Source organism: Emydura macquarii, unplaced genomic scaffold (assembly GCF_026122565.2).
Source record: "Emydura macquarii macquarii isolate MOO-44397 ecotype Brisbane River unplaced genomic scaffold, CSIRO-AGI_Emac_v2 contig_295, whole genome shotgun sequence".
Classification (NCBI taxonomy): domain Eukaryota; kingdom Metazoa; phylum Chordata; order Testudines; family Chelidae; genus Emydura; species Emydura macquarii.
The window spans coordinates 11,679,967-11,731,318 of NW_027130432.1; the positions used below are offsets into that span (position 1 = coordinate 11,679,967).

Sequence of the window (51,352 nt, forward strand, 5' to 3'; positions counted from 1 at the left end):
ACAGATTAGAGTAACTTTGTCACCTTTTTAAAGTTACACTGACATGGATTCTCTTCCACCTAAGCCAGTTCGTTCAGAGCTCTGTATCCTGATTTATAGGCTGAAACAGTCAAAATGGAAAATCCATGTGTTGTGAGTAGTTCTATTCTTCCCTATTGATTTTCTTGTATCTTCCAAACTTTATTTTTATTATAGGACTGAGAGGTTCCAGCTGGAACTCAGCCTTTTTTGTGCTGAGCACTCTACAAACACAGAAGTAGACCCAGTCATTACCCCAAAGAGCCTAGAATCTAAGACTTTATTTTGAAACTATATTTCTAATACTTCTGATTGCAAAGATCATTATGACAACTAAAACGGGAGTCACTATAAGTTCCGAGGCACTGTCCATGCCAAAAGGAAAGTGTGTGAGCCAGAGCCATATAGACCTATCTTAATAGAAAAGTGCTGATAGTTTCCATGTTTTTTCCCTGGTCAGGATAGATTAGGGGTAGAATTTTCAAAAACACCCAGGTAATTTAGGGTCCGAACTCCTATTGATTTTCAAGGATACTTAGGCTTCAGAGTTGCTTTTGAAAATAGATGGGTTTGGAAACTTTTACCCTTGACCTTTTATGTCTTCCTATGAGCAGTATTTTATTGGCTGCCTTCTCTTTCGGTATAGCGCATAAGGGCCTAAGCGTATGAACCACTGTTTTATCTTAAGAGAGCCTGTGCAATTATTTAATATGGAACAACCTTTATGATGTTTATGTAAAGAAGGCCTGAGTGTGTGTGTGTGTGGGTGGGTGTGGGTGGGGCAGTTCAGCTTGACTCTTACACTACAAATTCAGCTCTGTCTACTGTTCATTCTTTGAAGACTTGTAGGGTATATCTACACTACAGTGTAAGCCTGTGCTTGAGCCTGGACTCAAAGCTAACCCCCTTCGCATCTACATGGCAATTGCGATAGGCCAGGTCTCAGACCCAGGGTCCCAGGACTCTAGAGGTCTGAGCTTGAGTCAAGCTGAGACCCAGGGTCCAAACCCTATTGCTTTTCAATGTAACTGCACCCTGCTTGACTCAGGTCATGGAAGTATCCCACAATTCCATGGGACAACTTCCTTAGTCCTCTCTATTCCAACAATCTGCAATCCACTCTATTTAAAATGGAAGCCCCCATGCTTGGCAAATGGCAGCAGCTCAGGTCAGCATTAACCCATTCTGTTCTGATGACTGATCTGCAAGCATACTATCAGAGAGCTTCCTGGGTTTGCAATGGAGAGTGAAGCGATCAAACCTTTTCCAAAGTGAGCTGTTTCCTGGTAACTTGAAAGGTGTGCAGTAAAGTTTTCCCATAGTGCACCACAGGCTAGAATGGCCACATTTTGTGGGGAAGGACAGCAGCGCTAGGCACTCTAGGACATGGTTACTTTGACTCAGGTCTGTGCACTGTAATGTGGACACCAGAGCTCTATGTTCAAGCATGGGTCAGAAAATTCTTAACCTAGGGTTACAATACAGTGTAGATGCCCAAGCCTAGGGTTCCTTAACATGGGTCAGTTGGCTTGAGTCTCACTAAGTCTGGGCTTACATTGCAGTGTAGACATATCCTTCAGGACAAGTGAGGAAAGGTTATGGGTTCACAAGCACCAACAAAGTGAAATCTGGGCAGGGGAAGGGATTTATAGTGAAATTGTTTTAAATCATTGGAGGTTTATTTTGTTTAAGGGATTAAACAGTTGAGATGAAAACTTAAAGCTTTAATGGCCCCCACACACCATTTCTCTAGTCCTCCAAGAAAACCTTTAGCAGAAACAGGGAAGGTCAGCCTGGCAGCTGTGATATTTCTAAGGTGAAAAACAAGCAGTAAACCAAAGAAAAGCTTTCACACCTGTATATAGATTATAAAGCACGAAGGACAAAAACATTTTCCCCAGTCATAAGGGTTATTATTCATGTGTGGTTATCGAAATCCAAATAATAACCTGTTATCTTCCTGCTCATCTTACCAGACACATCCAACTAATGAGCAGGTCCAGTCTGGCTTGGACACTTGCTCTTAACCTATCCTTTGCCCATCACTATGATATTCATGGGTCTCCAGTGATCTACAGAGCCCTTTCTATTATCTGTAGGTGAAATATTTGAGTACTAAGCAGTGAGATGATTGAGGTGAAGGATCTCTAAGAGGCTCTTTCTCTTACAGTTGAGTGGGGTGGGGTAGTAGAGGGAAGAGAACAAATTATTGAATAGGTTTCTCGGTGCTGTTTCATCAAGTTGAATGGAAGTTCCATGGTGGGGAAGGTAGTTAAGCTTCAAATATGCAAATAATAGAATGGCCTTTGAATTATTTGGATAATCTAGCTACTTGCTATTGTCTTTTTTAAAAAACAATTATGATGAGATGTTTACAGGGCCGTCCACTCAAGTGTTGCACAATGCTGTAAGGTTTTTATAATATTTGATTCACCTGTAAAGGTTGTTCTGTTAATAGTGTATTTTTGAACAGCTGACCTTGTATGTATCTGGTTTTTCTTTCCAAGTGGAATACAAAGTAAAACTCTTTCTTGGCATAGAACAGATTTTGGCTAAAACCTTGCTGACTTTGTATGGTTTCATCTGGAGGGATAAGGAGAAGGCTGTTCCAAGGGGATCTTAGCCCTACTCTGTAGAAGGCTTTGAAGAACAAGATTTTGAATTCAATCCAGAATTCTCCGGGAAGTATGTCCAGCACCAGAATGCTGCATTTGCATCATCGTTTTATAGCAGGTGGGCCACCATCTCAAGCTTCTTTAAAGTGGTTTCATTCATTCCTGGGTACGTCAGTAAGTGAGGCTGGAAATCACAAAGGTGTGGATCAGCATGGGCTTGAGATTCAATGGCCAAAATAAATGGAATTGGGATTTAATTTTACAGAGAAGCAAGTGGAACAGCTACAAGCAAATTTTTTCCCCATTCATATGGTACATCTGACAGCACTTTGTACAGTCAGTTTCATTATTTCCCCATGGTTAGTTTGTCTTGTTGTGAATACCTTTATAAACATTGCCAAAGGAGCAGACAATTTATATTTAAAAAAAATCAGGACTATTGAAAGGATTCTCTCTCACAAATGGATTTTTTCAATTATTCAACTTAATGTATTCCCTTACGTGCTGCCAATATGCAACATTATCTGTTATCTATATGTTTCACAGCCTTGAACGTGAGACTCTGCAATTGAGTGGAAGTGTCAACTAGTGCACCAGTTTTATCTCCTAGTCCCTCCTGAAAGTATCCTGCCAGTGTGTCAGTGGAATTGCAACTCTTGCCTTATTAAAACTTTTTGGGAGTGCTAATTAGCCTGCATTCCATTTTTGACAAGGAACCAACCCTCCCCATGTCAAGTGTCAGTTTATTTGCTAGTTAAAATACTGATTAGGGTTCTGGGACACATTTGGCAGAACTAACAGGAGAGATTCATTTTTAAATAATTACACCTAACTCTGTGACATTTGATCTGTTTAATTATCTTTTACTGTTTAGTACTTGTTCAGCCACTGTAAAGTTACTTAAACTGCTTCATAAGGATGACTTGAGTTGCACTTCCAAGAAAGACCGCTTGAGAGAGCATACCAGTACTGGGATACTTAGTGTGTTCTGCTTAAAAAAAATTGTTACTTTTTAATATACCTATGTTGATTTTCCTTCTTGTCCTGCTATCATGTCTGGCTTGTCTGGGGGATGCAAAAACACCTCTTACCACAATATGTCCCTGACTGTCATCACACTTGTTGCTAAGGGAGAGTCTATACTAGAAATGCTTCATTGGCACAGCTGCAGCACATCTGATTGAAGACGTTCTAGGCAGAGGGCAGAAGTTCTCCTGCCAGCATAGCGCTGGCCCCAGGGATTGGTGTAATAGATATTTCTCAGGAGCGTGGCTTATACACACGTGTGTGATGTACGGTAGTGGTAGTCTAGCCGTAGCCCCACTCTTGCAATTTTACTGAGTCTCCTTATGTAGCTGTGTGTTTAGAGAGGCTTGATATGTTAAATATAGGTATATAAAGATTTCACTTGGTTTAATAAAATTACTAGAAACAACATAGGGTTGTAACACCACCCTGTTAAATAGAAAGATAGGGTGACTGATTTTTTTTTTTAAATAAATCAGTAGCCCCACCGCCACCCCTCCAGGCCCAGAAACGTATGACAATAACAGAGGGCCAATCAAAGAACCCCAACCTCAGGACTTTTGAAAGGTTAGACGGGGGCTGGTCTTTGCGTACATGCCGCCTTCCACTCCCGGGGCCTGCTCGTGCTTTGTCTTCCCGGGTGTTGTTGCAGCAGCGGGGAGGGGTTCCCCGGAGCTACCCCAGTGGCCCTAGCAGCGCCAGGTGGAAGGGAAGTGAGGTGGGGGGTGGGTGCCCAGCGCTCCGCCGGCAGAGGCAGGGAGCCAGGCCCGCCCGGGCTGGTGCTGGGTGGCTGCTGGCGCTCCATGCCCGGGGGGGGGGGGGGAGGCTGCGCTGTCCCCAGAGGTAGGGCTCCCGCATCCCCACGGCTAGGCTCGCAGGGCAGTACGCTAACCCCGCCCCCTTCCCCTCCTCAGTCAGCCCGGCCCGGCCCCTTCCCTCCCTGGCTGCCGGACGTCATGCGCTGCGCAGCCCCAGCCTGGCGCTCTGATTGGCTCTGCCTTCTGAGGGCGAACCGCCCCGGCCGCTGCATTGGCTAGGGGCCGGCGGAAGCGGGCGTTGCCTAGGCAACGGGAGGGGTGGGGCGTGTGTAACGGACTCTATGGGGCCAGGCGGCCTGTCTGCCCAGCTTGTGCGAGCTCGGTGGCGTCGGAGCCCGGCGGCAGCCAGGTAGCGGGGGCTGAGCCTGGCTCGGGGTCCCTGTACAGTCCCGAGGGGCCGGACCCCCAGGGGAAGGCTGACAGACACCCCCCCTCCCGGGCCGGTTTCGGTTTCTGTCCCTCCCCCCACGGACTGACAGCAGCCGGGGGGCGCCAGCTGCAGGAGTGTCTCTACCGGGGGGCGGCCGGGACTATGAGCCCGGCCCCCTTGACTCCGGGGCCTCGGGGGAGCTCCCCGCTCTCCTGCCCGTTTGCTCCGTACAGCCCCGTGCAGGGGGGCGAGGAGACCGGGTTGCAGCCGGTCCTGGGTGCACAGCGCCGAGCTCCCCGTGCAACCAGCCCCGGCACGACTAGGCCCTCATCCTCCTACACAGCGGCGAGCGCAGCGAGCCCGGGCCTGGCTGACTTAGTGCCTCCCCCGACCCATCCGCACAGCACCTGCGAAGGCTGGGCCCCTCAACTGCACAGCGAGCCCAGCTGGGTCCTTCCCCCCCCCCACCTCTCATATAGCTCCAACAGCCCCAACACAACGAGCCTGGGCACGGCCCCTGCCCCGCATCACTCCAAGACTCCCCAGCACTGCTGGCCTGGCAGGGCTGTGTCCCTCTTAGCTTGCCATGCCCGTAAGGGCCAGTAATTGTTTGAAAAGACCCTGTCCATTAAGTGCACAGACGTTGGCCTAGGGTAGGGCTTGGGGTGTGCTCTGGGGTTCAGCACAGTTGTGGTGCTGTCTTTGGCTGATATACCTGGCCTGGGGTGCTTGGCTAGACCCCTACAAGGCGTCTCAATGTGCTGGACTTATTTAACAGGACACTGGTAGGCACTGTCACAAGCTTATTGATAGTGTGACTTGGGCTTCAGCTGATCTGTGCTGGACTCTACTGACCTGATACATGAGAACATTGAAATTTCCAGACTGGATCATACCCAAGATCCATCTAGTTCCATATCCTGGCTCTGACGGTGGCCAGTGGTAACATGCTGTGGATGGAAGTGCCAGGTATCAACTGAAACCATTTTCCTGGGTTAAACAAATTTCTGTTGGCCTGTTCTCCCATAGTCAGTGAAGGTTATTAAAGGAGTCAGATTATTACAGAGGAGGAGCAGAGAACTCAGTAGTTCTGGAAGAATGTGCCTAAATGAGATCACAAAATCCTACAAGTTGCAGGTCATGTATTTAGTGATTGTCTTATGTCTAACTAGTCGATGTTTATAAATAACTTTGGAGTTTTAAGCTGTATATGTGAATATATTGTTTAAAAAAAACATGTTGCTGATTTAGAAAACATTTTAATTCTTATCTAAAAGTTTTTTTGGTGCAACAGGTGATGCAGAAATGATGGAGACTTTAGAGGAAGAAAACTTTGGTGTGTCCATGTAAGTGTAATCCAGATACTGCATCAGCATTTGAATAAACATTTTTACTAGTTAAAAATAGCTCCACTGTAGCCTCTTGTTGGAAAAAGAAAAATAGCTCAACTCTAGAGGAATGGTTCAAAAAATATGGGAGGATGTGGTTATGGAAAAATTAACACACTAATTATATACCCAGCAAAATAGACAGACGGCAGATAGATACTTATATATTTGGTTACCTTTTATTCAAAACTCAAAGTGTATTCACCTTCAAAAAAAAGCACACCTGCTCAGTTTTTTTTTTTTTCATATTAAAATTTGATAGAGAAGCTTGATATGTTAAATATGGGTACATAAAGATTTCACTTGGTTTAATAAAATTACTAGAAACAACATAGGGTTGTAACACCACCCTGTTAAATAGAAAGATATGGTGACTAAATTCCTGTATAATGTTTCTTTAAACAAAAGCTAACTGTTGTAATGTTTGTTTTGTTTCTGATATTTATATGGTAAGGGTTTGTAAACTTATTAAATCTTCCTAAATAAAAATAGAAAAGGGGAAAAAACAAAGAATGATGTCAGATACAGATGAGAAGACAGAGACTCAGATAAGAACCTTCAGAACAATATGATGCTCTGGAGAGGGAATAATAACAAGTGAGAGTTTAGGCGATATTGAACACAGAATTGCTTGAACTGCTGTTCTTCCCTTTCACCTAAAAGGATGATAACCTGTCCTTGATCATGCTGTACTTTCAGGCATTCCCCTCACTGAAGGACCACAATAAGCATTGTGGCCCAAATCCACAGAGACATTTAGGTACCTAACTCCCCATTAATTTCAATGGAAGTTAGGTGCCTAAATACTTTTGAAGACCTGGCCCTTTAATTATAGGGGTGTGTGTATCTTAACTTTCAACATTTCTCCCACACGCACTGTCACCATATAATGCCTCGCTTTCCCTGTTACCCTATTTACTATTGGGAGTTATATTTGAATGTGTTCCTTGCAGAACATGATGCAAATAAAGATGTATTCTGTGGGCTCTGGTATTATTTATTGATGTGTGCTGTGGTTGGAATGAATAGAAAAGACAAAAAAAAATTTTCCCGGACAAAATACAATTCGAGTTTCCTACTCACTGCCACACCAAATCTAAAACCAATGTTTAAACTAGCAGTTTACATTTAAAAATGTTAGAACGAGCTATTAAAGAAATGACAGAGGTGTTTCTTCTTTCATCAATGTAGGAATCACTCTCATTAAAGAAAAGAATGGGAGTTATGTGTGAACGTCTCCAGCTTTTGTGGCTAAGTGAGAAACAATGACCCCTATGGTCTTGAACCAGTTTGTAAGCTACTCTTGTTGTGGCACTCTGCCCTCTCGTGTTGTATCATATACTCTGCCATTCATTTGTGTTATTGATGTCTGAGCTGCAAAGGCATAACAGATGGTCTAATGGTAACAATGGACACTTTTGAGACGTGAAGGCGGATGGGAGTATGCTAAATTCTCCTAAAACCAGATGAATCCCAATGCCCAAATAATGGAATTACTAGTAGATAAACTTACTGAGCTGTTGCTTAACCCCAATATCATTGTAAAGGGTTTTTTGTAAATAGACAGTCTGAAGCAATATCCTTCTTCACATGAGAGAGAGAGAGGAACTTGTATATGAATTATACATTGCATGAAGATAAATATGTTCAAGAAAAATGTGCAGTAAGGTTTGCATTTCTGATATGGAGAAAAGTCTGTTGTGTACTCTATACATTGGAGAAGTTATTTAAGAAAAGTCTATCCCTAACTAAAGATGGCTCCAAAATGCCATGGTCAGGGAGACTTTGGTATCTGTGAACTAATTGGACAACATAACATTGCCAGAGGGACCCAGACTTTTCAAGTGCTGCTAACGTGTTTCTCCATCTAAAGGAATCCATTTGAAAGCAAGCATATAATATTTTTGTTATAAAATGACAGAAGCACCATGTTTTTAGATTGTGATTACGAAATTTAGTTCTAAACTTCCTGTGTGGTGTATCACATTAGAGAAAAATTTAACAATTATTTTAATTACATCATTTACCTTTGTTACACTGTGAAAAATATACTCAATCTGGTAATGTATGACTCAGTGTTCCAAAGTATCCTCTATGGATGGGTCTTGAATAGTTCCAGGAGCTACAACCACCTTTTATGGTTAGATGAGAGGTGAGTACTGAAACTTTGTAACATGAGGTCATGGTATCAAAAAGGTGGAGAACCATTGCTCTGAATAAACCTTTTAAACATCTTCTGCACTAAGAGGTAAATTACACTAATAAAGATACCCAGTAAAACAATTCTATCTTTCCAATAAGTAACTACCCCTTTAATGTACAATGGAGACCTAGTGAGATTAATGTCTGTTACAGAAATAAACTTTTTATTATCAAGTAAAGTTTTGCAATGAGCTTTTTTATAACGTAAAGCTGGGAGTTAATTCCCTTCTCTGATGTGTGCAGCCTGGGTTATTGTGCTAATTTGTCTTTCAGCTTTCATTAAAAATTTAACCTTTCCTTTGTTTTCAGCTCCTCCCCTTCAGATGCAGAATTTGATGCTGTTGTTGGATATTTAGAGGATATTATAATGGGTAAGCTCCTGCATCTAGATGTGCATAAAAAATGAGCAGTAAAAATATTCAGAGGCAAAATAAGGATAGATCTTCACTGACAGAGGTGTGTGGAAAAACCAATGCCTCTTGCTTTCTCCATGTGTCCTATAAGTTGGAGCTTTAAATTCCTTTCTTTCATTAGCATGAAAACTTGCATTACAATATAAAATCTCCAGCAAACCCTTTTGGATTCTGTTTTTCCAACAGTGTGTTCCTGGGTCTTAATCATGTGTCTTTTCCCCTGTGCACTGCTGAAATATTAGAAACCCTCTCTTCATTAATAAAGTTGTAAATGAAGATCCTTATAAATTCTCAGATGGAAACCAAGGCTTTCCATCCTCTGCTGTCTATCCCTCAGTATCATGTGACATCCCAGTTATCCTCTGGGTAAATTAATTGGTTTTGTTTTTGTGTTGCATGTAACTGACATACAACCTAAGGTGACAGGATCTAGTGGTGGAAAGAATGCCATGAGCAGTCAACCATTTTGCCATGTGGGTTTGGGAGGATAAAAGATTCTAAATCCTCAAATCAGAAATTTAAAGTAAGAGGTCAGCATTGGGGGGGGAGAGATTTACAAGATACGAAGAAAAAGAGGGAGTTCATTGTGTTAACCAATCATTAACCTGTTCAAGTTAACATCTTCTTTCTTATCCACACACCTTTCTAAGGGATCATAAAGTTTTTTATTCTCTTCACTCTCAGCGTACTTTGTGATATGTGTAGCTGAATCTGGAGAAATGGTAACAAATTCACCAGTTTTGCATGGGTTAATTAGTAAAAGAGGTTAGAGAATTTGTGCAGATTTATTATAACAATATGTGGAAGTGTGTAATATATATTTGCACCTGTTATGATATGTTAAGTTCCATTGTAACCCACTCCCTGCCCTTCTGCCTTCCTCCAGTTCACTCATTTGTAAGTGAAAATTTGTCCTCTATGGATTGTAGCTTTCTGTACTCATTTTCAGAGATGATATTCTTCCTAAATTGAAGAAAAATCCATTTTTTTTTAAACTAATGGGGTGGGGGAAGAAATATACTTTCTTTGGTGTGGGGAAAAGGTTTTGCTCACTAATAACCCAAATATCTGAACCGAAAAAACGTGATTGTTTTAATAAAGAGGCTGTTTGTTTTCAAAGTAAAGTTTCAAAAACTGCCTTAATATTGAGAACAGATGAAAATATTCATTATAAAAGTATTGTGGATGGTACAAGTAAGATGTCCCAGCAGTTTTGCTGCCTTTTGCAATTTCTTTCTCTCTCCATGATTGAATGCACAGCACTCACAAAATAGATCCCTGTTATCCCCAGCTGACTTGGCTGAAGCAGAATTGGAATCTGCAGCATCCCTTGCACCACCACCACCTACTTCTGCTAGCAGCCTCCATGCATTCTCATAGATGGATCAGAAATTAAAGCTGGCCCAGCTAGCAACAGCTGCGCTGTTGTTGTGATTAAGTGCAGGTGTGCAGGGTTCCATTATACAGCAGTAAAAGCTATTAGAACAGAACATTAGTGAATGTGGTTATTGTCTTGCAATGAAAGTGCAAACAGTTCAATCAATTTATCCAATTTACTTAGATGACGATTTCCAGTTAATACAGAGAAGTTTTATGGATAAACACTACCGGGAATTTGAGGATACAGAAGAAAACAAACTCATCTACACTTCTATTTTTAATGAATATGTAAGTTTTTTTGTTTTTGGTGGTTTTTCTCATAAAGTTATAGCTTTTCTTTTAAGGTCATTATTAGATTTCCCTTTCCCCCCATCCTCCCGCAGTTTTTGAAATACAAGCTTGACCAGAATCAAATAAAGTCTAAAATATTATCTGTAGTCTCTCTGAAGCATAGCAATAGCCTGTAAGCAACAATTCTGGAGTTCCAAATTACTTTTTATCTGTTTTGCCAAGGAAACTTTTACAAGTGTTCAAGAACTGTTTAAGCCTTTTGAATGGAAAGTTGGCGTAAGCAGCAATATGTGGCGTATAGTTGTATTTAGATTGTTACACTAGAAATACAGGTATTGCCATACTGGATTTGACATCTAGTCCTGTATCATATCTTTGGCAGTGCCTATCCATAGATGCCTCAGAGGAAGGTGCAAGAAACTCAACAGTAGGCAGGTTTGGAAATATCTGTCCCCCATGAAGCTCTCATCCTAATCTCTCATAGAGACTGAAGCATGAGACTTTATAGCCTCCTCATTTGGGGTATGGCTATATTTAGACTGATACATTAGCAGGCAATTAAGTGAAAAATGATTTGATAGATTCTCCACTCTCCCCTAATGAATAGGTAGAAGCTCCTTTGCATAGGGGCTAGTAAAAGAAACAGGACAAAGCACTGTAAAAAGCCTATAGACTAGTAGTATTTTTTTTCTGTTCCTATATGGCATAATCTGAACCAGTCATCATTAAAGGGATGCCATTAACTTGAAAATTACACTTCTATCTGTAATTTTGTTACTTACTGTTGTAAGTCGCGCACAAAGTTACTATGAGTTTAAAGGAAAATAATGCTTCTGGGTTTTTTCAGTTTGTGCTGTCAAATACACTAAACAATCAATGTAAAATCAATTTCACAATTTTCTCTACATAGTCCATTTCCTCTTTGTGTGGGTCCTGTCCAAACAGGGGAGACAAAACATCTATAAAGGAATCAGAAAAAGTGGTTGTAAAATTACAAAAATTGTTTGGAGGAACTCAGTTGTCAGTTTCTGATAATTAGTTCCACCTGCTGGTTTCAAATAGTGAGTGTTTACTGCTACAACCTGTGCTTGCAGAAATGCTTGAGATGACTTTCATGGTATTGAAAATCATTGGACTATCATTGCAAGCACAGAAAATTCCAGTCATTGGGATTTGTGATGCTTTTTGCCTAATGAAGATAAGCCTATGGAGAGTAAGATGTGGGAATACCACGCTCCTTTTTAAAGTCAGCATGTGGAATGTATGATCGTGTCCTCTCTTTTAGATCTGCTTAGTAGAGAAATACATAGAAGAAAAACTACTTGACAGGATTCCTGGTTTTAGTATGGCTGCTTTCACGATGTCATTACAGTAAGTCTTTGATTTTGAGGTATTTTTCTTGTGCTTTTCTCTGTATTAACCATTTTGTACCTGAGACCAAACTAGGATTTGAATTTTTTTTCCTTTAAGGAAGGGATTGTCATTTAAGAAAAGGAAATATGAGTTAATTTATACAACTCTGCTAATTCACCTCCATCCTCATCTCCACCATCCCCTGCTATTCTAAGCCTCTGACTTGAAATGTTGTGCCAAAATGTATGGAAGGTTTCTGATATGCAGAAATGGAGACCAGAATGAGGCCATTAAACTTTCTTTCTCTTGTTCTCCAATTCAGGACTTGAAGCCAGTTCCCTGAAGGTGAAAAGGCCACTTCATTAAGTCCACTAGGTTTCTGTACTTAGGCTTTCAGAAACAGCATGGATAAATGCCTTACCCCAATCTCTATTTTATAAAAGAATGCAAAGAGGAATTCAGTTTTGGTTTTTTTAAAAAAAAGCCTGTTTGACGTAGTCAGAGGGTTACTCTCTATTTGAAATAATTTCTGCTGTTCAGCTTTAGCTTAAATAACGGTGGAGAATAAAGTTGTTAAAAGAACATATTTTCTTTTGCTGAATAAAAAAATCAAATGCTATTAGAAAATGGATTCTCTAAAAGAATAAAACTGCTTCAAATATTTCAATAAAGCATCAAGAAACTTTCATGAGAGTACAGTAATATGATTAGACCATCTGTCGGTGTAAGGTACAGGGCTTTTCAATAATATTAGGAGAACCTTAATTGCTTAGAATAAGTCCTGTGAAGTGCATGTTTAATGTGAAATGTTAAAGAGGACACGATAAAAATATTTCTAGAAAAAAAATTCCTTATTTCTTTCAGTGTCATTGGTACACAGAGCCCCTCTCTTGGAGACGTAGCTGAACATTCTCCATGCCTAGAATCCACTACAAAGCCTCACCTTCAGTGGGGCTGCATGGATCTTATCTTGAGCCATGGAAGGCTTGAGACAAGGTTACGTAAAGAGGCATGGCCTTGACATAACTTCTCTTCCTACCAGCTGCTGCAGTAGCAAGTGAGAACTCCCTCTGGTTCCTCAGCTCTTAGCCGTTTGACCATTTCTTGGTGTGTGGATGGGTGTATGTTCTGGGTTTTTTTCCCCTGCTTGTAGTTAGGGTTAGGTTTATTGTAATTAGTGTTAGGAAAGTTTTTGAATTGTCCGTAGAGACTTGGATCACAAAGCTGGTAGATCCAGCAAAGAAATATGAGATTACCTTTCTTGCCTGACTTGAAATATAAAATTCCCAATTTCATATTCTCCTACCTAATACCTTAGATGCCCAGATGAGGACTTTCACCTAATGAGTGCCATTTCTGTGTTAAATTTTATCAACTAAGCCTGCAGAGATTGCCTAAATCCTCCCAGATTCACATAGGTTTACAGTGCTAGGACACAAGCTTGTCAAAATGGATTAAAACTTACATGCTAGTGGGGCTCATAGGGCTTGACAGTATCAGAACACAGTTGACTAGATTCAAGACCACCTGTAGGCATGCTTTTTGAATGTCCCACTTGTGGAAATATGTATAGCTGCTACCTACGCGATTTTACTCTCTTGACCAGGCTTGAAGATCTGATATCCAGTTACAGACAGCAGTTCTGATGTCATTTTTCAATTAAATATTGTCCCCATTCCCTTCCACCCTCATTAGGGTTCTGTTACTGCTTGTGAATTTCCCAGGAGTGCAGCTTTGTTCTGACAACATTCAAAGAAAAGCTAGCTGTAACCAAAATTATTTGGTAGGTTGTCAGTACAGATTCTCTGTCACATCCTCTATTTTCATTTCTTCAGATTCCATGTTCTGAGATTTTTGTTGGGGGCCACACGTCTCTATATAATCTTCTGGGAGCTGTCAATGGCCTGTGGCATGTTCTGCATGGTCCCCCCAGATGGCGATTCAGAGCTTTCTGAAAATCACCCTGTTCCCCAGGCATCCCACTCCCACTGGGCAAGAGCTTTGTGTGAGATGCATGGGTGCATCCCAAGAAAGTGGGTGTATACCGACGATCTACTTAAAGTTAAATTAAAGTGAATAATTTCCTTGTTACCAGTGATGCCTGAAATAAAAGCAAAAGGACTAAAACTCTAAGATATTTCACATGGTTTACTTTTAGCATTTCTCTTATTTCAGGCAATGAAAATGTGGACTAGTCAAGTTTTACTCCTTTTAAGTTACTAATCTTTCACTTTCTGTTTTTTGTCAACTAATACAATACTTGGATCTCAGGATTTAGATATCATGGGGATAGGGCATAACTATATAAAAAGCTTAGGTAGATAGAATGTTGCGATGTTTGGATTGCAGACACTAGAGGGGATTGTTTATTTGTTTAATAAAGCTCTCTTACAATATAATTTTAAATACCTTCCTATTGGTCTTGTTTAAATCTTGATTTTGCACAACCTACATTTTATACTTAATTTGATCCATGAGTGCCTTTAAAATCTGATGTCATTTCTCGCATGATTATGTTAAAACTATAAATTTCTCGCTTTACAGACAGCACAAAGATGAGATGGCAGGCGATATATTTGACATGCTTCTCACATTTACTGATTTTCTGGCATTCAAAGAAATGTTCTTGGATTACAGAGCTGTAAGTATTTGGATTGTTTTGTTTTAACCAGCACAGAGGTCCCTGCTTTTGTGTAGCTCCTGCATTACTGCATTGAAGGCAGTGATAGCTCGTTGGGTGACAGCATTCATTCAGGAGAAAGAGGATCAAAAGGCAAATAGCCATCATGGTATAGCTGTTTAATAGTCTTAAAAAGCAGATCTGATAACTTGCAGAAAAACTACTTGTGAAATTCCTCAGTGTTGTACATTTCTGCATCTTTGAATACAGAATCTTTCCTGTAGCCTTTAATTGGTTGGGAGTTTTTTAAGCCCCATCTATTGGTTCTTGTAATGGTTCCCTGCATTTTCCCTTTCTCTCTGGGCTGGCTGGGTCTGGGGACCCAAAAGATCAGAGAAGGTTTTCTTATTTCTTTCTACATTCTTACCCACCTTCCCACTCCCAAATTGATAACTAGGAGGGAGAAGGCCTCCTGACTGAGTACTTTCCTAGCCTAGACCAGCAGAGAGCACACTGATTTTAGCTGTGCCTGAGGCTATGTTTTCACTGACAGCAGTGAATTTGCAGCCGTCAGATTGACTCCTCTGGATTGACTGAGCGGTCAGTTAAGACCCGCTCAGTTGATCCAGAAATTGACGCATTAAGACCACCTTCTCAAGTGGCGTAGCGCTGTGTCGACAGGAACACGGTTCCCGTTGGTGCAGTTCAGTGAAGACGGCACGCAGAACCAAAGCAGGGAAGTCGACAGGAGTTACGCAAGTTTTTTGTATAGCTTGCGTAACTCCGGTCGACTGCCGCCAAATCTCCAAGGTAAGTGAAGGCAAGCTCTAAGTCTGCCCACAGCTGGGAGAACATCAGTCAAGGTACTTACCACAGAAGCAGCCTCCACATTCATTGTTATTTTCTAGATTCATCCACAAATAGAAGTGGAAGAAAAGGGAAGCTCAGCTGTAGATTTACAGATCCCAGAAGCCAATTGTGTGTGCTTGTGGAATTGTGTTGCAAGGTGCAGAACTGTATTTGGTTTAGTAAGCAGAATTCGAATAACGCCACTTATAATGTGCCTACTTAATCTGTTAAGATTGAAAGCCTGCTTGTTTTGAAACTCTGCTGAGCTGAGGGTTTGTTTTACTCCCCCCCACTTTTTAGGAGAAAGAAGGTCGAGGTCTGGATTTAAGCAGTGGGTTAGTGGTGACATCTTTAAGCAAGTCCTCAATATCTTCTTCTCAGAACAGTTTACGACACTAGTTCACAGCTGCAGATAAGTGCTGCTTCTTTCATTTGGACTTTCCAAACACTACAGGCACTGGAGGATTACGGTGGTAATGGAAGCTGATTGCTTGACTACATATCACTAGGCCTGATCCTCTGAACAGCTCTTGTGAATTACTGTTAGTATTGAGTGATCATAAAAGAAAATAACTGCAGCCCTTCCAGAATTACTGACTTCAATACATTGATAATATTTACGCACCAACCAACTTGGACTCTGTGCCAAGGAGTTCAGTAAATGGGACTGTATATGAGTTTCCTGTTAGTTAAATTACAACCTAGGTATGTCATGCTCCAGAAGTGCAAACTTAAAAGAAAACCAAAAAAACCCACAAGACTGTAATGATGTAGATGATCATTTTAACCTTTTCTGGATATAATGGTTACAACTCCACCACCTCTGATTTTCCACACCCACAATATACTGTTCATTTTTTTAAAAATATCTCAGTATGACCAGAAGTGCTGCAGCTCATCTATGGGGAAGAATATGTTGTGACATATACAGAATATATTTTGTACATATTTAAGCTTGAGAATTTCTCTCTATTGGGTAACAGGGGAGGGTCCACCAATGGCCAGAATTCCAGTCTCACTCTTATGAACTTGCAAAGCCCTAATGTTCAGCTTTGCATGTAGGCATCATCTAAACTACGGAAGTACCATGTTAAATGTGTCTGTAAAACATAAGCTTTGCCTACACTAGAAAGCTTCTTGCCTTGTTTTTCCACAACAGTGCAACTGCATTGATGCTACCAGTGGTATAAGCTGTAGTGTACATCAAGTACAGGAACTTTTACCACCAAATCATCTAACTCCCTAGATGGTATGCTAGTTAAAACGCTTGTGCCCAGTGTATACTAAAGCTTTCACCATTGGTAGCATCTGGGCAGCTGCACTGATATTGAAAAACAGGTAAGAAATTTGTTAGTAGAGATACACTCATTATCTGTCTACAATAGACTTCTTTAAGAAACCTCCCACTTCTGTACCACTGTGGATGCTTCTACACCAGCCAGCAGTGACCGTGGGAGTGCTAATGTAGACAGAGCTTAGGTCCTGGTGTTCTTAGCACCATGTCATCTAGATCTTCTCTGAGCAGTAGGGAAAAACCCCATCGTTGGCACCAGTGGAGCCATACCACTAGGAGACTTCTAACAAGAGCCTAGTGTAGACAGACCAAAGCTATGGCAGGTCCATATTGTTATCATGTTAGTGTTTTGGCTTTCTGGATGGAAAACATGTTAATCTGTTAACATATGAAATCCTGGCCATAGTAAAGTGAATGGGAGTTTTGCCATTGATTTCAAAAGGGCTAGGATTTCACTGTGATGTTAAAACACAGTTTTCAAACGTGGTTACAAAAAAAAAACTTCCTAGCCACACAGACCCAGCATACAACATGTTTGTATTATAGTATGATCTGGCCACAAACCTTTTCAAACTCATCTACTTTTTGTAGCGTAGACACTGACTTACAGTATTATGGAAAAACTGTAGTACCCTGGTGTCTTGGCCTGTGCTAACCCTAGAAATACAGTAGTGAATAACCACTGAGCTTAGATTTCCAGTATATTGTGATTATAACTGCGCAGTTCAGCTGCTGGAATTGTCCTAGTATCTCTGTTAGAAACTTCCCACACACTCACTTTTTTAAAACCTTCCTCTTCAGGGTTTTCTAACTCTTCCAATAAACTATTTACTAATCTCAGATTTGACTTGGAAGATCCACACACTGAATCAATCTTAAAATCACAAGTGGAGTCCTTTGTTGTTTTCATGAGCCAGTAGTTTTTACTTAGAAATCCGTATGAATGTGCTGTAGAGAAGGAATTGTATTATCCTAACTGCTTCTTTTGGATGCTTTTTTGATTAAAAGTAATTCTGTTTGCTTTCTATTTTATTGAACATCAAACAAGCTAAACTTAATTCTCTTTGCAACGAGAGGCTAAACTGTATCACTTTTTGAATAATGTACTAGTGTAATGGGGACATTTCTTGAAGACATTAGTTGCGGTATAATAGTTTTAAAGATAAATTCCTAATCCTTCAAACAGAGCCCTGTGGGTGAAGCTCAATGTAATGAAGTCAGTGGGACTGCATGCAGGCTTGGTGTCTGCCCACACAGATCCAATTGCAGGATCAGAGTCTAGAGCTGTGGGGGCAGAGCATCATCTGGTGTAAATTGTCATAGCTCCATTATGACAATGACAGTTTACACCAGCTGATGCTGTGCCCCAAGGGTATGTTTGAGTTTCCCATTTTGTTACAAGGCTTTGCCTACCTCTGCCATAAAGATCAGTGTTTCCCAGGGGTATGTAATCCACCACTCAAAACCACACAGGTGCTTTGGGAAGAGGAGATGAGAGAGATTCTCCGTCATTTGTCCCCAAAATAGTTTATCAGAGTGTTAGGTTAAATGTTTAGTCCAGGCTGAATGCAGTTTCCCCAGCTATTGGAGGAATTGCTGGGAAAGCTTGTACAGTCACTAAAGAAAATACCCCTTGTTGAACTTCAAAAGACAATGCTTGGAGAAGATTTGAATCTGACTTCATTTCAGTGTGTGGGCTAGAATTCTTTTGTCTGTGTCCTCTTTTTACATGTATATTATATTGAAATTGTTTTTGTACTGGAATAGATTTTTGTCAAATCTTAAAAGGAAATCATACTGAAACATTTTTAACAATTCATTGTTCTGTGTTGAATGAAATAATTGATTAAAGTTACAAATGTGAATGCTCTTGTGTAGTTGAGCTGGGGATGAGGGAGAAAGTATTTATTCCTTTATTGTTACCACTGGTCAGATTATTCATCATTTGTGGTGATGGAAATGAGCACCTCAAAACAATTCTCTTCCAAATATAGTGGTATTTTATTGGTTGGTAACTTGTAATTTCAGAATCTATAAGGTACCGTTTAGGGTAGTTCTTACCTGGATGTGGAATTTTATTAAGTATTCACTGTATGCCAAAGTAGCTAAATTCACTGTCTGTAACAGAACTTATGTGGGCTTTCTTTCCCTCTTCCTTTCTGGTATATCTGTACTATGAACTTTACTCTCTAATCTCACCAATCCATTTTTCAGCTAGCCTTTGTAATTAGTGTATTGTGTAAAAGGGCAACAGAAAACTAACTAGTGTTAAAACTGCAGTTTTGCTGGTTTAGTTGTATGCAGAGGGCTAAGGTTGTAGTCATGAAGGCTGATTAGTCTATACGCATTACCTTATGTACATGTAATATATATGTAACTGTCTTCATGTGGCACTCATCATATATAAATGCTGAGCTAAATCTATGTTCAAGTTTAGCGTGTTTGTGTTCCAAACTTTCTTATAATTCAGATATTAAATTCCCAATCCTGTTGCGATGGCTTTCGATGGGAAAACCTCACGGACTTCAATGGGGGCACCATTGGGACCTAATACTTCTTATTTTTACTCCTGGTTCCCATGAGTACAATTTCTGTCAAGTGTGTTTGCACGTTTCTCTCCTGCATGTTTCCTGCACTCTAGTATCTTCATTATTGTCCATCTCTACAACATTCATATAACTAGATTCTGATTTTATATCTCATGCAGGACTTTTTAAAAAACATTAAATTAAATTTCTACATATGAATGCAATATCTGTGTGCAAGTCTGATTTTACTTTTCAGAGTTTAGTATTTCTTTCCTCAAACAAATGTGTAGAGATTTTTTGTCTCTAAAGAGATTTTACCTTAACTTTTTTGGGTGTTTTTATCCTGAAACTTGGCATGAGTTTAGAGCTGGAGTCAACTGCAAATAGAAAATGAAAGGGGTTGGACTAAACAGGTAGGAAAAGAATATTTAACTATTTTCCCTGCAAGTGGGAAAGTAGCCTAAACTATATTTAGGCTTTTAAAAAGCCCTGAACAAGCAAAGCATATTAAAGGAAAACCAGGATGCTATCTGTATCTCATTGGGTACCAATGCCGGTTTCAGCATTTCCTTCCCCTGCCTCCACAAATCCCTTAGAGATCATAAATTGGACTTGACTGGCCACATCACCTGCTGGTATGAATTGGCATAGCTTCACCTAAGTCAATGGAACTACTCCCATTTTCCCAGCTGGGGGTCAGGTCCCATGTCTTCATTCCCAAAACACCTGCAGCCGGGGGCCCTAATGATTTGATTATTTTCTCCCCAGTTCAGTGGGACCAAGATTTCACCCAAAATATTGAAGTCAATGGCAAAACTCCCACTGACTTCAGTGGGGTCACGATTTCACTGTCTCCATCTAAAGTAGGAAGCATGACAAACTTTTGGCTTAATGCTACATTTAAATATTAAAGCAGCACTGGGCAAACCCAATACATTTGATAGCTACACACTTGGGACCAGATTCTGTGTGGGTGCTGGTAGTCTTGGTGGCCTGTGATATATCTAATGGGTTCTTCTGGCCTTAAACTCTATGATGCCCTTACTCAGGGTGAGTAGTACTTTACTGTGCAAATGAAATCTCTCTCTGCTTTCTATAGGGCACTAAGTTTTACCTTACAGTGGCTTTTTCAGGAGGGAAGCAAACTTCTATTAAGAACTTCCTTGACAAACTGTGTTGGATTTAGAAAGATTTTTATTTAAAACATAAAGCTTGTATTTCAAATTTTAGAAATCAGTAAAATAACCGTTGCAATCTCGTACCATCACCTAGCTTCCATTCCCGCTAGTTGGCCACCACTCAGACAGAAGAGTTAATTTTACATTATTTACATGATGGGGGAGGCGTCTTGGTTGGGTTTTTAGTGAATTTAGTGTCAGTGAAATGTGCTGGATTGACCAACCCTGGGGACTGAAGTCCTCTGGACAGCAGAGCCATGCGCAGGCCAAGGGTCCACTTCCCCTAAGCTACTTTGACATGGAGAGACCAACTCCAGGGACTTCAGTCTCCAAAGTCAGTCCTTCATCTCTCAGTTAAGACTACGAAGGAGGATGCCAGCTGTGATGGGTTTTGTGCTGTGAACACTCATCCATTCTAGGCTGTACTAAAAGACCATGTGCCAGCCTTCACATAGGCCACCAAACAGCTATTGGCCAGTAATGATTTTCAGCCACTACTGACCTAGGTTATTTGAATGAGAGGTCTAGTTAAGAGAGGCTCCATCACTCATCACAGATCCACTGAGCCTTCCCACCCCTACCTCCTCCCCCCATTAGCTGTAAAGTGACTTCCAAGAGGCCCAGTTCTTAGGGGTGGTTAGTTAGTTGCTTGACTGGTTGCTGCATTGCTGCCACATCCTTTCCATACCTGGAAGCTGAGGAAAGTACTCGCCCCATAGGCTATCATCAGAATGCAGGCAAAGAACTGAAAGAGAGAGCAACACAACGAAGTTGTTAGTTTATCTGCAGCAGAGTAGTATTAACACTTGATGCTAGTACTTGCCCAGCCCAGTGCTTACAATCCACGGCACTCATTTAGCTAGCAGAGCAGCAACTGCCCCAATAAATGCACGAGCCGAAGGATGCCCAGTTTAGTGCAAATCCAGGCATCTTGCCAGAGCACAAAAGGCAGAAAAAGGGGCTCTATCAATGGGTCCTATTCCTGCCTGCACCACTGACTCGCTGTAGGAACCCGGGCCGGTTACTTAAAACTGTACCAGCTTCCCCACCTGCTGCAAAAGGGGGACTGTGAGCTTCCATATTTCACCTGAGGGAATTAGAGGGGTTCGGTCCATTGCTGTTCGTAAAGTGCAGGAATGCGTCCGATTTAAACATGCAAAGAGTTTTAAGTCAGTATTGAGATCCTTTTAAAGAGCGAGAAGCTGCATCCCTCTGTACTAAACATTTTGTCTCGTGGCACCGCATTGTGGGCGGCACAGATAAGAAACAGGCAACAGCGCGCTGCGTTCCTGAAAGCTGCTTATTTTGATGCTGGATCCTGTCAGGGCCCATCAATGGCAATCAGGTATCTAAATACCTTTGAGGGTTTGGACCAAAGTTCTCAAACACCCTAAGTGAGAGCTCCTGTCCAGATCCAAGCAGGGTTTTGCCAGCATTTGGCTGGCCAGTGGCAGTGAGACCTACCAGAGTTAGAAGGAGGAGGGGCTTCCCAAGGTGGGGACCGAAGGTAGACAGCAATACTGCCTAGGCTCTTAGCTGGGCTGCAGCACAATTTTCAGTCATGTTTTGGCCCCATTCATGCTGAGCCACCCCGGTTTTTCCCAGGAATAAAAGGGGGAGGGAGAAAAAGAGTGGCAGCTGTGGGAGAAGCAGGAGGACGTGAGGCTGAGCCTTGGGAGAGGACGGCTGGTGCAGGAGGACCCAGGCGAGTGATAGGCCAGCTAAACTGGGGGGCTGCAGCTGGGTGACCCAGCCAAAGAGGCAAGCCTCCTTGTTGTTTATGTTGCAGTAGTGCCTGCCTGATGAGCTAGGCCTGGTCCAAGCACATGAGATAATTTGGCCCCTGCCCTGAAGAGCTTAGCCTTCTAGACAGCAGCTGAAGGGTGGGAGAAAGGGAAACCCATAGCAGCCTCAGCAGGGGGCGGGATGGCAGAGATTGGTAGCTCTGTTTGTTTGGATTTATTTCATTTTTTGCATGGACTCTCCCCAGCTGCTCGCCTGCTGACCCATTATTAGCTGACTAATTTCTTCCAGGCATCACAACAGTAGTGGGGCTTGCTCAGGAATTTGCAGGAGAGGCTAGTGACCTGGGGCATCAGCTCAAGGAGAGGGTGCAGGACAGCACAGAGACAGCCAGGGGAGAATTGGCCCCACAAAGCTGGCATTTCCCAACGGTGGGGTGGGGAACAGCGCAGGAGGAGGAAGCTGTGTTCTGCCAACAGAGGGATAGAGACGATCCCAGCAGAGTACAAAGGCATCAAAATGGCTCTGAGGAAGCATGTCTTGCTGGAAAGGTGCGAACAGTTTCCCTGGCTAGCTTAGCTGGGATTTTACACTCACTGATCTTCTGTACCTTGAAAACAGTGAGCCTCTCAGTAGAACAGCCAAGTGTGCTGGCAACAGACTGGGGAGGGAATGCACCAGCCAGGTCACATGTCACTGACTGAACCAGTAGTCCTGTCCAGCTGGGTCCCTTTCACTCATCCTCCTAACAGGTTCACTCCCTTTTCCTGTTTGCTTTGCTCGCGGGCAGGTAAAAGTCATTTGGTCTCTAGTGGACACAGCACAGTCCACAAGTGTCCCTAGCAGAGACAAATCTGAACAGTAAGGGGCCCGCAGTCTGTACTTACTGATGCAGCAGCTCTTTTGTTGTAGTCCGAAATTAGCCAGTATGCAGACTGAACGGCAGCAGAGCATGTAATAAAAGCTGTCACGTACAGGACAGTTGCAGCCGCGTTGAATATCATTAACTAGGGAAAGAAAAGGATGTTTTGTGACAAAGGGACCAATCTATTTCCTTTTCTTCCTATCTCTCCCACTTGCTGAGCACTCGCTGAAACTCAGGCCCCTTTAAGATATCTCAAATGGGGCACGCAAAATTACTGGTAACCGTTGAAAATGTAAGCCACATACACACAAAATACCCATAACAGTATCCATTGGCAGACAGGAGTTTAGCAAAGATCTCTGGTCTGACAAACCCATTCTCATGCAGATGGGCAAAGCCAGTTTTCCCTTTCTTGCTTTACTGTGAATTTGCAAACAGTATCGAAAACCCAGTGCAAGGTTACACTCTTGGAACGTTGTGTTATAGAATGCTAGTGCCCTGATTATGGCATAATGCAACTGGGCTTTGTCCGAGAGGCTGCAAGTGTTACAATTCTACAAGCCTGTGAAGATCACTTCTATGATGCAAACTGATTACAACAACACAATTAAAACATGTCAGTCTTGAAGCATAGATGCAATTAAATTATGTTTTAAACATTCCCCTGAATCCCACTGGACTTTGCAAGGCTGGAGCCAGATTCTGGAATGTGACGCAACTAAGCTCCAGTCTTGTTTCGATTACAAAAAGTGCCCTGCCATGGTCCAACCTGGTTGTAACTCTCCCATTTCTGCAGTGAGTGTCTACACTGAAGCGCTACAGTGGTGCTTTTAATATGGCTTTTAAAAAGAAATTTCTCAGTCATTGATGTGTAGAGTTAAAATCAAATAACAGGACAAGATACAGGTATGCTGGAGCCAGAAGATATTGTTCTGTCAGAATCAGGATTCATCTAATCTTCAGCCCCATAAAAACATTTAACATAAATGATGTATTTCACAGGGGAAATAATTCTATCTGCAACTTCAGGTGCTTACCACAATAGGCCAAGGGACCATGTAGAGTTTCGTATTAAGCTGCAGTAGATACATCACAAACAGAATGATTGTTACCAGCCAGAAAAAGATGGCTACAAACATCACCCAGCCATATGCTGGGATAGGTTGGTAGGATGTACTGGCAATGAGGGCCCAGACCAGCAAGCCAAGCACCTGTGCAATTAAAATAGAAAGTGATTAATACAAAGGAAACAAAGAAATCTTTACAGTTCTTCTTGCAGGGAGATTTGCCATTAATTTCAATGGGAGCAGGATCCTGCCCTCAGTTAATGAGCTTTGTTATTCATTGCTTGCAAGTGCTTCCTGCTTCAGTGTTGTAGATATGTATCTGGAATGTCCAGCCCACACTTTCCCTGGTTTTGCTGGAGAACTCTTTTGAACCCTCAAACGTGGACTGTGAGCTTTCTTAAGCCTTATTTGATAGAGTGTGGGGTTGTCCTCGCCTTAACAAAGAGATCTTTTTTCCCAATTGTCTGTTTAGGCATTTGAGTTAAATGGTGTGGTAACAAAAAGCAAACAAGAAACAAATGGCTTTCAGCAGTCTGAATGTAAATCCCTTCCCCTCTCAATTAATCAGGTTTAATCATATGGTATTTGTGATATCATAATCCTATGAGTTGGCCATAGAGTTTTTCAGGAAGATCTCAATTTCTAATGTAAAGAACTAGCACTAAAAAAAAACAAAAACCCAAAAGCCCCAGCCCTTATTCAAATATCAGAAAGAAGGTAAAATAACAAAACTCATAATTTTATCCCCCTTTCCAGTTTACTGCTAACATTTCCCTCCATGGGATGGATTCTGTTCTCAATCTGGTGGCTCACTTTAGGGAGGATGGAATCTCTACCTATAGGCACTGGTTTGATCTGACCCCAGGGAAGGTAGGTTGCAAAACTACTGTGTGAAATCAAACCCTGTAATGGGCAGAACACTCTCCCACGCTCTCTTCCCCACTTGGGTTTCTCATAACTATTTATAAACAGAGACCGTGATTACTTTAAACCTGCTGGGGTTGGCTGGATTCTTTAAGGAAATAAGGAGTATTAGGAGCTCTCTCCTTATACAGAGAGCGTTTCCTCCATCCCTGGAGCAATGGTTTGGTTGCTTTTTTCTGTCAATGACCTTGAGATTCCCTGGTGTGTGTTTATTAATCACTGTTATTCATAAGAATAATTACTAGTAATAACGGCGGATATTGACATAATACTTCTTAGCCAGCGATCTCACCCTACCCTCACCTAGCTGGTTCCACATAATCATCCCCCAGCTGCTCTCATTTTTCCCTTCTTTCCCCTCTCTATCCATATGCTCATCCCAATCCCTATCCTTGCTCTCTTCCCCAATCTCACCATCCCATAGTGCCTACAACAGTCCCCTTCGCCTCATCAACTCTTTCTCTCCTCCTCCAAATGAGCTTCTTCTCAGTGTCTCATCCAGATTTTGTCTCATCATGAGGAATGCCCACCTCCTCCCTCTCCTTGATCTGCTGTCCCATGCGTGTGGTTTGTCTGCCTTGGCTTGGAAGCTCCTTGGGGCAGGGGATGTATCTTACGGTAAAGCACTATGTAAACACAGGGCACAGCAGAGATGGGGAAGGGAAAATTTAGCCAAAGGCTCTGAAGGAATCCTCTCTACTTCCGAGAAGTGCCAGAAAAAGGCAGGATCTTGGCAGAGAGTCTTGCACAGTAAACTATTGTGTGGCGCTCGTTAAGAGGAAAAAAGGCTTGAAAAATGATGAAAACATGACCTGCATAAGGAGAGGGCCCTGCGATGGGGTGAGCTCCCCACACTAGCCCTGCAAGGGCTGGGTTGGGCCAGGTGGGCCCAATTAGGTAATTAGTCTGCAAACAGGGGAGCTTTCGGCCAGAGGCAGCTGATTGGAGAGAGGTTCATCATTTGTGCAGGAACAGGTGTGGCCTATAAAGCCAGGTAGCAGGTGCCAGCAGCCAGGGCTGCTGAGAAAGGGCAGTCCCTGCCTGGGAGGGGGGTTCTTGGAGCTGGTACACCAAGAGCGAGCGGGATGCAGTCCAGGAGAAGCCATAAGAGCAGAGAGAGGAAGCCTAGAACCATTGAGCTGAGGGTCCCTGGACTGGAATCTGATGCAGAGGGGAGGCCTGGGTTCCCCTAGCAGCCCCCGAGGGCGTGGAATGGGAGGACTGCTGAAGGGGGAGTGCTGAGTGACCTAGCCGCAGGAGCTGCAGACCAGAGGGTGAGACTGAGTGACAGCCTGCTAATGCGGAAGGGGGCATCTATCTTGAGTGTTAATGCCCAGAGTGACCAGGAGGAGGCGCTAGACTAACAGTGAGTGGAGCACCCTGTGACAGGCCCGCAAACAAATCACTCTGTACGTGGGCCTTCCCCACTCCCTGCCTCCCCACAGTAAAAGAGCAGGCCAGGATGGTTCCCCAGGGATCAGAGACGGCTGAGACCTTGCCTATGCTAGGCAGTAACTTACCGACTGAATCTCCATTGTTTATAAGCAAGGGGTGAACTGGCTTAAATGCGTCTATGGTGGGGGGCTGCACCTGTCTAATTAGAGATGGTTCTCAAGTCCATTTAGTTAAGCGGGTGCAACTTTTCTGAGGCTGGCTCTGCTTGGGAAGTGGCCTAAAATAGGAGATCTCAGCTCAGCTGTTATTCACAGAGTGATGCTTCCTGGCCATGCTAAAAGGCGCATTCGAAATGCAGAAGGGAAGGAATCTTGGCCACGTGGCAGAAAGCAGAGTGGTGGGGGAGACTGGGGTGAAGTTGGCTGAGAAAACACCCATCTGTAGTTTCCCACATCTTGGGAGAAACAGACTCTTCCCTCACCACACTACTGATGCAGCATTGCTCTGTTCTTACAGTCAGGCCTTAGGGTTCCCATTAGGAAGGTTGTATTTGTCATTTTGTCTATTCCTGCAGCCTTTGTTTATTGCAGCACAGTTCCCTTCTAGATCTTTTCTCTCTTCATGGCAGCTGCTTTCCCTTTGGCAGCAGTGCCCCTCAGGGCCCCTACAGATCTCACCCCTGGTTTGTGGCAGGGGGAAAGGTGAGCTGGAAAGCCCTACCAGAATCAAGTTACAGAGGCATTTGGAAGGTGGGGGGGAGGATCCTTCACAAAAAGACATTTGTCGTGCAACTGAGCTGATGGAGAGATCATCAGGAAGGTAAAATGCTGGCAGTAGGAGGGGGTGTTCGCCTAACCCCCAAGTCCCACCTATGAAGGATGGTGATCAATGAACATTAATAGTCACCCCAGGCCCTAGCGAAACAAAAGGAACGAGCAGCCCAAAGTTTGTGTCGCTCGGGGCTATGCAGTCAATTTGCCAGACGCCCCAGGGGCCCACTCTCTTACTGACCAGAGTCTGGCCCAGCGTGCCTGGAAAATAACAGGTTTAGCCCAAATAAATGAACCCTTGAGTGGTTGCCTAAAGGAACAGCAATAACTGCTTGGTTGAGTGAGTGTGCTCGACATCCTGCAGGGCACTGATGACAGGCATGGTAATAGAACAGCCTGCAACCCCAGCCTGTTGGAAGCCAGTGATGTAATAGAGAGGGGTTGAAGAGTGTGCCCAGGATAGGGAGATAGCGTGGTCTAGCGGTTAGGGCATCAGACGAGGCATCGAGGTACCAGGGTTCTTCTATCTCTGCCACTGACTCAATGTGACCCTAACAAGTCACATCCCTTCTCCGTGCCTCAATTTCCCCACCTGTAAATTGGGGGTAGCAGTGCTCGGCCACACTGAGATCTGTGGGTGGCGAGCCATCAGAACTATTTTGATTTGATTATATCCACTGGAGAGAGAACTCCAAAGGCCCTGCATTCCCACCAGCTCGGCTTTTCTATCTCTGGGATGGCAGCAGCTCTCCTCCTGCTCAGCTCAGTGACTGGACCAGGGCGAGGGCTGGTTCCCCTGGTCACTTGGCTCAGTTTTCTTTAGGGCTTTCTACACTGACCTATACTACACAGGGCACCATTTTTTAAAATGACGCTCTTGAGACATCAGTACATAGAGTCGTGCAGCAATGAAAGGCAGGTAGAACACAATGGAGCTATAAGCGTCAGATATTAGTCACACTAATTACCCACTGAATAATAAAGCAAATAAGGGAGGAAGAACAGGAATAGATTGGGGAAGAAAAAAGGGCTGGGTAGAAAAATAGAAGGGGTGAGAGAAACATACACTGTAGAGGTGCAGTCCTCCATGCACAATTAAGAGCTGCTTGTAAAATACACACCTGCATGACAAGCCGTTCCAATGAAGGGCCTGATCCAAGCTTTCTTGCTAGATATTTTAATCTAATTTCCAGTGGGTTACAATTCTTTCTGTTTGCAGTCGTCCTACTTCCTGGGTTCTATTCCTGACTCTGCCACTGACAGGCCGAGTGACGTTGGGTCAGTCACTTTGCCACTCAGTGCCTCAGTTTCCCCTCTCACCTTTTATAGTAACCTGTTTGGGAATAGGGACTGTCTCTGATGATGTGTATGTACAGTGCCTTGCACTATTTTTATTATTATCATCTGTGTTACCATAGTGTCTGAGAGCCCTAGTCACAGATCAAGATCCCATTGTGCTCGGTGCTGTACAAACAGAACAAAAGCAATGGATTCTTTAGGCATTACCGTAAAACAAATAACATCATAGCTCCTACATTCCCCACATTTGCCATGCTTTGGTGAGCTCTCATTTACCCACCTCACAAAATACACACAGCTCAGCACTGTTGCCTGTTGGTCAGTGTGATGACACTCGCCTCGCTGTTTTATTAATCATTGCCTCTTTGTGCACTGCCTGCCTGTGAGAAGCTGAGAGTTGTATTCCCTCCTGAGAGCGCGCTCATTCTGCTCCAAGCCCCCGGTGTCGTGTGAGGAGCCCCAGCTCTCAAGAGTGAAAGCTATCTAGTGCATCTGTTTTCTGACCTTACTGGGCAACTCGGTCTAAACCGAAGTGGTAAGAGACTGAGACCTGATTCTCCTCTCGAACCAGTTTTACATCGTTTGTCTTCAGTGGAGTTACTCTCAATTTACACCAGTGCGGGAGACAGGAGAATCAGGCCTGGTGTTGACGGAGGGAATTCCGGTTCATTTTACTCAATTTCTTAATTATACCCCAAGTCTATAAAACAACGTGGGCCAGCCCATTCCTTGGAGGGGAGACCTCCTGGAGGATGTGGAGATAGTCAGGTAGATGGCATGCTTCCTTCTGAAACAGTGTCCAAGCATTTGGGCACTGCTGCTGGAAGTGTGTCTGTCAGGGGAAATGCCAAACGAAGGTCCTGGATGCTTGTGCTCATCGAAGATCCTACAGCGCTCGGTGCAAGAGCAGGAGGTGCCGATCGTGGTGCCCTAACTAAGTTACAGTGTGAGTAAATCAATGCCATTCCCTCTTTCTAAATTCCAACTCTCCCACCCCTGCTGCTTCACACTGAGATCTTATTTAGCCCTTCTCCTTCCTGTACATTTAAAAACCCCACTGTTGCTGAGGCAAAAGTACTACTGTGTTTCCACCCCAGAAATAGCTGCATTTCCTATCTGCACCATCTGTAAAGCACATGGGATTCCTTCAGGATGATGGGCAATAGAGAGAGATAAGGAATATGTTTTAAGGAAATGCTACTCATGATCTATTAACCCAGTATGTCCCCAATGTGATGGCGAACTATTCTGCACCATTGACGTCAATGGGAGTTTTGCAGCTAGGAGCCACACCAGGCCCTATAGTTTTTTGCTGTGAGACCTGACCCTTGTTGGCAGAGATGAGCCCAACCTCCAGATCTGAACTCTCCTAAACTTTAGGATGGCTCTGGCGTGCACCCAAACTCAGGCCCAGCTCTGTTACAATAGCGAAGCTGTGTTTGCCATGCCGTAGTATCTGCCTAGTCCCTCGGGAACGTCTCCATGTATCTGCAGAAGCCTGAGCAATTTCTGTCCTTATTTCCCTCCAGAGCTCTTACCTGTGCACTGTGGGGATTTAGCAATACCCACACCACTCACCTGTGGGGGGCCTGCAGCCTGTTCCCAGCTGTTTCCATGGTTATCCCTGTGCCATCTAACTCTGCCCCTCCCACGCCAGAAAATACAATCCCTCTCTGGGGACCTAGCTCCCATTGTCTTCCCCCTCCTCCACGCCTGGAGCAGCCTTGAAGCAAACCTGCTGTTCCCTGCTCCTTTGTCCAAATCAGCTCAGCCTCTGCAGCTTCTTCGTCGCACCTTCCTTCAGCTTTCTAAAGAGAGCGAGCGGGAGCTCCCCAGCCCCACTGCAGTGCTGCGAGAGAGGAGAAGCTGCCTGCTTGTTGCTTATCCTCACCCCCCAGCTCTTGCATGCATGTGCACATACGGGCCCATGCCTCTGCATGTACGTGCTGTGCACGCAGGCACATATACCTGCACATGCAGCCACGCTCACCCACAGCCCTGCAGGCGAAGCAGATGCTGGAGCTATTTACAAGGGCAGAGGATCCAAAAAGCTGAGGTTGGGGGAGGCTCTTTTCTCCTCCCCCTACTCCTTGCAGGAGGCACTTAGGAAGATGGAGAGTAGCAGAAGCCTCCACCCCTTTGCAGAAACCAGGAGGTGCTGGGGGGAACGGGGGGAGGGAAGAAGAGCAGCTTCTCCTCCTTCCTTCCAGCAGCTGGAGGTGGGCATGTAGCTTCCCGTCGTTCTGACCCCTGCTAGCCAGAGGCTAACCATGAAGATGGTGCCCCTGGCAAAGCAAAGCGACGGAAATTCCAGGACGCGCCCTGCTCTCAGCTCCAGGCTGTAGTTGGGCCATTGTCCCCTGGGGCCTCCCTGGTGGCAGTGGGAGTTGTCAACCCCCCAGGACTGTCCTGGAGTCTCCAGGAATTCAATTAATCTCGAATGAAAGGTTATGCCATGTGATGAAACCTCCAGGAACTCAGCCAGCCAAAAGTGGCAACCTTAGCGCTTCTGTCCTCACCCCACTGTCTTCAATACCTGGCGGTGGCTCACTAGTAAATCTGTCAGGGCAGTGGATTCTTCTCCCCTGCCACTGAGCTTCCTTCTCTCTGGGAACCTCCAGGGAGGGCCACCTGCCCCTGAGCCCCCATGCTAGCCGTGTTCTCTGCAACAACAGCCACGCCAGTCAGGGCTCGGCTCCCTGCGCAGTGCAGCACGTTCCCTTCTTGGACACACAGCCCCAGCCTCATCCGCATGGTGCTTTCTTCCCCTTTGGTGTCCCGGACTCTCAGGAGCAGTGCAAGTCCTGCCCAGATCGGAGGGCTGCCAGCCACTTACCAGCACAAACGCCTCTTGTGAGCTGGGCGCTGCAGGCCAGCCGCAGCCAAGCCTCCGCTGGGGGGCATTGATAGTCCAAGCTAGCCGAGGTAAAGAGACAAACTCTTGGGGAGTTTCTTCCTGCTGATTTAACATCCCCCCTGCGCTCAGCCCCTAAAGGCACAGCCCCCTATCCCCCATAAGCAATACCAGGGTTATTTTTTTTCCCCAGTCAGAAAATAATGGATTAACTTTTCTTCCCACTGCACAGTCTTACACCTGATCTTCAGACGTTGGAAGAGGCGGCTGGCTACTTATGTCGCTGTGTTATCCGCAGCGTTGGTGCAGCCGTGTTGGTCCCAGGAGATGAGTGAGACAAGTGGGGTGGGGGTGAGGTAATATCTTTTAATGGACCAACTTCCAGTGCTGGAAAAGACAAGTTTTTGAGCTGTATGGAGCTCTGCTTCAGGTCTGGAAACCCAGATGGTCCATTAAGAGAGATTGTCTCTCTGTGTTATCTGACATTCAGAGAGCTGGTTTATCAGAGTAAATACCCTACCACCGTCACATGATAAAGTTCATGACGATTTCACACCTGCTTTGTGTAGGTCAGCCCTAGCAAAGGACTGATAAAGCAGCTGCTTAGCTGATTCACTGCACAAAAAATGTTCAGATGCTCCACCCAGGCCTCTGCTGCTGCTATTTCAGAGCTAACGGAGGCGATGTGAACAGAAGCGCCTTTGCTCACCCACTTTGTTATTAGCACCTGAACAAAGAGGCCCTCATTGAGGCAGTGTTGTCCAGTGGGTAGGGCGCTGGCCGTGGAATCAGGAGAGCTGGGTTCTGTTCCTGACTTTCCCACTGACCTGGGGTGTGACTTTGGGCAAGTCACTTTGCATCTCTGGGCAATCCCTTCCCCCACCTTGTCCAGATCTCTGGGACAGGAACTGTCTCCCGTTGGGTGTCTGTACAGTGCCTAACACAATCGAGTTCTGATCTTGATAGAGTCTCGGTGCTGGTGGAGTACAATCAAGAAGAATGATACAATCACTGTCTAAGGCCAAATTGTGAGATCCTTCTTCAACTTTTCACACAGTCTGTGTTTAGGATTGGGCCTTAAAATTTGAGGTGGAAAAGGTCCTCCAGTTATCTCCCTGCCGATGCAGGATTGTTCCTAATCTTCCAGAGTATTGTCCAGCATGGCCTTCCATGTCCCAGATGAATAGGAGCTACCATTTCTTCCCTGGGAGACTGCTCCACAAGGCTTGCTGTTAAGACATGGTACCTAATATTCAGCCTAAATTTTCCTTTTCCCAATTTCATCCCATCACTCATCCTAATTAGAGCCCCAGGCACCTGCCTCAAGAACCCCCTTCTCTCTCGAGATCCGCTGTGCCCCACTGAATGGCCACTTCTGTCAACACAGACTCAGGCACAGGGCGCCTGAGGCGGTGTGTCAGTCAAGGAAGAGGCGGCAGCACACGCATTGAGCAGCCCTCATTGGGCAGAGTCATGCCAGGGGATGTGCTGGTTCAGCTTATCCCTTCAGCAGCCAGCAGGGATGATAGGAGCACCTCGGGTAATTCTAAAGCTGCCATCCCCAGAGTCTCCATTGCAGTGCCTAGTCCCTCTGTGTGACAAGGAGACAGAATACACCAGGCAGAGAGAATTGCACATTTGGTGTTACATCTTTCTAGTACAGATATGCAACTGTGTGTGTCCTTGAAGCTCCAACCAGGCAATGACAAGCCAAGTTGCACATGCATTGTGCTTCGAACCCCTCCTCCAAAGCACGTCAGTCCTTTCACTCCGATTTGGCATTATTGTTTCATGTGGACTTGGCCAACAGGTAGGCGGAAGAAAATTGGTCATATTTTGAGCCTTTGTATCTTGCCAGCGTGTGATGTCCCTTGAAGTGGGGGATGATATAAATCTCTAACGAAGATGTTTGCACAAATCAAGAGACAAACCATCAGGCCAGCACGCTCCAGAAGTTACTGAGAGGATGAATTTTCTAGTTTGCTGGTCTAGCACCCAATTCTATCCCCATCTAGGCACTTGCAAGTCCCTGTGACTTCAATCCAGGGTTTATCTGAGGGCAGAGTGAGTCCTTAATAATTAGGAATAATAATTGACATCTGCAGTGGTAGATGCAGTCTGACAGTCTGTCCCGCTCGTTTGGAATTAAACTATCACATGCATATTCCACGAGGAGGGGTTAGAAGAGCTTTAAAATCCAGCACCATGTTTTGGAGCTCCACACAGAATGGATTATTTCCATGGGATAAGGAATGCAAAGGCCAGTTCCTCAGCTTGCACAAATCAGTGAGGTTCCATTGAAGTGACTGGAACTGCCATAATTCCCACGAGCTGGGAATCGTCACAGCTGAACAAGCTTATAAAAAAAACCTGACTAAAACAGGCTCATTGAAATGGCCTGGACTAGGGCTGGCTGAATGAAGCAGATACAGCCTAAGACTCCGTCCCCAGATCCTTTGCCCATTTGCAAAACCAAATCTGAATTTAAACTTTTTTAAGGGGTGAAAATATTTATTTACAAGGAATCGTCACGTGCCTTTGAGTTTGCAGCCACAGTGCAGCACCAGACAATCCCTAATATCAAACCGTTTGAAGGCTCAACAGCTGTGCTTTTCTCACGTGGGTTGACAGATTTCATCCAGGGGATCCTAATGTCCATTATGTATATTCCCCCCAGACACCCTTGCACAGCCCCATCTTTGCTGAGTGGTAATGATACTTAATTACATGAGCCACTATTTATTATTCAAGTCGGTGACTATTCCATCATTCTGAGGCTGCATTATTCATTCTGGAGACAGGCCTGAGCCTTGAAGTTTGGACCAGACTATTCACAAAGTTTGGGTGTGTTTAGATCCTGTGTTTTGGACCGGCCCATTTGAGAGCTAAAGTCCAGCTGCACAGTATAGCTCCAGATGGATCCTAGTGTTGGGGGTGACCCAGGCTTAGGGTCCTGAGTCAAACTAGTCTCTGGTTCTGAGATAAATGGGTATGATGGCTGACTCTACATCCATTAAACGTCCATTGACACAGAGGAGAATGATCCTATGAAAGCAGCTGGCTGGGGCCTTGATTTACCACCATGGACTTGACGTAAGTCTTCATGGCTTATTGTCATGAAAGAAACACTGTATAACATAAAAGTCATTGTCTTCCTGGAGTACAAAGGCCCCGGTTCCCAGAGTCTCTGCTCTTGCCTCAGTCTGGACAATGCTTTCTTTTTTTCACATCAATTTCTAACACTCGTGATTGCAAAATATGCACTAGAAAAAACTCATAACAAGGAGCTCAAAGAGCGGAAGATGCTACAGAACAGTTGCCCTGGTTTATGTAAGCTCCACCTCTAACCTACCTTCTTCACAACACCACAGAGCCTTGGCTCTTACCTATGGTTGCTACCTTTAAAACATTGGTCACTAGGGCCAAGCTGCAATGACAGGCTGTCACATTTGTGTTGCAACATCTTGGCACGGCACCAATGTGATGTCACTGCAGGGGGACATTCTGTGGGCACCAAAAACTGTTTGGGGACCTGATGTTCTAAAACATGTGGGTGCAATTGGCATGGAAAAACAAAGGCATGGAGCAAGTGCCTGATTTTAATGGAGGAGCACCAGGACCGGGCAGGAACACTGAGTGTTTGCATGCACCTTTCCTGTGATTGCACATAGATATCAGGCACAGAATTGCATGCACATTTTTGCATTTGCTGCTCTGTAGATATGTGTTAGAAAATCAGGCCCTTTATGCCTCTGGAAGCCTGGATTCAGGGCATCCCCCATATGTGTGTTGGAGGGCTGCCCCAGGGAGATGCCCTCCCTGCTAGTACCATTATTTGAGCTGCACCGGCGTTTCATCACAAACTCAAAACTCAGTCCCAGTTTATTGAAGGTTTCCTCCAGGTCTTAAGATTTTCTGGGGGCTGATGTACGGTTTTATATTAGAACTTGGATTAACCTGCGTTTTGGATGTGTTCCTTCTTGCTGACTACGACTGAGCTTCACTTTGAGATCAGGGGTGAGGTGAACAAACCCCTCTGGATACACCACAAATAAAATACTCCCAAATTAATACTTATGGCCCAGTCATGCGCCCTCTGACTTCACTGGAACAGGATTGGCCCTTTGTTTCTAGATCACAGGCTGGCAATCATTTCCCTAATGCAATTATGGAGCACTGTAAAATTTCCCAGCACGTAGAAGTGCTCAGAATTTGTGCCACTATAGCAGATTAGGGTTGAAAGGGACCTCAGGAGGTCATGTAGTCCAACTCCCTGCTCAAAGCAGGACCAACCCCAACAAACACATCCCAGCCAGAGCTGCATCAAACTGGGCCTTAAAAACCTCTAAGGATGGAGAGTCCACCACCTCCCTGGGTAACCCATTCCAGCATTTCTTAACCACCTGCCTAGTGCATCAGCTTCCCGCATTTGTGCAAAATGTGTTTGAAATTGGGACACTGGTGCCAATGGGAAATGTTTAGAATGTCAAGACTTCTAGCAAAAAAGGCAATCTGCGGAAAGTGAAACGGGTGAGTTTGGTAACCCTGGAATCCTCTGAGTCAGAGGAAGGCTGCAGCCCCATACTGGGTGACTGTCTCCGCTCCTGGGCTCCTACCCCAGAGAGGCACAGAGGCTCTCCGGTGAATTTCACCATCGAGATGATGGCTGCTGGCCCAGGCAGATCGATGTATGTAGGGAGTGAGCAAACACTTCTGGACGAGTGCAGGGGGCCCGAGAGAGAAGTGCCAGCCAGGCGCAAGTGTGCGCTGTGTCTCTTCCAGCAGGGAGGGGGGAGGCTCTAGGTATAATCCGAGACCCGGGCCACCCCCGCCGGTGAGCGGGATCTCGTTACAGCTCGGCTGCAGCTGCTGCACAGGTCGATCCGAGCGGTGCGGGGGGGCTAATGGCGTTTGCACAAAGGGATGCACAGCACCGGCTTGGAGAGGGAATGGGGTGGGGGGGGTTGTTTGACCCCAAACACCAGGTGCCTCTTCTGCTTCCAAGGGCTGAGATCTGCCCCCCTTCTTCCCCCCAGCCCGCGCTCCGGTGTCGTTGCGGGTTCAGAGCGATTCAATCCGGAGCTTCTCCAGCGAGCCTGTTGCTCTGAAAGGGGAGCAGCCCGCCCGGCTCCACCGCGCAGCTCTCCCCGCGCGGTCTCCCCTCGGCCCGGCCCCGGCCCCGGCCCGGGAGCTCGCACTCACCACTTCCGCCACCATCAGCAGCCCGAAGAACGAGCGGAGGAAGCCGAGATCCAGGGCGAGGGAGCGCAGCCCGGGCAGCGAGCTGCGGCCGTAGCCGGGCGCCTCCGCCGGGGTGCTGGTCCGGGTGCTGACTTTGGCTGGGAAGTCGTCCATGGGGCTCGGGCCCGGGGAGCCGGAAGGCAGCGGGGCGGCGGCGGAGGCTCAGGCTCGCTCCATGGGGCCGGGGAGGCAGGGCGCAAGGTGCGCACAGAAACCCGGGGACGCACGGAGCCAGGCGCAGCCCGCCGCTTCGAATCGCTGCCTCCCGGAGCGCAAAGTTCTCCTCCCTTCCTCCCTCCCTCCGTCCGCCCGCGGGGCGTAACCCCTTCGCCGCCGCCGCTCGGGGGAGCCGGGCTGAGACGGGACCGCCCCGGGGACAGAGCCGGCTCGGGTGTTTCGCAACCAGGGAACCTATATTGTAGGCAGGAGAGGGTCCCTGACCGGGGAGGGGGCGTGTGTTTTAAATAAGGTAACTAACAGCTATAGCTACCAGCCCCTAATGCAGATAGTTACACAGTTACCTGCTGTCCGTGGATCCTAGTAATCTGATCTATCTGTCTATCTATCCCGATACACCCCCTCTGTCTGTCTGTCTATCTGTCTGTCTGTCTATCTATCTATCTATCTAATTCCTTCCAGCCATTCTCTCCTATTGCACTCAAGCCACAACCCCCTGTTTTATTACAACCCCTGGCCAGGGCAGTAGGTTTTGTCAATGGCACAAGTTCCCGATCTGTCCGGCCTGGCTAAGAGGAGGAGTAGAGTGACTGTGAGGAAAATAGGAAGCTTTATGAAAGCCCAGAGCTGCTGCTGACACTGAAGTCCCTGGGAGTTTTGTCATTGACTTCAGTGGCGCAGGATCAGGCCCATAAAAACTTGACACTTTAGTGTAATTAACAAGTGGTGTGAAGAATTTATTAAAAACACATATGCAAGGCAGCTGAGGTTTACACCTGGTATATGTACAAAATTTTCCCGGGTATCAAAGTCTTAAGTGGTCAATGTGAAATGACAGTTTTCAGATATAGGAGGGCTGCGTCTGATCTCAAACACTCTGGTGTAAATCAGGAGTAATTGTTGACCTCAGTGGAATCGCATCAGTGTGAAACTGGTTTAAGCAAGATCAGAATGAGGGCTGTTTTATAAAGCCCATTAACACCATATCTAAGCAGGATGCAACGGAGCTGTGCACTGCAAGCGAGACCAACAGTACTGATCAGAGAGGAAGAAAATAAATCATTTTGCCTTCTGCTCCCAGGGCACAGGGCAGGCACATTTAAACCTCTCATTCCAAATGTTTCCCCAGGTGCACTGGGAGGTGGAAGCATGTACTCGATTATGTCAGCAACCTGTTCTCGAAGGGCCTGGACTGCTTCCACTAAAGTCAATGGCAGAATTCTCACTGACTTGTAAATTGCTCCAAATTAGCAGTTTGCTGAGGTCAGCTCCAAGTGGCAGCATTGAAGAAGCAGGCATTGGCTGCAAGTTAGAGTACATGGAGTACAGCGAGTCAGTCCTTAGTCAGTCAGTTAGTTATACAGTGTCCAAAGTGTGCTACCAAGTATAGAATCATCCACCAATTGCCAGTCTGGTTGTCTCCCTTTGACATCATCCTGCCTGCTGCTCGGTTGGTGTAAAACTAAGTAGCGCCCTGTAAATCAGTTATAACAATACACACCAGCTGACGAGCTGGCCCACTGGACGTTCAGAGTGGCAAGGTCATTGCAAGTCTTCATGGTGCTTCTATATGAAGATGTTTGAATTGTTTACCTATATCTAGCTAGTTAGCTGTCTCCGTCTGTCTGTCTCTAATGTGCACAATCCTAGTATCTGCGTAATGTGCCATTTCTGCAGAGCTACAGGTATTTGTGCTGCTGACAGTGTCTGTGGTGCTAGGATATGCCACAGACTCACAACAGAAAGGTCAGTGGGGTGGGGTTGTCACTGTTTGCAGCATCCTTCTGCCCTCCCAATTTCTGTTCTCAGCAGGATAGGACCACAACGTACCTTACGGCCTGACAGCCTTTTTACCCACTGTAGCCATAAGGGTGTTATAGATGTGCAAAGTATTATTGTTATTCCTGTTTGTTATTATTACTAGGCCCCAAATCCAGCTCTCTTTGCACAACCTGTACTTGATCAGCCGTTCTACTGACTCCTAAGGGAGTCTTGTTTGAGTAAGAATGAATCACTGCAATGGGGTTTGGGCCATTGTTATCTCCCTGCCTTTAGATTCCTCAGTGGCAGTGTTTAGCAGGACACGCCTGCAATTCCACCTCCGGCTTCCAGCCCCGATGCCCCAGGGCGTCTCTATTTTCCCTTGGTTATCTCACCTGGAGAGCCAGGTCCCAAAGTCCTTATTCAGCCAGGACTCCTGTTGAAGTCAGCCATGGAGAACCATACCATAACTGTATTATTAGAGAACACACTCCTACACCAACGGGAGACCTTCTCCTGTCGGCGTAGTTAATCCACTTCCCGGAGAGGTGGTGGCTGTGCCGGCGTGAGATGCGCTCCTGCCGACGTAGCGCTGTTTATGCTGAGGGGAAAGTGCTACAGATGCGGCTGCACCTGTCAGTATGTGAAGACAAGCCTTTACAAACCCACTGTGATAAGCTGCTACGGTAGCAGAAACCTTTGAGGCACCGGGTGGGGAGAGAGGAGGAGAAAGAAGAAGGAGGGGCCCTCTGATGCAACAGTCTCCTCACAGGCCTTGCCACAGCCTCTCCCTCCCCACTGCCCTTCCCCTCTCCAGCCCCATTATACATGATGGAGTCTTAGATGCTAATCTAGAAAACTGCCCTAAAGCCGAATGCTCAGAGGCCAGGTGTGTAAGAGAAAAACATTGTGGACCAAGGTGTGGTTTGTACACAAAGGCCTTATCTTCATCTAGCTTCCTGATGGCTCTGTTATTTCTCTTGCTATTGAGCTCCCAGGAGGTGAGAGGTAATGGGTTGCTCTGCCTTTCTTGCCAGTTAAGAGGTTTTCTGGATTAATGGTTTTCAGTTCTTGGCTTATTAAAGTCACGGGGCCTGATTCTGCTCTCATGTGGCTTTGACACCCGTGTAATTCCATGGGCTGCAGTGGCATTACTCCTCCTTTACCTCAGTGTTAGTGACTGACACCACACTGGGTCCATGTCTTTCCATGGCCACACCTAGGAATCTGCTGGGGGTAAATCTAATGTGGCGGTGGCAGGTCTGCTCACACAGAGAAACATGGGGCCTGAATGAGCCCCCTACCACTGACACGTGTGGGAATCAGGAAGTCACAGACAGCCAAGTGTAAGTGAGTTCAGAGTCAGCCTCATGAATTCCAATTATACAGTGACTTGAACCCTAGCTGCCAGGTTTGGATCTGTATCCAAATTGGGGTGGGTTTTGATCTGGGGTCCTTGTTTAAACCTATCACTATTTACACCCGTTAGCACAGCCCAGTGACCAGCAAGGCAGAAGGCATTAGCCCAAAGCCGGTTGGACGTGAGCACCTGTCTGTTCTCTGCACGGTTCACTGCTCTGCCGACTGCGGGCTCAGTCCTCCCCCTGGGATCCTGGGCTGGATTGAAGCCATTTCAGCCCTGGTTGTAATTTAGAGCAGCTGCAGATGCTGCAAGGGTCAAGGATTTGGTGGTGCACTTTGCCTGCATCCCTCCTGCCTCCCCTGCACAGAGGGTGTGGGAAACGTGTCACAGAGCCAGCTATGCTGGTTTTGCACCACTTGAGCATTTCCCTGAGTTAGGGGGAGTCCTTGGCCGCCCCTTTAGGACACCTTTCCCACTCCTGGTGCTGCTGCTGTGATGCAAAGCAGACAGAACAAGGGCTGAGGATTTGATCATGTGAGCCCAGTTCTCTTCTGATTTACACCAGTGTGACTCAGGAACAACTCCACTGCAGCCAATGGAATGACCTCAGTGTTAAACCTGTGTAAATGAGACCTGAACCAGGCACCAGGGGGCCAGCATTTACCCCATTGGGAGCAGGCTGGGGCTGTGTAATGTCAGAAAACCCATTTCCCAGAGACGTGAGTTTATTCAGATGTGTCGGTTTGCATTCGTTACCAAGGCTGAACAATCCCAGCAAGCAAGGGAGGAAAAGGCAGAATGAAATATTGGTTGTGAGCTCAAGTCTCGTCCCATGCAGGGCTGGATGCGACGCCTGTGGAAACGAATGGGCATTTAGCCATTGATTCCAATGGGAACAGGACTGGGCCCTTTCACTGAGATCAAAGTGCAGTGACACCACTGGAGTCAATGGGAAGTCACACTGGACTCAGGCGGGCGTCAGTGGCGGGAGAATCAGGCCCAACGCCTGCTGTAGGGCCAAAGTAAGATTTTTAAAAAGTGGCTGGGAGAAGCTTTGTTCCACAGGATGCAGGCTCCTTTCCTTGTAGTCTAGCCATGGCCTTTCTGAGTGGGTCCCATTCGAAGAGACGTGTTTAAAAGCAAAACACATCATTTTTTATACCAGTGACTTCGGGTAGCCCCTTCCACTTTCCTAGGTCTGATTTCTTTTAAAGCCTTTTATCCAATATTATTACTATACCCTTTCTTCCTGGCAGTCGCTGCAAAGGTAACTCTTACTTGGCAGCTATGCTAGCATGAGCAAGGAAATTGTTTGTTTTGAGCCTGGCTTTACTGGGTGAGCTGTTGGTGTTTTGTTTGTTGTTTTCTTTCCCCATCTGAGAGATGGATATTGCTTGCCTGGGATTAATGTGTTTACATTCCTAGCCCAGTTCTTTTCTCAGGAAGGGGGAGGCAAGTAGCCACGTTGCTCTGCACTGTTAATATCACTGACTCTCACAGAGCGCTAGTTGTAGCACACAGGTCAATGGGAGGTTCTGCAGTGCACTCTGGGGACGCTTGTAATCTTTCCTTGAGTGAAGTTAATTAACCAGTTTCTCTTGGGGGATTACTGATACCTGCATGGTGATTGCTGGGCTAATGAGACAGCTGGCTCAGTAAATAACTGGGAGGATATGTCATTGGGAGGAACAAGAAGCAAAGGGACCGGAGAAGAGAAGCTGTGGAAGGCTCCTCCTCCTGGTTTGTACCTGTGCTGTGTCCTGCCATGCTTGGAAGCTGAGGATTAAAGGTACCTGTGGTGAAAAAGACACAGACTGTGTGTGTTTGTGAATAGGAGACCATGAAAACAGGCTCATTGGGTAGCTGGAGAAGCAGCCTTGTGACAAGCACCAGGGATAGGAAATCAGATAGCGATTGTGCAAATTGAAGGGCTTCTTCATCCACATAAATGAAATCGCAAGACAAACTCTTGAAGTCCTTTCTTAGCTGTTCTTTACTCAAGCAAACATTCCAATGACTTCAAGGGGAGGTTTGCCTGAAGGATTGAGTAAAATCTGAAGAAAGACCTCAGCACTGGGCCCACAGGCCTCAAGGCAACTGTAGCTATGGTGGTTTTCTTCTTTGATTACACATTTTCAGATTAAGATAGTGAATTTCAGCCCCAAGGAAGTACTAGACTATAGGGTATAACTGTCCAAAGAGCAACTAAGTCTGCTTCAGTCTGGCAATTTGTTAATAAAGGAGCTTATCTTGCAAATGTTACTCACATGAGTAAGTAGGAGTGTTCATGCTATGAAGCCAGACAAATTGAAAGCAGAAATTAGCCATGCCTTTTTAACAGGGAGCATGATTAACCATTGCAACAACCTACCAAGTGTCATGGATTCGCCATCGCTTGATGTCTTCAGAGCTAGACTGGAAGCCTTCCTGGAAGACCTGCTTTAGCCAATGACAACTTACTGTGCTCAATGCAGGGGCAGCTGGGTGAAAGTTAATGGCTGGTGATAGACAGGAGCTTAGACTAGGTGGTCTAACAGTCCCTTGCGGACTTAAATCCAATCAACCTGTGAAAGTGTCTGCTGGGTGCCCCCTCTCACTTCACAGGCTGGCTCCCCAGTTCCAGGTCTCTCTCCTGATGTTCAGAGCTTTCCGTTGGACTGACCCCAGAAGACTGCGAGACTGCCTCCCCCTCCACAGTCACAACCTCCCTCAACGGTAGCTACATTCTACCGGGACAGTCTATAGCAGTGATTCTCAAAGTGGGGGTGTGAGATGGATCATGGGGGGGGGGGGAAGGCGCCATGGGCGGAGTTTGGGGGGCATGCTGGGTGAGGAGCTGGACCGGCTCTATCCCCAGCTCCTGCAGCTGCTGCCACCCCCGCTTCTCTGCGACTACCAGCTGTGCTGGGCTTGCTGCCCGCAGCAGCCTTCCCCCGCCTCCGCTCCCTTCCTACGCATGCCCCACCCTCAACACCTGCCCGGGCTGCACTGCTGGCAGAGCGGGGAACAGAGCCACTGCAGCTGCCTGCCTCCCACTGCAGCTGCCCCCTGCCGCTACCAGGCACGCTCCCCGCTCCCCACGCTGTTGCCCTGTTTAATTTCTGAAAGTGGGGGGGATCCCAGGGGGTAGGGGGGGTGCAATTGTTATACAAAAGTCCACGGGGAGGGGAGGGGGACTCCATTTAAAAAGTTTGAGACCCACTGGTCTATAGCAGGAGGCCCATGAGTGCGGCAGCCTGACAGAGCAGGCCCTACCTTGTGGAAATCACTCCTTGTGAGACAGCAGCATGACCACGGGCTTGACCATTTTCAGAACGAATGCAACCCCCCCTCATCCCTGACATGGCCTTTCCTTAATAGCTCTTCACACATACGCATAGGACTTGGGCTGAAGCTCATTGAAGTCAATGGAAAGAGTCCCCGAGATATCAATCGGCTTTGGATCAGTCTTTTACTGAGGCCTGGCCCACACCTTAAAGTTTGGGCAATGTAGCTATGGCGGTTGGGGTGAAAAATTCACATCCCCGAGTGCTGTAATTATGCTGACCTAATCCCCAGTGTAAACGTGATTAGGTCAATGGAAGAATTCTGCTGTTAGCCTAGCTAATGGTGAGAGGACACAGCTGCCCATCAGTCCAGGTTATACCCTGGGTAATGTCACAAATACCCATCTCCACACCCCTCTGCCTTTCTGTCCATTTTTGCTCCTTCCCACTGGATCCTGTCTTTGTGGAGGATCCTCTCTGCTTTGGGGAAAGGGGGAATAAAGCCCCATGGATGCTACTCCTTTTCCACAGCACTCCAGCAGAGATCAATGGCTTTTTGTCCCATGGTGGTTGAGTGGACAGTCTGGCCTACAAACAAGGAAAATAAAACGTGAGCAAAAAAGCTCTGGGAAGTAACAAACCAGACAGTAGCAATGTGAAAGCCAGGCTATTGATCTCCCCAGGTGGCTAATGAGGATTCCTCTGGCTGTGTGCGCCAGAGTCCTGGCTTGTTTGCAGATCTCTCACCTGACATTCTAAGCTGATAAGAGGAGCTTGCCCATGTGTACATCATGAAATGACAGTGCATGGCGCACTGCATCAGATGGTAGAAACCAAGTGCTGCATCCTCCTTCTTGTACGATGCTGACCGTGCAATGAGAAAGGGACTTTAGAGAAGAGAATAAGAAAGATCTCAGGGTGCAATTTGGGGGAATACAAGCAGAAGAGTCTGTTAAACTGGAGGGATATCAGAGTGCAGATGAGAGACGAAACAGAGCCATGCGTCCGAGGCCAGGGGATAGGAGAGTGGTGACAAGAGAGAGACAACAGTGCCTGGAGGAGAGACAGTTTGTCACAAGCAAATCTTCACTGTACAGTTTATAACTGTGTCTGTAATAGCCGTGTCCACAAGGAGGCATAAAAAGCCCCAGGTCAGTCTGATGCTTGAACGGCTAAATTACTAAATATTGTACAAAGCCACAGCGAATGGCCAAATTCTGTCCTGTGGGAGCAGGGATGGTATCTCACGTCTTCTGTTCCCAAGATCCTGTCACCCGGGGCAGGAGTTCAGGGGGCGGCTGGAAGTACAGCATGCAGCAGTGTGAGCTACAGCTAGCCCATGGTGCAGCTAGTGGCATGTGCCCTAGCAGGCTGTGGTTGGGGAGGAGCAGGCTGGCCATGTCCCTAGCCAGCAAACCATGATCCACTGTAGCCAGATGCACCAGCCAGCATGCGTGCCAGGGAGCTAGGGAGGTATTCTGTCCTGCTGCTGTGTGACGAGAGAAATATTCTTCTACCCTCTTCCCCACCAACTCACCCAGGCAGCGTATGGGATTGCACCCTAACATTTATCTTGGGGCTCTGGTGTCTTGTGTGTCACTCTGGAGGGGACATGCTGCCCTTGATCGGACTGACGGATGACAACTCGTTCTGGACATTTTAGATCACTCTTTCCCCTCCGCTTTAGAACTGTCTCAGAATCACCAAGTATCCCTAAAAGGTTCCTTCTGCCCTTTGGAGAAAGTGGTTAACTTGTGAAATCCCTAGAGGAGGAGAAAAGCCACACAAAGGTCTTGCTGCAGATTGAGCTAAAGAGCATATGGTATTAGAGTTAGCAAATAATATTGCAAAGCACAGGAAAATATCTTAGAGGAGATGGAGAAAAGCTGTCCCTGGACTGGGATGTTGCTGAATGTTTAGAGCCGGGCATCGAACAGTGGAGAGTAGGATGGATGGGAATTTCCCTGCTAACATCTCCGCACAAATAAGTGATTGCGTGGGGGTGAGTGAAATGGGAGGTGCCTAGAGCAATTGAAGCAGTACAGAGTATAGCACAGCTACCTCAGTCCTGGGGCTTGGGACAGCATCAAGCACTGGAGAGAAGTGATTTCTGTATTGCTAGATCCATATTCAAATGTCTGATAACGTAGATAAGAATTTTTTTAATGGCAGTCTCATTGTATTTTTTCATAACCGAGAGCCGATTGGCTCATGTTAGAAGTGGGTAGTCTGACTCTCATTTCTACAATCTCCATGTTCTGATCCTGCCGGCCTTCTCTATGCACACATCTCAGTGGAGTCGCTCGCTGAGCCTGTCAGCCTTCTGGGTGCACATCTTAGTGGGATGACTCCTGATTTAAATCACTGGCCGTGGCAGCAGAATCAGGCCTGATGGAGTCATACCAGCATGAAGTGGGCATAAGTGGCTCAGAACCAGGCTCACTGTTTATATAGGGCTCTGTGAGCCAAGTACCAGAGAGCACAAAATCAGCCTGTTGATGACCCTGTCTAGTAGGACTTACTGGTGGTGTAGCTCCTGTCCCAGTCATGATACTGGCTGCTGGTGTAGGGCGTGTGGCTGGGACTCCCTTATGCCCATTGATCTCACAGCATTAGGATGGCCACTGGGGGCTATTGGCAGCTGGCACAGATGAGAGCAGGTGTCCCACAATCAGAGACCCGCAAAGGTGTCAAACCGGTGTGTGGGCCCTTTCCTAGCTGTTCCTCTAGCTTGTGGCTGGGGGCCTGGGCCCACATCTTCAACCCACACTGAGCATGGCGAGAGAATCCAAGAGAAGGAGTCCCTTCCCAAATCCACTGTGACTCAGGTCAAACCGGGACCCTGCGGCAGGAGGCATTCCCTTCTCCTCTCCCACATGCCCAGAGCAATCACACCCCAGCAACCAGGCAGCTGGGACTGGTCAACAATGGCCACTGTGAGCCCGCACCCCACAGCCCGGTAGGCCTGCGAACGAACGGCCTCCAGTCTATCCACTGACCATGGAGCAACACCGCTCCTTGCAGTGCGTCCCTTGCCTCAAGCCTCCTTCGTCTCAGCAGGCCAGACCTCAGCGGGTGGCACTGGGGGTGACTCAAGTGCCTTCAACGAGCCTGGCTTTTATAGGGACCGTCCCGATATTCAGGCTTTTTTCTTATACAGGTGCCTCTTACCCTTCTGCCCCGCCCCTTGTCCCATGTTTCCCACTGGCTATCTGGTTACCCCACCTCCAGCCAGAGGGCATGCACAGTGCAGGCTGGTAGGAGCCCAGCAAAACAACCAGCCATATGCCCCCACTACTGGGGAAGCTGTGCTGGGAATGAGACTGAAGAGAGCGCAGCTGCCTATAAGCGAGTCAGGATGGCCGAGCGGTCTAAGGCGCTGCGTTCAGGTCGCAGTCTCCCCTGGAGGCGTGGGTTCGAATCCCACTTCTGACATAGCTGCACTCTTTTGATTGCAATCGTTTTGGGTTTGCACCCCGGATCCCTGAGCACCTAAAACCGGGAGTGGATCCGCCTGCTCGGGGCCTCGTTGTTTTGGTTCCCCCGTTGTTTTGGTTTCCCCGCAGCTTGTGCCCTAGCAGGCGTGGCAGGGATAGGCAGACGCTTAAAATACACAGGCTTAAAAAACCACAGACGGGGGAGAAAAAAAAATAAAGCTTTGTCAGAAGTGGGATTCGAACCCACGCCTCCAGGGGAGACTGCGACCTGAACGCAGCGCCTTAGACCGCTCGGCCATCCTGACAGCTGTCGGCTGTGCTCCCTACCCCAGAGAAGAAAATCGGTCGAGTCTCCGCGCAGCCGCACTTCGACTCGCTTCACCCCGCTTCACAGAGGGTGCGCAGCCGCACTCTGCCCTGAACTGCGCCGCCGCACTCCGAATCCCTGCCCTCCCCCTAGCGGGGGTTGCGCGAGCGCGAGGAAGGAGGAGGGGCGCAACAGGCGCAGGGTCCCTCGCAGCCGGACGGGGGCGAGCAGGGTGCGTGGGGCTGCGCCTGTGAGCGGCTCGCTCCGCCCGCCAGCGCCCGCCCTCTTCCCGCTGCCGAGCACGCCGGGCTCCCCCGCCGGCCCGGGCAGGGCCTGGACCCGCCCCGCCGGCTGTAGCTGGGGGCTTGTCCTCGGTCGCGGGTGCACATGCCGCGGGCTGGCAGCGGGATGTGAAGGCTGCGTCAGCCGAGCTTCTGAGGGGCGGGGAGCCTCCTAGACCCAGGGACAAACCCCTTCCCTCACTGGAGGCTGCGTCTACACTAGGCCGTGCCAGCTGCCTCGCTCGGGCCCTGGCTCTGTCCCCGCAGTGTAGACCAGGCCTAAGGCAGCTTTACGCCAGTATAAGGGGTTGGTCCTAGGAGCTGTGCTGGTGTCACTAGATCAGTAAAAAAACCACCCCCTAGGCAGCGCAGTTGTGTTGGTAGCACACTGTGTGTAGGGCAGGCTTTGCTGCATGACCCCTCGCCGCCTGCCATGCTGGAAAGCAATGAAAACACCAAGCTAGTGCTACGCCAGGACATTTTGTTGGCAGAGCCGTGTTGGTCGGGGTGTGAAAAAAAAGACGCACTCCCAGCCAACATTGCTATGCCAGCAACACCCCCAGTGTAGATGTAGATGTAGATGTAGCTGTGGCGGCAGAAGAGAGCTGCTGTTGGCAGAGTTAACATCATTTGGGGAGATGGTGGTGTGATACCAACAGAAACCCCCCCTCTGTGGGCCCAGGCTGTGTCTATACTAGGTGCCTCTGCCAGTATAGGTGTACTGTGTAGTGTAAACTAGCCTACAGTCTTTAAAGCTAGCCTTTTCTGCTTCAGGTGGCTGTTTTCCAGGTCAGGCATCTATTTCCCCTTATGGATCAGTATCTTTTCTTGCTGAAGGTATTATTTGTTGCATGAATATCGTGGACCTGTAGGTTTATTGTTTAATCTGTTTGTCCCCTTTCAAAAGTTCATCTTCCTCTGTCTTTCTTCACATTCCACTGATGATAATGTGGCTAGCGTAGTTCAGTTACACCTTTTCTAGCTTCATAATCACTTGTAAATGTACTTTTTTATCCACTGTTTATTCTAAGGCATTTTTGTATTCAAACACAAGAACAATGTGCTGGAACAAGACTAAGGAGAGTGTTACATATCTGTGCTGCAGTGGGGCTAGCGTGGGAGCATGATATACAGCCCAATCAGTCCTCTCATTTTGGCCATTTTTGACCAAAGAGACGTAAAATTGTAAGAGAGACAAGGAGAGCTCTGTGAAGCTCAAAAGCTGGTCCCGTCCCTCATCAGAAGTCGGTCCAATAAATGATATTGTCTTAGCCAACTTGTCTCTTATATTCTGGGACCAACACAGCTACAACAACACTGTCAATGTACTATACTTGTATAGCATGTGTTGTGCTGTAGAAATATTAATTACTTAATTATGATTTTCTCTTATTTTTATTGATGGGGAAATGGGTATAAAGAAGTTGACTGTGTAAAAACTACACAGAGAGTCAGTGTCAGAGCTGAGAATGGAGCCCAGATCTGCTGACACTGCCAATCTTTTGATTATTCTTACGCTGTCTCTGTATTGTTCATGGCCTCTGGAATATTAACAGGTATATAGTGCGTCAAGCTTCCAGAGATTTATGGGAGCATCTAAATGTTCTGTATTTTTGTGGGTGACCTTCCTATGGCCTGGTCTATACTTAAAAGTTTTGCTGGCGTAGCTATGTTGGTTAGTAATGTGGAAGAAATCACACCTCTAACTGACATAGCTATGCTGGCAGAAGCCCTAGTGCAGTTATACTGGCAAAAAAAAATCTTTTGCCAGTATAGTTTATTTCTTTGGGGAGCTATAAAGCTATAATGGTAAACCCTTTCTAGTGAAGACAAAGCCTCAGTGTCCCTCTGTGGCACAAATTATTCGGTCTCTGTTCAGCCTTAGGAGTCAACCAGAATGGAGGTGCTTGGGCTTGATTGCTGGTGGCTAGTGTTCTCTCTCTGCAGCTCAGTGAAGGGCTTTGTCTGCAATGCAGCACCCAATTTTGTTGGGTTAACTGCACCATGAAACTAGGTTCCAGATGTTACTGAACAGTGAAGCTTACGTGAGGAGGTTCAACTACAGACGGTTGGACCACTATCTCCAGGCAGCATCTGCGAGATAAGGGTGTCATGTGATCTGGTGTGCTAAATGGGGAAATAATCCACTGGGAAACCCAGCTGTAGGACCAAGGCACTGCCTCCAGCTAGAGTCTTAACTTGGTAGCACATCTTGGCTCAGAATTCTTATCCAGTTGGGCATGTTCTCTGAATCTGGTGACTTCCATAGTTGCTCTAGCACAGGGGATCCAGGATTTGGCTTCTTCTAGTCTTCGTGATTGCAAAAACTTACATTTGCACAGTCCATTGGAGTAACTGCAAGCATTAGTGAGCAGTTAGGCTTGTGTGTACAAATGCTTTTTGCATGTATAACTGGGGGGTTTTGAGGCTGCACCTATTGCACCTTATTTGAACATTTAACCTAGAGCAAAAAGAGTGAAAAAGGTAAAGGACCCAATTCTGAAGCCCTTGCCCACGTTAGTAACCCTATTGAAATCAGCAGGGATGTTCAGGGGAGTAAGGAGTATGGACTTGGGCCCTAAGGCTTGGGTTTTAGGGAGCAAGTGGGTATGAAAATGCCTTAGATTGTGACGTACAGGGAGCAAGAGATGCTGGAATCATTTAGGCTGACAGAAGTATAAACTATACTGTGCCAGTTGCCACTCATTAGACTTCGTGCACGTTTTACTGCTGAATGTAAACATAACTAAGCCGGATGGTGTTTGAAGAGCTTCCACTGCAGGTTTTACTTTATGGTTAAGTCCTTAGGTGCCTTCCATGTGTGTGTGTCTCCTCTGACCAATTCTAGAGCTGCTGTTATTAATAACCACTCGTATATTGCATTTACACAGCACCTTTCGTTGGAAGAATCTCAAAGTACTTTATGTACCATATATAGTAGTGGATATACAGATACTACAGACAAGCTATACGGGTATCACTTCATTATTATTTACGTGTTTGTATTGTGGTATCTCTTAGGCGCCCCAGTCATGGACCCTATAGTGTTAGGCGCTGTACAAACAGAACAAAAGGATTGCCTTTGCCCAGAATGGCTTACAGTCTAAGTATCTTACAATACAACCGTTACCCCTTCTCTTCTGAATTCCAGCCATCTTTTGGGTGGGAAGTCATAGCTGTTTGTTAGCTCACTGCAACATCTAACAGCATTTTGCAAAGGGGAGTGAGGAAGTTGAAACTGCAGAGAAATTTAATTAGTCAGTGTAATTAACTGAGTCGGATATTGGCCCAGAGATTCTCATATAAAGCGTTATGGGATTTTTCCTGTCCATGAATTGGTTTTAGGGCTCCTGTGAAAGAATGACTCTGCAGCAGCACAGCACCCCCTAGTGCCCCTGCAGAGTCAGAGATAGACTAGACTGACAGGTACCAACATGATTGTGATTCAGTAAACATAAAGGTGTGCACTGATGAGAGAATGAGCGGCGGCGAGGAGCAGAGGCCCATTTGACCAGCACTGCCACTCTCTGCGGGCTTGCTCCCCTGAGCAGAAGATGCTTGAGTCTCATTTTGATTTCTGGAGAACTCAGAGCCAGAGAAGGAGTCTCCTCAAATCCATCCTGAGGCGTGTGAAACTGGGCTTGGCATACATTTGAGTACATAGCCTGGTAAATGCTGAGCTGAGCCAATTGTCAGATTTTTCAATGGATTCTCGTATAATGCACATGGGGCCCAGGGACGTTTTGTCATTGCAGAAACTGAATTCATCCTATTTTGTCTGGACGTTCAAGCAAAAGGCCCTGTGTGATGAGGCAGGCTGGCCCTGCAACTCCCTATCACAGGCCACCGGCAGTGGTGAGGGCACGGGTGCTGCTCTGCAGGCCACAGAGACAAAGCAGTGAGATACAACACAGTCCGAGCAGCCAGCAAGTATCAAGGAGCAGTAAGTCTGCCCTTCTCCTGAGTGCAGGGCCAGGATCATACACCCTGGTAGACAAGGAGTGGAATTGCAATGTGGCTGCAGTGGCCGGCCCGAGACAGGCCACAGGTTGGAAGCAGGAAAGCTGATTGGCAATCCTTTAGAGCAGCTTCTTGAGTAGGGTCTTACTGAAGCCCACCCATCCCCTGCCCTTCCCAACAACTTGAGTTTAATAGGTCAACATGCAGAAGTGGCTGTAGTCTTTGTGGCATAGGACCGTGGCTTCACTCTGAAAGGGGATCCCGGGACAAAAAGATTTTCAAAGTGCACCTTGGCCTGG

The 51,352-nt window shown here is 46.2% G+C and overlaps 2 protein-coding genes, 1 long non-coding RNA gene and 2 other non-coding genes across 5 annotated transcripts; 3 read left to right on the forward strand and 2 right to left on the reverse strand.

The window, feature by feature from the left end:
* Positions 1 to 4,727: 4,727 nt before the first annotated feature.
* ARL2BP (ADP ribosylation factor like GTPase 2 binding protein) lies at positions 4,728 to 19,061 on the forward strand. The gene is made up of 7 exons (XM_067552245.1): positions 4,728 to 4,826; positions 6,142 to 6,193; positions 8,747 to 8,808; positions 10,412 to 10,518; positions 11,807 to 11,892; positions 14,419 to 14,515; positions 15,644 to 19,061. The coding sequence occupies exons 2-7, from the start codon at positions 6,153 to 6,155 to the stop codon at positions 15,740 to 15,742; spliced, it is 492 nt and encodes a 163-aa protein (XP_067408346.1). The 5' UTR covers positions 4,728 to 4,826; positions 6,142 to 6,152; the 3' UTR covers positions 15,743 to 19,061.
* Positions 19,062 to 20,341: 1,280 nt separating this feature from the next.
* PLLP (plasmolipin) lies at positions 20,342 to 37,014 on the reverse strand. The gene is made up of 4 exons (XM_067552258.1): positions 36,463 to 37,014; positions 23,989 to 24,162; positions 22,974 to 23,093; positions 20,342 to 21,088 (listed from the first exon to the last, which is right to left on the reverse strand). Exons 1-4 carry the CDS (start codon positions 36,613 to 36,615, stop codon positions 20,981 to 20,983), a joined length of 555 nt encoding a protein of 184 aa, XP_067408359.1. The 5' UTR covers positions 36,616 to 37,014; the 3' UTR covers positions 20,342 to 20,980.
* Positions 26,023 to 36,492, forward strand: LOC137155828 (uncharacterized). The gene is made up of 2 exons (XR_010920608.1): positions 26,023 to 26,216; positions 36,297 to 36,492. It is a non-coding gene; the product is annotated as an uncharacterized lncRNA (long non-coding RNA).
* A 9,406-nt stretch (positions 37,015 to 46,420) lies between the features above and the next one.
* TRNAL-CAG (transfer RNA leucine (anticodon CAG)) lies at positions 46,421 to 46,503 on the forward strand. Its single transcript has one exon. It is a non-coding gene; the product is annotated as a tRNA-Leu (tRNA).
* A 224-nt stretch (positions 46,504 to 46,727) lies between these two features.
* TRNAL-CAG (transfer RNA leucine (anticodon CAG)) lies at positions 46,728 to 46,810 on the reverse strand. Its single transcript has one exon. It is a non-coding gene; the product is annotated as a tRNA-Leu (tRNA).
* Positions 46,811 to 51,352: the final 4,542 nt, after the last annotated feature.

Excerpts from the sequence above, each read along its gene's own strand:
- ARL2BP (XM_067552245.1), top strand. The coding sequence starts at position 6,153 with ATGATGGAGACTTTAGAGGAAGAAAACTTTGGTGTGTCCAT. Across the intron at positions 6,194-8,746 it reads GAAAACTTTGGTGTGTCCAT|CTCCTCCCCTTCAGATGCAG; the intron begins GTAAGTGTAATC and ends CTTTGTTTTCAG. Across the intron at positions 11,893-14,418 it reads GCTTTCACGATGTCATTACA|ACAGCACAAAGATGAGATGG; the intron begins GTAAGTCTTTGA and ends CTCGCTTTACAG.
- PLLP (XM_067552258.1), bottom strand. The coding sequence starts at position 36,615 with ATGGACGACTTCCCAGCCAAAGTCAGCACCCGGACCAGCACCCCGGCG. Across the intron at positions 24,163-36,462 it reads TGCTGATGGTGGCGGAAGTG|GTGCTTGGCTTGCTGGTCTG; the intron begins GTGAGTGCGAGC and ends TTAATTGCACAG. Across the intron at positions 23,094-23,988 it reads TGGTCCCTTGGCCTATTGTG|TTAATGATATTCAACGCGGC; the intron begins GTAAGCACCTGA and ends TTCTTTCCCTAG.